This window comes from Elaeis guineensis, chromosome 13 (genome assembly GCF_000442705.2).
Source record: "Elaeis guineensis isolate ETL-2024a chromosome 13, EG11, whole genome shotgun sequence".
NCBI lineage: Eukaryota > Viridiplantae > Streptophyta > Magnoliopsida > Arecales > Arecaceae > Elaeis > Elaeis guineensis.
This window is the reverse complement of record NC_026005.2, coordinates 67,992,265-68,043,890: the sequence shown is the minus strand read 5'-3', so window position 1 is coordinate 68,043,890 and position 51,626 is coordinate 67,992,265. Positions and strand designations below refer to the sequence as shown.

At 37.9% G+C, this 51,626-nt stretch overlaps 1 long non-coding RNA gene and 1 pseudogene across 1 annotated transcript; one reads left to right on the top strand and one right to left on the bottom strand.

Moving 5' to 3' along the window:
• Nucleotides 1-224: 224 nt before the first annotated feature.
• On the top strand, nt 225-12,988 carry LOC105035586 (aspartic proteinase 36-like; annotated as a pseudogene).
• Nucleotides 12,989-17,530: 4,542 nt separating this feature from the next.
• LOC140853339 (uncharacterized) lies at nt 17,531-18,007 on the bottom strand. Its single transcript, XR_012136344.1, has 3 exons — nt 17,913-18,007; nt 17,733-17,816; nt 17,531-17,652 (listed from the first exon to the last, which is right to left on the bottom strand). It is a non-coding gene; the product is annotated as an uncharacterized lncRNA (long non-coding RNA).
• Nucleotides 18,008-51,626: the final 33,619 nt, after the last annotated feature.

Genomic DNA, 51,626 nt, shown 5'->3' with positions numbered 1-51,626 from the left:
AGAACTGTACGACTGGCATGGGTTCTACTTCCAGTTCAGTGAATCTCAGCACATATACTTTCAAGTTATTTTTGTTCTTGCCATGCTAACTAAAAATGATGAATATTTTAGTGCAAGTTTTCCTGGCATTTGAGTTGTTCTTACTTTAAAATAATATTTTGTGTCAGGCTTTGGATTTGTGAAACCCCATGTGACCTTGCTCGTCTTGTTGCATATTTTGTTATATCTACGACCCGAGGTTTCAACCTGAGTTGTCGAGTACATATGAACTGGTAAAATGCAATCTTGATTGTAGTTGCGATAAAAAGAAAACAGAGTGCGTTTATGAGAGGCGATATGCTGAGATGAGCTCTAGCAGTGGGGTGGTTGGGGAGGATGTTATATCACTTGGCAAAGAAAGTGAACTTAAGCCGCAGCATGCTATTTTTGGCTGTGAGTATTCAAAAATTAGTGCTTTGTTTAATCAATATTAGGATTTGATACCTGGAGATTTGATCTATATTGAACCCACAACGAGGTTTGCGATGGAAAATAGAGTCCAACGAGACTAAGAACATCCTAAATGGAGCTCGAACGGAGAAGATACATGCTTTTGAAGTTGGTATGCAATCCGAGACGATGGAGGATCTGTGGCGGCCGGCGGCAGGCCGGCAGAGCGACGGCGGCGCGGCCGCAGGTGGCGGGACGCGGCCAGTGCGTGGCAGCATGCGAGCCATGCACACAGGGCACAGCCTAGGCGCGGGTGCGCGGCTCGGGCCCAGGCGCCCGGCACGGGCACGGCCCAGGCCCGTGCGCGCGGGCCGGCCCAGGCCCAGGCGCCGCGCCTGGGGCTTGTACCTTAGTCCACCGTGGATCGGGTGGTCCACGGCCCAGTGCATGGACCGCGTGGGTATTTTCCATGCATTTCGTACGGTCCATGGCATTGTTTCGTGGACCAAAGCGCGATCAGATGGTCCAGGGAGCTCCCGGTCACGATCCAATGATCCGAGTTTGATTTGGGATTTGTTTGGGCATGTTTAGGGGATCTAATTTTTTACCTAATCTAATTAGGTTTAAGCCCTTTAAAAGGGCCTGATACTGTGAACAGAGGTTGTGGGGGCTTGGTTTTTCTCACGAGAACAGAATCTGACCCTGTGAAGTGAAGTGAGAGAGAGATCATGACGCTGTGAAGAAAAAGAGCAGGAGGCTTCTGGACAGCGGACAGCGGTCACTTCAGGAATTCAGGGGGTTCTTCCAAGAGAGAGAGCTTTTGTGAGGGAGAACTTTTTGTGAGAGAGAAATTGGGTGTACGAAGGTTGAGGATGAGATCTCCTCTTGTAAAATTTTTTTTTCATAGTGAAGTTTGCATGCCTCGTAGAGGCGAGCCCTTTTGTGGCTGATCCACATATTTTGATTGTTTTTGTTTTGTTTCTTCTTTCTTCCTGCTGCATCGCGCAGTACCGAAAAGGTCTTAGGAGGTGGTGTCCTGATCAGACATCCATCCAACAAATGGTATCAGAGCGAGGCGGTACAAAGACGCAGATTGCAGTGGTAGTGAGTAAGACTGAAGATGGAGAAGACAGGAACAATCAAGATAGAGATCAACAAATTTGATGGAAAGAGCAATTTCTCCTTATGGCAGGCAAGGGTGAAGGACGTGCTTATCCAACAGAGGTTGATCGATGTTCTCTTGTACGAGGAGAAGCCAACCATCATGGAGGTGTGGGATTAGAAACGGTTAAAGATGTAGGCGGTGAGTATCATCTGCATGTACTTAGCGGATGAGGTGGTGATCTATGTGCTGAGTGAGACTTCTCCGATGGTGCTGTGGTCGAAGCTCGAAGAGTTGTACATAGTGAAGTCTCTCACCAACACTCTTTTCCTCTGGAGGCAGTTTTACCAACTGTGGATGACTGAGGGACAAAGCGTGCAGGAGCATCTAAGCCACTTTCAGAAGATCCTTACCGACCTCCTCAGCGTTGGCGAGAATGTTGAGGAGAAGAACAGGATGCTGGTTTTGCTAGCGTCGCTTCCCCCTTCGTACGAGTCTTTGGTGACTACTCTTCTAGTAGGGAAAAGCACCATCAAGATGGACGAGGTCACCGTGGTGATACTTCAGAACGAGGTTCTCAAGAGGGAGAATCTAATTTCGAGCTCAAATGACGGTAGCTCAGCCTTGGTGGCTTTTGGAGGAGCAGGAGGTGGTAGACGAAGCGATAGGAGATCGCGATGAGGGCGGTCCAAGTCCAGGAGGGACTTGAGCAAAGTCAGATGTTATCAGTGTGAGGAGTTGGGGCATCTAGCAAGAGATTGCCCTCAACTCAAAAATTGGACAGTGGCTGCTGTAGCGACGGCCGGCAGTGATTTAGATGGAGATGTCCTAGAGATATCTGACGAAGTATCTACTTCTTTCCAGGAGTGGATATTAGATTTTTTATATCCTTATCATGTATGTTGTAGAGAGGAGCAGTTTGACTTTCTAGAGAACAGTGAGGGCACTATATATCTGTCGGATGGATCGAATTGTGCAATCAGAGGCATTGAGATGGTCAGCTAGAGGACATATGATGGTGCAGTGAGGAGATTGGGGGAGGTCCGATACATATCCGATTTCAGGCAGAATCTTATTTCACTAAGCAGACTGGATTCGAGAGGCTACAGGATGGTAGCTGGTGGAAATGGAGTAGAGGGGAAGAAATGGAGCAGAGGACATTATTACCTGACAGGGAGCCCAGTGTGAGGTAGAGCTTCAGGAGTCAGGTGGAGCCCAGAGCCAGGGGGAGCTCCAAGTGTAGATGGATCGGGCACGAGACAGGAGACTCGAGAGGATGAGAGGCGACGTCGCAAGGTGAGATTCCTATTGCCGTAGGATGATACCCCGAGCAGGTCTCAGATCAGAAGGAGCACAGCATACGACGGAGATGGGATCGAGCGGCCTGGCTCGACTCCCATGTTTGTCCATCCATGATCAGCAGGCGATTGCTCCAGGGCATGGGAGTGAGGAGATCCAGAAGCTCTCAGAGTTAGGAGGAGGCTGAATATCGAGTCGAGGTGAAGATTGTTAGGATTTGATATCTCGATATTCGATCCATATTAATCCCATAACGAGGTTCGCGATAAAAAATGGAGTCCAACGAGATTAAGAACACCCCAAACGGAGCTCGGATGGAGAAGATACGTGCTTTTGAAATCGGCATGCAATCCGAGACGACGGAGGACCGCCGACGGCTGGCGGCAAGACGGCGGAGCGGCGACGGCACGGCCGCAAGCGGCGGGATGCGGCCAGCGCACGACAGTGCGCAGGCCAGGCTCATAGGGCATGGCCCGACGTGGGGCACGCAGCCCGGCCTAAGCGCATGCGGGATGCGGCCCAGGCCCAGGTGCCCGGTGCGGGCGCGGCCTAGGCCCGCGCGCGTGGGCTGGTCCAGGCCCAGGCACCGCGCATGGGGCTTGTACCCCGGTCCACTGTGGATCGGGTGGTCCATGGCCCAGCGCGTGGACCGAGTGGGCATTTTCCACGTGTTTCGCGCAGTCCATGGCACTGTTCTGTAGACCAGTGTGCGATCAAATGGCCCAGGGAGCTTCCGGTCACGATCCAACGGTCTGGGCTTGATCTGGGGTTTGTTTGGGCCTGTTTTGGAGATATAAACCTATTCTAATTAGGTTTAAGCCCTTTAAAAGGGCCTGATACTGTGAACAGAGGTTGTGGGGGCTTGGTTTTTCTCACGAGAACAGAATCTGACCCTGTGAAGAGATAGAGAGATCGTGACGCTGTGGAGAGAAGGAGCAGGAGGCTCTTGAATAGCGGACAGCGGTCATTTCAGGAGTTCAGGGGGTTCTTCCAAGAGAGAGAGCTTTTGTGAGGGAGAACTTTTTGTGAGAGAGAAATTGGATGTACGAGGGTTGACGGTGAGATCTCTTGTTGTAAAATTTCTTTTTCATAGTGAAGTTTGCATGTCTCGTAGAGGCGAGCTCTTTTGTAGCTGATCCACGTATTTTGATTGTTTTTATTTTATTTCTTCTTTCTTCCTACTGTATCGCGCAGTACCGAAAAGGTCTTGGGAGGTGGTGTCCTGGTCAGACATCCACCCAACAAGTGGTATCAGAGCGAAGTGGTACAAGGATGCAGATTGCAGCGGTGGTAAGCAAGATTGAAGATGGAGAAGATAAGAACAATCAAGATGGAGATCAACAAGTTTGATGGAAAGAGCAATTTCTTCTTGTGGCAGGCAAGGGTGAAGGACGTGCTCATCTAGCAGAGGTTGATCGATGCTCTCTTGTGCGAGGAGAAGCCAACCACCATGGAGGTGCGGGATTGAAACCGGCTATAGATGCAGGCGGTGAGTACCATCAGCATGTACCTAACAGATGAGGTGGTGATCCATGTGCTGAGTGAGACTTTTCCGACAGTGCTATGGTCGAAGCTCAAGGAGTTGTACATGGTGAAGTCTCTCACCAACACTTTTTTCCTCTGGAGGTAGTTTTACCAACTGCAGATGACTGAGGGACAGAGCGTGCAGGAGCATCTAAGCCATTTTCAGAAGATCCTCACTGACCTCCTCAACGTTGGCGAGAATGTTGAGGAGAAGACCAGGATGCTGGTTTTGCTAGCATCGCTTCCCCCTTCGTAGGAGTCCTTGATGATTGCTCTTTTAGTAGGAAAGAGCACCATCAAGATGGACAAGGTCATTGCGGTGATACTCCAGAACGAGGTTCTCTGGAAGGAGAACCCGGCTTTGAGCTCAAGTGGTGGTAGCTCAGTCTTGGTGGCTTCTGGAGAGCAGGAGGTGGTAGACAGAGCGACAGGAGATTGTGACGAGGACGGTCTAAGTCCAGGAGGGACTTGAGCAAAGTCAGGTGTTATCGGTGTAAGGAGTTGGGGCATCTAGCCAGAGATTACCCTCAACTCAAAAATTGGACGGTGGCTGCTGTAGCGACGGCCGACAGCGATTCAGATGGAGATGTCCTGGAGATATCTGACGAGGTATCTACTTCTTCCCAGTAGTGGATATTAGATTATTTATGCCCCTATCATGTATGTTGCAGAGAGGAGCAGTTTGACTCCCTGGAGAACAGTGAGGGCACTGTATATCTGCCGGATGGATCGAACCATACGATTAGAGGTATTAGGACGGTCAGCTGGAGGACACATGATGGTACAGTGAAGAGATTGGAGGAGGTCCAATACATATCCGATTTCAGGCAGAATCTTATTTCACTGAGCAGACTGGATTCGAGAGGCTACAGGATGGTAGCTGGTGGAGGAATCCTGAGGGTGCTACGTGGCGATAGGATTGTGCTAGAGGAGAAGAAGAGGAGCAGAGGATGTTATTATCTGGTAGGGAGCCCAGTGCGAGGTGGAGCTTTGGGAGCCAGGTGGAGTTCAGAGCGAGGTGGAGCTCCATGTGCAGATGGATCGGGCACGAGACAGGAGACTCGGGAGGATGAGAGGCGACATCGTAAGGTGAGATTCCTATTACCATAGGATGTTGTCCCGAGCAGGTCTCAGGTCAGGAGGAGCACAGCATACGATGGAGATGGGATTGAGCGGCCTAGCTCGACTCCCATGTTTGCCCATCCCTGATCAGCAGGCGATTGCCCCAGAACATGGGGACAAGGAGATCCAGAAGCTCTCGGAGGTAGGAAGAGGTCGAATGTCGAGTCGAGATGGAGATTGTTAGGATTTGATATCTTGAGATTCGATCCACATTGAGCCCACAGTAAGGTTTGCGATAAAAAATGGAGTCGAATGAGATCAAGAACACCCCAAACGGGACTCAGACGGAGAAGATACGTATTTTTGAAGTCAGCACGTAACCCGAGATGATGGAGGACCACCGACGGCTAGATGCTGCATGGGCCCAGGCGCTCGATGCGGGCCGGCCCAGGCCCGTGCGCGCGGGCCGGCCTAGGCCCAGGCACCTGCATGGGCCCTGTAACCCGATCCACCGTGGATTGAGTGGTCCACAGCCCAGTACGTGGACCACGTGGGCAATTTTCATGCATTTCGCACGGTCCACGGTACTGTTCCATGGACTGATGTGCGATCAGACGGCCCAAGGAGCTCCCGGTCATAATCCAACGGTCCAGGCTTGATCTAGGGTTTGTTTGGGCCTGTTTAGGAGATCTAAACCTAATCTAATAAGGTTTAAGTCCTTTAAAAGGGCCTGATACTGTGAATAGAGGTTTTGGGGGCTTGGTTTTTCTCACGGGAACAGAATCTGACCCTGTGAAGAGAGAGAGACTGTGACGCTGTGGAGAGAAGGAGCAGGAGGCTCCTGGATAGCAGACAACGGTTACTTCAGGGGTTTAGGGGGTTCTTCCAAGAGAGAGTTTTTGTGAGGGAAAACTTTTTGTGAGAGAGAAATTGGGTGTACGAGGGTTGAGGGTGAGATCTCCTCTTATAATTTTTTTTTTTCATAGTGAAGTTTGCATGCCTCATGGAGGCAAGCCCTTTTGTGGCTGATCCATGTATTTTGTGTCACGGCCCAGCCCATCGAGCTCTTGGGCCTGGCAAATCCTGTAGAGCCCAACAAGAAGCCCGACGGGGGGGGGGGGGAGAAGGACTCCTAACTGGAGTGCTCTTCCTCTCCGGCTCTGACAAAATCAGATCTATAGAGTCCGATTAGGGGTAGAAAATCACCTCTATAAAATCTCCCTTTTCTCCTCTAAGGCTAGCCACGACGAGCACCAGATTTTTTCTTTTATTTTTTTCGAATTTTTTCATTGAAGCCGCGGATGTCCTCATCATGTTCATCTCAAATACTTGCCAGAGACCTCGCCAGAGTCGGAGGTAAGCCCTTCTCCTCTTTCTTCTCTTCCTTCCCCTCCTTTCCATGGCACGGTGCACCCTCGCCGGCTGTCGGGATCGTCGAAAAATCCATAAAACATCATGACCTTGTTTTGCTCTGTTCGGACGAGCCATCTTCCTCACTTTTTCGACCACCGGCGCCATCGTTTGCAACATCTCACCCCTAGGATAGGACCCTCACCTCTCTACCTATTGTCCTCGGGAAGCCTTGGCCATCGACGACTGGCCAATGATTAGAAAACAAGGGGAAAAAATGTGGGTCCCTGTTTTTCAAATTTTTTCTTCATCGGCCACTCCTTTGCTCTCTGCTGTCAGCCGTCGCTGCCGAACCTCCGACTGTGCTGCTGCCTTCGTCGGAGCCGAGCCACCGAGCCTCCCTCTGGTCCTCCCCTGTTTGGCCAAGAAAGAGGAAAGAAAGAAGAAGACGGGAAGGGAAGAAGAGAAAGAAGAAAAGAAAAGAAAAAAAAGAAAAAAAAAGAAAAGAAAAAAAAAATAGAAAAAAAAGAAGGAAAGAGAGAATTTCTTCTCCCTTTTTTCTCTCTCTTTTCTCTCTCCTCTCTCTACCTTCTCTCTCCAATTTCTCTATCTAGATTCTTTGTTTATTTTCTCTCTCTAGATCTTGTCTCTCGCTTTATGGATTTTGTCTCTCTAGAGTCATATTCTCTCTTTGATTGCATCACGGACCCTAGGATAAATTTGAAATAAAAATATGATGACCTGAGATTGCTCTGAAATTCATGCAATAGATTAGATCCTGGTCCGATCCATATTCGAAATTGATAACATCAATCATGGTTAATTTATATTAAGTCACTTTGATAGGACCTCTGATGATCTCGATCATGATTGCCTCATTTGGAGGGTATGAACTTTTTCTCTCCACTTTCTCTCTCTAAAATTTTCTCTCTTCATGAATTTTCTTTTTCTAAAAGTCTTGTAGACCAATGGAGGGTCCAGATACTCAGACAAATCCTAATTTTGGTTAATTTTAAGTGAGATCCTAGATTTTTGTTATCAGGATCGATTATCGATAATTTTCTCGATATATAATTTTTATATTTGATCAGGGTCTTCAATGATTGTCTGCATAAGACATCGAGTGGAATATCTTATTAGAGAAATTAATAAATCAAAGAAGAACATTGATTTCTATTCTTGGATCAGTCACCAGTAAAGATAAGAATCTCTGTACATGATCACTATTATATATGCTATTTACCGTTGATTTTGCATCATTGGTTTTGCATCGTTGGATTTGAGATCGATGAATTTGCTATATCCGAGACACCATTATTTGCTTATATGATTTTGAGCATGAGTATATTATGTTAGTATATATGTATCAGAGATTGATGGTATGATTATATGGATATGACATATCTAAATTGATCATAATGTAAGTCGAAATTGATTTGATGAAATCAACATATAATGATTAAATGAAAAAGAGAGATATGGTATGGACTAGCCTTGTCATGTGGAACAGTCCGTCAAAAACTTATACCTGGGACAGCCCCCATTGGCTTATAGGTGGATCAGGTGGCTATGAGCTTATGCTTAAGACAGTCCGTCAGGAGCTTATGCCTGGGACAGCCCCCACTGACTTATAGGTGGATCAGCCGGTCAGGAGCTCATGCCTGAGACAGTCCATCAAGAGCTTATGCCTGGGACAGTCTCTCACGAATTTTTGTATGTGGGACAGCCGGTCAGGAGCTCATCCTGGGACAGTCTTGAAAGGCTTTTAAGTAGAAATTGATTCGGATGATGACTGAGGTATAGATTTGGTTAGTCCAGAGCCAAAAAGAAAAAGGTTAAAAATCATGTGATTATGAAAAGAGAAATGAAAAATAAGATATGAAATAATTATTGAACAAAAGTATTTCACCTGTTAACATATGATGATGCATTTCTTTTGATAAGACAGATAATTTATAGATGTTTATATTATTCCGGATATTGAACATAAGATTTTATATTTTATTGCTTATCTTTATTTTCAGATTATATTATTATATCAGTGTGATATAGAAATTCTTACTGGGCTGTAAAGCTCACATCCATTCATCTTTCTTTTTCTTCTCAGAGTTACGGGATATTCATGATTGGCTATGGCATGGTTTTGCGAGTGAGCAAATGTATAGATAGAGTGTCATGATACCTTATCAGAGGATTGAAGAAGTTTTATTTGTAATTATATAAATTTTATTAATTATTATTAAAATTAGATATTATGAATATTGTGGTTGTAATGAAATATTTGTGGTCCTGTATATTCTTTAGGATTTGCTCTAAGGAGTGTACGATCATCATGTATCCGATCCGAATGTTAGATTCGAAACGTGATATTTTGATTATTTTTATTTTATTTTATTTTATTTTTACTATATCATATAGTATCAAAAAAATTTTAAAAAATAATATCTTGATCAGACATCCATCCAACAGTCAACATGCTGATGGCATAATGGGTCTGGGCCGTGTTCAGCTGAGTGTCATGGACCAGCTTGTTGAAAAGGGTGTAACAAGTGATTCGTTCTCTTCATGTTATGGTGGATGGATATTGGTGGGGGTGCAACGGTTCCCGGTGGTATCTCTCCTCCTGACAAGGTCTTTTCATGTTCGGACCCTGGCCGCAGGTATTTCTTGTCGCAGCATTTTAGGAGTAATCAGACGTATGGATTTTCTTTTCAGTTACATTTAATGTATCGCCCACATTTACTCTAGTCTCGGGATGGCAACAGCCCGTATTACAACATTGAACTGAAGGAAATTCATGTGGCGGGAGGCGATTGCAACTGGATCCAAGTATTTTTGATAGCAAGCATGGAACTGTCTTGGATAGTGGAACCACATATGGATATCTACCAGAAGAAAGCTTTCACAGCATTTACAGATGCTGTAAGATTTCTTTCCTTGAAATTTCAGTACCACAATGTAGCTACACTTTACGAAGTGATGAAAAATACATTATGCATTGATATTTGATGCAGATATTTGTGTTGTTTATAAAGTGTTAAAAGAACAACTTTGTTAAGGGTGGCATACACCGAAGGGAACTTACTTTGAGTGTGCTCGCATACTTCTAATGAAGTGTTACAATTTTTCTTGTGTCCATAACATAGAAGTAGGATGAAACAAGTGTTCTCAATCTAAAGTACCACTCAAAAGTCAACTAAATACAAAATTTAATGCATATGCAATCAGTTACATATGGATGCTTGTACAAAATTCATTGCATTATAACATTATATATGGATGCGCACTTTTATTTCCTACTATCACACATGGGTTCGATTTTTGTGAGGTTAAATTTTTGGATGCTTCATGCCAAGCGTCTAGCTAACATCAGTTGAACTCAAATGTCACATTAAGCAGTTTATATAGTTTCAACAAGATGCCAACAACATTAGATTTTAATCTGTGTGAAGAAATTTGGTGGGTTGTTTCTAACAAGATTAGACGTGGCATTTCTGCTAGTAGGCCCAAAGATCAAACAAAAGTACTGTATGTCAGATCGTCATCAATAGATCTGGTTTGCAGTCTTGGCATGACTGGTGGATTAGAATATGACTTCTATTGTTGCTTTCGAATCAAATCTTGTCCTAAGAAATGGAGAATTATGTTCACTATGCACCTCTTTCTCTTCCACTCTCGGTTACTTTCCTGCCCCACCTGAACCCGCGCGCCCCTCTCCATTCTCTTCTCCTTGCTTCTCCCTTTCTATCTCTTTATTTGTGCCTTTCATTTGTCTCTCTCTTCTCTCCTTTTATGTTTACTTTATTTTTCAACATACTTCTGTCTTTTATTTCCTTTCCTCCCTCGTTAAGTATGGAATGTGAAAACAGAAATGCTTAATTTATTTTCAGAGGAAATGAGCGTGAACCCAAATTCGTTAAGCAATGAAAAATATATTCTCTAAAAGATGCATAATTTAAGAAGAAAATGAAAATAGAGATTCATAATTTAATAATAACATCAACCACCTAAAACCATAGCATTATGTCAATATTCATATAATATTCATACAATGTAAAGGTCCACAATCTAATATCCTGATATAGCATCATCTGTCAGGCATTAATAACATCATGGATAAAATAAAGATGTCCAGAATCATATAACATCAACTTCCACCACTTCCTTTTCTCCTCTTCTCTCCCACTTTCCCATTCTTCTCTCTCTTTGGCCGTGGTATCAGACTGATCTCCCTTTAATAATTAGCTGCTGGACTGGCTAAATTGGAGCTAATTGCTGGACAGGTTCAATTGGAAACTGGTTCAGCCCTCCATGATCTTATGTGCCCGCCATGCTACAATGTCATAGTGTCTGCCATATTGGCTTTTGCCATATGAGGCCATCAAAGGTGTACAGGTTTTGGGCCGAAATTGCCACAGGTTATGGCTGCCCTTTTTTAAAATAATGTCTGCTAGTGACTTATTTCTTATGAAGTTTATGGCATATATCCTATCTCCTCACCTTGTTGCAGTGATCTATTTCTCTCTCCTGTTGTTGCAGAATCACATTCCATCAGCTTCTCAAATCATCATTCTGTATCTGCCATGGGCCATTCATGGGAATTTGATTTCTCAGATTCTTCTATAATACATTTTTACTCTTAATGATATGTTACCATTTTTTTGTGTAATACTTTCCCTCCTAAATGACATGCACCAAAAACACCACATTGTAGACTTCAAGTTGTTGATTCTTCATTTCTAAACTAAGTTCTATGGTGGTTCTAGTTGTTGGTGGAATTTCATATGTTTGGATGACTTTCTGAGTAAAAACTTGATGCTCATGTGTGCTATATCAAATTTCATACAGGCTGTAAGCAAACACTATGGGATGCTAACAGTCTTGGTTTCATGTATGCTATATATTTGCCCAGCTTAATTGATTGCAATTGTATGATTGGTGAGAAGTCTTGAGGTGCTGTCACTCCAGAGATTTCTTTTTTTTTTTTTTTTTGTTCTTCTTAAATTTCATCTTTTCTATGTTTAGGTTGAGAAGGTGATTATTGATACTTTTAAATGTTTTCAATTTCTTTTTACATGTGTATGGTGCTTGTAATTAGATTGGATAAATATTTGAGATTGTATTTCGGTCATTAGTAAGCATAAGCACTTCAGATAAGCTATTATATTTTAAATACAACTTCTGCAGATGTAATCTCTATAAATCTGATGCTTTTTTACAAGCATTTGATGAGTTGGCATATCTGCTGCTGGACCACTTGATTCTCATATTTCCATTTTTTGAGGCTTCACAGATCACGAGCAAGCTTCATTCCCTTGAGCAAACCCATGGCCCATATCCAATTTACAAAGGCATTTGCTTTGCTGGTGCTGGAAGGTAATGCCTGTAATATGACTTTTTTACTCTGAAATGCTTGTAGACATATATTCCATGATTTCAGTTCTTAAATAAACAACCTTACATGTATTTGCCCAGTGATGTCTCGCAACTCTCAAAAACCTTTCCAGAGGTTGATATGGAATTTGGCAATGGACAAAAGCTCTCACTTTCTCCTGAAAAGTATTTGTTCCGGGTAATATTGCGAGCTATTATTAATTTTACTGCCTAGTTGGTAGCACTTGTTTAGCTGCTATCTTGTTATTTGATGATGCTTTGATTCTGAACTCTTTTGATGCGGTAACTGATGCCTTTCTCTTTTCTTTTCATATGTTATTCGAAATAAAGCATTCAAAAGTTCAAGGCACTTATTGCCTGGGAATCTTTCAGAATGGAAAGGATCCAACAACACTGTTAGGTGGTACGATCGCTTAGATCTTAGAGGAATTTATTTTCTAATAATTTTTTTCTTTCTGATGCTTGCTTATGCCAGCTCCATTTGTAAGTTCTATATAGTTGTAGTGCTGGCACTTCTATATGTTGTCATTGTCAGTACAGTAGTTCCACTTCTCTTTTTTTAAATAAATCCATGCTGATTTATTTTTCTTTTTCATGATCAAAAGCCAATAGGTGCAACTTATCGTATTGGTGTTCTCATTGATAGGAATTATTGTTCACAGTACTCTGGTAACCTATGATCGTCAGAATCAAACAATTGGGTTTTTGAAAACTAACTGTTCTAAACTATGGGAGAGGCTGCATATCAGTGGGGGCTCCTTCACCAGCACTTTCATCTTCATCCAACACAAATTCGACAACAGAAACATCACCAGCATTGGGTCCTAACGGACTTGTTGAAAAACAGAAAAAATATAAGAGAAGGTGAAGACGAGGATTCAGAGAAAAAAAGGAATACTTCTCTAAGACCAAAAGGATCCTTTTTATTAATTTTCATGGGCTCAATTTAGGAATTATATAAATATATTTCTCTCTAATTAGACGATTGCATTCCTAATCAGAGGGATTCAATTTAGGAATTATACAAATATATTTTTCTTTAATTAGACGATTGCATTCCTAATCAGAGGGATTCAATTTAGGAAATGTCTCGCAACTCTCAAAAACCTTTCCAGAGGTTGATATGGAATTTGGCAATGGACAAAAGCTCTCACTTTCTCCTGAAAAGTATTTGTTCCGGGTAATATTGCGAGCTATTATTAATTTTACTGCCTAGTTGGTAGCACTTGTTTAGCTGCTATCTTGTTATTTGATGATGCTTTGATTCTGAACTCTTTTGATGCGGTAACTGATGCCTTTCTCTTTTCTTTTCATATGTTATTCGAAATAAAGCATTCAAAAGTTCAAGGCACTTATTGCCTGGGAATCTTTCAGAATGGAAAGGATCCAACAACACTGTTAGGTGGTACGATCGCTTAGATCTTAGAGGAATTTATTTTCTAATAATTTTTTTCTTTCTGATGCTTGCTTATGCCAGCTCCATTTGTAAGTTCTATATAGTTGTAGTGCTGGCACTTCTATATGTTGTCATTGTCAGTACAGTAGTTCCACTTCTCTTTTTTTAAATAAATCCATGCTGATTTATTTTTCTTTTTCATGATCAAAAGCCAATAGGTGCAACTTATCGTATTGGTGTTCTCATTGATAGGAATTATTGTTCACAGTACTCTGGTAACCTATGATCGTCAGAATCAAACAATTGGGTTTTTGAAAACTAACTGTTCTAAACTATGGGAGAGGCTGCATATCAGTGGGGGCTCCTTCACCAGCACTTTCATCTTCATCCAACACAAATTCGACAACAGAAACATCACCAGCATTGGGTCCTAACGGACTTGTTGAAAAACAGAAAAAATATAAGAGAAGGTGAAGACGAGGATTCAGAGAAAAAAAGGAATACTTCTCTAAGACCAAAAGGATCCTTTTTATTAATTTTCATGGGCTCAATTTAGGAATTATATAAATATATTTCTCTCTAATTAGACGATTGCATTCCTAATCAGAGGGATTCAATTTAGGAATTATACAAATATATTTTTCTTTAATTAGACGATTGCATTCCTAATCAGAGGGATTCAATTTAGGAATTATACAAACACTACAAGAAATTTAATATTTTGCGATGAAATTTTTTCATCGCTAAAAATCATATTTTCGTCGCTAAAAGTATTTGCGACGAAATATATCGTCGCTAAAAATTTGTAGAGAAAGTCTCGTAGCAAAAGACCTTAGCGACGAAACGATTTTATTTCGTCGCAAAAAATAGTAAACCTAGACAACGAAGTATGTGCTGTATTAGCGACGAAAATATTTTGTCGCAAGATCTTAAATTTTCGTCGCTAAAATTGTAACGAAAAATAATTTCGTCGCTAAATATAGTGATTAAAAAAATATATTCTCTTATTTTTTGCGATGAAACTTTCCTTTCGTTGTAATTTTTTGCGACGAAAACGAAATTCGTCGCAAAACTTAGCGACGGATTTCGTCGCAAACAAAATTTGTCGCAAAATTTTGTCGCAATAATTGCGACGAAAAAATATTCGTTGCTATAATTGTGATGAAATAAAAATTTTATCGCTATAATGGCGACGAAAGAAAATTTTCGTCGCTATAAGGGCGACGAAATAAAAAAATTCATCGCTATAATTACGACGAAATAAAAATTTCGTCGCAAAAAAGTTAAAATTTTTAGCGACGAAACTTTTTTTTCGTCGCAAAAATAGCAATGAAATAAAAAATTTCGTCACGATGTATAATAAAAATTTTACTTTTTTGGGTTCACAAATTTTTTTGCGACGAAATTAATATTTCGTCGCTAAAATAAATTTTGGATAAAAAATTAAATTTTTATTTTTTTTTCAAAAAAAATCTGCTCAAATACAAATTCTCTGATCAAATATATTTTAAATAAATAGTATATTTGTCACGCCCCAAACCCAGCACCTGAGTTGGGCACATGATACGGCTACACAAACCCTAGAGCAGCACCCTAGGATCATGTAAGGCCTAAAATTTAACACTTCAAATTTTAAATAACCAATTAAATACCAAAACAATCAACCGATGTCACAGCTTCAAATCGAAAGCAAACTTGTTCAATACAATTATTCAAATGTTCTTTGGCATCAGAGAATTTAAACTAACTAAATTACTAAGGCTTCAGTTCTTATTTGCTCTCGCCCAAACCGCCCAAACTACGCATCCTGTAGGTCTGAAAAAAAAATAAGAAAGAAATATGAGCTTCTCTAGCTCAGTAAGAATCATTACACATGTACATCAAACTAGTAGATAAAATTAATATTTCTAAAACCAATACAATTGAGAAAACACATAGGTATATAATAACTGGAATATTGTCACAAATATGCATATATATATCATTATACATCATCAGGTGAAATCTTCATTCATTGTTTGAATTTCATATTATATGTTTCATTCTTCACATCTTTGGAATGACAACCTTTTATTCTTTTTTGGCTTTGGACTACCAGGATCATGCGACGATCTTTTATTCGGATCGATTTCTATGATCTTCTTCGGATCGAAATATTCATGATCTTTCTCGGATCAAAGTGGCCATGATCTTTCTCGGATCAAATCATTCATGATCTTTCTCGGATCAGATTCTTCATGATCTTTCTCGGATCATATTCTTCCACACACAAGCCTGTGGGGGTTATCCCAGGCATAAGCTCCTGGCAAGCTATTCCACATGACAAGGCCAGTCCAAACCATATTTTTCTTTCTTCTCATTATCATGAAATTATAATATTTGACTTGATTAATCAATTCAAATTTTGCAGTGTACTCAAAATAAACATATCATAACTATATAATCATGCCATTATATGCTTTGATGAAAATATATTCATGCTCGCAACCACACAAGTAAATGTCAACATTTTACATATGATAAATTCATTAATTTCAAATCCAACGATGCAAACTATCAGTAAAATAATATATACATGTGATGATGATCATGTATAATGATTCTTACCTCGATAATTGAGAATTCAAATTCACAACCTTATAGTCCGAAAATCAAGCTCTACTCGTTGTCTCCCTAATCGTTAGACTGTTCTCCTATCAAACAAAAATAAATTAATTTAACCAATTTTTTTTTTTATATTTATTGAAGTTATCTGACTCATACCCATGTCCCCCCTTTATATATATATATATATGTATGTATATATATATATAATTATATTATATATATATATGTACTTTTTAATTTTATTCATTATTATTATTATTATATATATATATATATTATTTATTATTATTATTATTTTTTATTTATTTATTTGAAGAAGAGAGAAGAGGCTTCTTCTTCTTCTCTTCCTCATGTTCAAAAACAGGGACCCGAGCCCCATCCGAAACTCTCCCCACATCCCGACCCAGAGAGCACCTCCAGCCACCTTCCCCGGCAATGTCCGACACCGGCGATGCTACCGTGTCGGTGGCAGTGCCAACCTCCTTGTTGCCGGCGGTGGAGAAAGAAGAAAAGTCACACAAACAGGGTATCCCTGTTTGAGCCCGAACCGGCTCCTCGCCGGCTTCCGAACACCCCATGACCGGAGGGACTAGACCGAAAGGAAGGAGGAAGGAACATACCTTGTTCCGGCGGCCAAAAACAGCTCTGACGACCCCTTTTTCTTCCGATCAACCACCACGAAAAACTTTGAGAAAAAATCCCTCAATCCCTTGATTTACTTCGAAATTTTTGTTGTAATTTCCTAAGAGAGGACGGGGGATCTTATAGTGGAGGTTTCCTACCCTAGCCGGACTCTTTGAGTCCAATTTTGCCAGAATCGTGAAGGAAGAAGACTCCGGCTAGGAGTCTTCCTCCTCTAATTTTTTTTTTTTTTTGTGCTGTTGGGCCGTCTGGACTACAGGCCCAAGTAACTGGGCCGCTACAATATTAACACAATAAAAATATTCTAATTCAAAATACTAATTCCAAGTATCAAAAAGTTTCATAACCATCTTTGTCATATACAAAAATATAAGTCCATACACCATTTTAAATTTAAAATAACTACAAACTAGGTATGATCTGACTCGTTGGCCTCGTTCCCTTCTCCAGGCGTCGATCCCTGACCCGATATGTGTCGCGATGGTGGTGCAGAGGCGGCATCATGTGACTGTAGAGGTGCTAACTCAGAAGCATCAATATCGAGCCGTCCCGCCACCGCAGCTACTATCCTCTCGAGTGTCTGACTACAATTCATCCAGTAACTAATCTGATCTTGCATCATGCTTATGGATGTCCTAACTGCCTCTGGCACCGATGCATCATCAGACCGATCGGATGACGAACTGCATAATTTTTTTGACTGCATGCTATGACCAGATCCTAGCTGCCGCCCAAGGACGGTATCCAAAATCGTATCATCTGTCATCAAACAAACCTGCTGCGATCCAGTATCACCATCAGATCCCACCTCCCTCGTCGCCTGCTCTCTCAATTCTAACATTTTTTCCTTCACAATAAATCAAATAAAATCATAATTTTTTTTCAAACTCTTTAAAAGTATTCAAAATGTAGAGTAATGATACTTACATGACGCTGCCTCGCCTCCTCGGTCACGAACTCGCCACTCTTGTTTTGATAGAATTTAGCATAGGCGTCGACTCCGGATAGTCCCTATTCAAACAAAAAAAAAAGAAAAAAAAAGATATCAAAATAATATAAATATTTAATAAGAAGTTACAAAGTATGATTGCAAATGTAGTTACGTACCATCCTCTTCATTCCCTGTGCAAAAGAGGCACTTCCTTGCGTGTGAATAGAATCAATCTTACTCCTATTCACCTTATTCGCCTCCGATCGTCGCTACAAAATACATACAATTATAACCAATAAAGGATATAACAAAATTAAAATAACTTGAAACACTAGACATACCTGAAATACCTCACTTCCAAAATGCTCACATAACCACCGCCAATCATCACTAGACCCAGCTCAATTTCTGTATGGTTGGGTCACAGGATCAATCTCCTTCACCTGTAGCTCATTGTAGTATTTATGAAGCCTACATCGCCGATCTCTGTATCTATTTGCAGTCATTTTGAGAATACATGCCGTCACTTCTTCGTCGGTGCAATCCTCGAAGTCAATATTATCCTACATAGTCATCATACCAAAAAGCAAATACATAAAATTATTCATATAATAAAAAATTTATTTATATAACCAAAAATAATATGGATCATGTAATGATATGCAAGACATCCAAATTTAATTCTTACCTTGATGTGAGAGACTAGAGCATCACGGTATCGAGGAGCTACATGCTTGAAACTTTCAGCAGCCCACGGAAAATGATTCCACATATACAAACTGATCTCATTGGCGATGATACTAGCCTCTGTGCCAACCGGATGATCTCAAAATATTTGTACCTTCGGCTTTTCATTGTGTGTATGCACATATTTTTCCAAAACAAGACCCCTACTAGGACCACGCACTGCATGTCGATGCTGTGTTCCTACATGTAAAAATTGGTGAAATGAACATATATCATGTATCACTAAATGCATATAACAAAAAAAAATATATAGTTTATAAATTGATAGAGATGTACCTGTAAGGGGATGATGCTGCGGTGCCATGACCTCTGGCTGGGCAAGCTCTAGCTGAGCACTAGTCTGCTCTGTGGACTCGGGCAACTGAGTCTCATCTAAATTCTCTGACTCATCATGCAAAATGCTAAAGTGAGGATGTGTATCATCAAGTGGAGCCTGCTGCCTACCCCGTGAACATCTACGTCCAGGACCAGTAATGATGCTGCAATGATTAAAATAATTTAAATCAGCACGTAATCAAAAAAACTCAAGTATTACATGATATAACAAAAAAATAAATTGACTTACTTATTCATATTAATTATTGTTCTCAGATTCTGAACTCGTGTCCATATAGTCATCTTCGACGGGAGTCATAGAAGACTTCGATCCTGAAGTGCTATCATCATCGTCATTAATGAAGTCATTATTGGATCGTGCTCGTGCCCGTGCCCTTATCGACGATCTAACAATAGAAACATCCTCAGGTTCATAGTCGTCTCTTTGTAATTGTCCTATGTCAATCATATCATCTGGCACTAATATGTTACCTGGTGCTTGCATTTGATATGCTTCGTTTTCAATAATTACACGGATTTTATTCTCTAGATCTTCATTGTTCGGGCATGTGAAAAGTGCGGGATCAAACAAATGCCTATGCTGAGCCCTTATTGCAACTTGCCAAGGCTCTTTCATTTTGTTATCATCAATATACCACACTAGTCTTGCTTGCTTTGCAAAAATATAAAGATCACTTTCGTACCATACATGACCAGTGTGGACACTGACGAGTTGAGGATCTATAATAATTGGCCTGTGTCGTCCTAAGTCATACCATCGACACTTGAATAATACAATCCATCGAAAACCACTATATCTCAACTCTATAACCTCATGCAGAACACCAAAAAAATCTATTATTTCACTATTGTGCTCGCCCTCCACGCTTATTCCACAATTCTGTGTGGTTCGATCACGATCATGATTTTTTGTTAAGAATCGCACACCATTGACTATGCATGCTGAATATACTGATACACGTCTGTCAGGTTTTCGTGCAAGTGCAGCTAAGTCATTACTGATACAGTTAGGATTGTCTATACGTAGCTGAGCTATCTACAATTAAAAGAACAATAAGCAGGTTAAATTTGACAAAATAAATACTATATAAATAAACTTTTAATCATGGATGAACATTAACATAACTTACCCATTCGTCAAACCATGATGCGAATTGATTCCTATGTCGTGCCGCTGCTAATGTAGGATTATTTCTTCTGAGCTCACTTTCGTGTGCTCTGAAGTGATACAGTAATATCATGTATATTTTAATTTAGAGTCCACGTACATTCATTGATATATCAATAAATAAAAATTAAATGTATATACTCACATCATGTACGCTTCTACCTCCTCGCAATTGTTTAGCACATACCAATGCATGTCATCCGTTTCTTGTGGTGTCAACATTCGAAAATCTTTTTTACCATATGGTCGGGCAACATTGGAGAACACGGACAATCCATCGGTCAGAATCTCATCAACATCGATATTCTGTTGTGGCCTTGTAAATTTGGTCTCCACTCTCCGAAGGTGCATAGAGCAGAATGTCAGACATTCATTCATAACATGTGCCTCTACTATTGAACCTTCAGGCCGTGCTTTGTTAGTGACGGCACTCTTGTATTCACGTATCTCCCTATTCAATAAATTATCAATTGATATCACATATAATAAGAATACAATAATGAATAATAAATATTACAATATCATGCAATTACCTTTCAATTGGGTACATCCATCTTGTATGTACTGGCCCACCCAATCTAGCCTCATATGGAAGATGAACAGAAAGATGCACCATGATATCAAAGAAGGCGGGAGGGAATATCATCTCGAGCTTACAGAGAGTAATGATAATCTTCTTCTCCAATATGTCGATCTGACTTCGTCTCAATGTCTTCGCACATAAGTCCTGAAAATAAGTTCCCAGATCAAGTAACGCATCACACACATTATCCGGCAACAATCCACGCAAACCAACTGGGAGCACATGTTGTAGAAGTACATGACAATCATGACTTTTCATCCTGACGATCTTCCCATCTTTCGACTTGATGCACCGTTTCAAGTTTGAGGCGTATCCATCAAGAAACCTCACTGATCTCAAATATGAAAGAAATTAATTTCTCTCTCTTCGATTCAGTGTATAACATGCCAATGGCTTCACCAGTCTATCCCCTCGTCGAATCAAATGTAATTCCTTTCTAATCTGCATATCCTCTAAGTCAAGACGAGCCTTCACGGTATCCTTCGTTCTTCCTTCGATATTGAGAATGGTATAAAATACATTATCAAATATATTCTTTTCAATATGCATGACGTCAAGATTATGTCGAAGAAGAAGCGTTTGCCAATATGGAAGATCAAACAACTTGCTCCTTTTTCTCCAATTTCTGATACTTGTTTGCACCCCTACTTGGCTGGCCAGACCCTTACCAAATATGACATCCTGTGGGTTGGGTAACTGATTTAAAATATTATCCGTAGATCAGAATCTTGGCTGCGCACGTCGTTCATGCTTGCCATTGAACTTAAGACTTCTCTTCCATCTATGATCATCTGACAAGAAACGTCGATGGCCGGTAAAATAAATCTTTCCACGAATACGGTCCGATGTAATATCATCGTTACAAGTTGGGCATGCTTTATACCCTTTTGTACACCATCCAAAATATCGCCATATGCAGAAAAATCGTTAACTGTCCAAAGCAGTGCTGCATGCATGCGAAAGATGCCTCTTGCAACATGATCATATGTTTCACATCCTTCTTCCCACAAATATTGTAACTCTTCAATCAACGGCTCTAAAAATATGTCTGTCTCTTCCAGGGGCACGCAGATCCGGGATCAACAAGGCCAATAGATTAAAAGGTGATTTCATGCACTTCTATGACGGTAAATTATAAGGAAATACCATAACAGGCCACATACTATAAGTAGTACTAAGATTACCATATGGATTAAATTCGTCTGTTGCCAACCCTAGCCTGACATTTCGTGAATCAGCTGCAAACCATGGATGTTCACGATCAAAATGTTTCCACGCATCTCCATCTGATGGATGTCTCATGACATCATTGTCGATATTGTTTTTCTCCTTATGCCATCGCATGTCACAAGCAGTATGCCTCGACATGAACAATCGACGCAATCGTGGTGTAATCGAAAAGTATCGCAAAATCTTGCATGGTATTTTCTTTTTCTTCTTATCCTTACCACGACTTTCTTTTCATCTGCTTGAATGACAAATCGGACATGCTTGTAGATCTTTTTTATCCTTCCAAAACCAAACACAATCATTCGGACATGCATGTATCTTTTCACAGCGTAGGCCCAAGTCATCGACTCCCAAACCGAGTCCTTTCAATAATTTTTTGGCTTCATAATGACTTGACGGAAGTAACTCTCCCTCTGGCAGTAAGTCCTTCAAAAATTTGAGCAACCAATTAAACGAGTTGTTTGACTACTTACCAAGTGTCTTCATGTGTAATAACTTTATTACGGCGGACAATAGAGAGTACTTCTTACAACCAGGATAAACATTACTTTGTGCATCTCTTAATAGACGCTCGAATCTATCATTTATAGATATATTACTGTCCTCTTCAGCTTCTTGTCTCGGAATGGAATGCTGATGTTCTGCTCTCGCTTCTACATTTACTTCAAATAATTCTGGATGAAGATCCTCTAAAATTTCTCTATCTTCTTCACCAAGTGTTTGTCTTTCACGACTGCATGATCCATCGACTGATGATGGATTTATGGGACTCCTGGACAACATGCTCGAGCTAGTCGGTAAATCTTCACCATGACAAGTCCATCTCTTGTAAGTCACATCTATACCGTGTTCGTATAAATGATTCTGAATGTCCGATAAGGTACATCAAAATAAATTCCTACATCGACGATATGGACAATGAGCTTTTCTATCTTCTCTAGTATGATTGGACGCCACATTCATAAAAGTCATCACACTCGTAATATACTCGGGACAGAACTTATCACGCAATGACATCCAACCACGATCCATACCTACATATTTATGATGCAAACTATACAATTAATTTTATGTAATAATAGTTGACTAACGCCTTATATCTCCTACCAATAGGGTGATGGTCCTATTCCATTCAGGAACGTAAGAATTTAATATTACAATACATGTCTTCTATACCAAAAAAATTTCGACAACATTTCGACGCAGTTCTCCAGATACACAAGCATTAAAATTATGCTATGTATCCAAAGAACATGATCGAAAATACCGACAAAACTTTACAATATAGAAGCATATGTGTTGTAATATTAAATTCATTCACATGCCCAAACTGTCCACGAGGACAATTCGAGAATAGTGTGTAAAGCACCAATATTTTTTTCATAAAAAAAATATTGATTTATGCACACTATCCTCGAACGAAAATTCTAAGGCTTATAAATTTGTTATGCTATAATTAATATATTATTATTAAAAATATTTTTATTTTTAAAATATTTTTAAATCATGATTAAAATTAATTATATCAAATAAATAATTATATCTAACATTATATCTAATTACTAAAATAATAAATTATTACTTCTAATGGCTAAAATTTATTAAGAAAAAAAAATAAAAAATATATAAATTAAAAAAATGGTTCTCACCTTCAACTCTTCCGTGAACAGTGATGGTGACAGTGACGGCAATCGGCGATGGCGGTGGTGGCCCGACGGTGGCGCGGCGGCGGCTGCGGCCCTACGAAACCAGATAAGCTAGGTAAGGGATCGACCTTCAACTCTTTCTCAGGTAAGAGACTGAGAAAGAAAATGAGGGAGGGAGACAGGGGAGGGAGGGGTCGACCAGCAGCGGTGACAGCCTTGCAGACGTCGCGGCGGTGGGGGACGGGAGGCTGAAGCGGCAGGCGACGGTGAGGGACGGGAGGCCGAAGCGGCGGGCGACGCCGCGGAAGGGGGCAGCGTGGGCGAGGCGAAAGAGGGGCAGAAGAGGAGGAAGAAGATGAAGGAGAGGGCTCTAGGGTTAGGGTTTCAAGGGATTGGAGGGAACCAGAGGGAAGGAGGTAGAGAAGAGGGAGGATTCGAGGGACAGGGTTTGGGAGGGGAGGAGGAGGAGGTCGGAGTCGGAGAGGAAGCGGAGGGAGAGGGAAACGGTGGAGGCGAGGAGGGAGAGGACAGGCGAGGAGGGAAACGGTGGGGGAGGGAGGCCTCGACCAGCGACGGTGGCGGGAAGGGAGGACTCGACTGGCGGTGACACAGTGGAGACCGAGAGGGAGACGGTGCACGGAGGAGAGGGTGGCGAGGCTGGAGGGAGATGGCACGCTGGGGGGTGGGCTCGATCAGCGATGGGGGGCAGGCTCGAGCGGCGACGGTGGCGGGGAGGGAGGGCTCGACGATGGTGGGGAGGGAGAGAGAGAGAGGATGGTGGTCGGGAGGGAGAGAGAGAGAGGATGGTGGCGGGGAGGGAGAGAACTTATCGGGAAGGACGACCAACGATCGGGGAGGGAGGACTGTCATCGGAGATCGAGGAGGGAGAAAATTTTGACGACTGCGGCGGCGTGGGGAGATCAACAGGTTTATTTTCAATTAGGACCCTATTTCAAAGTATTTTTTTAATTAAAAAATATGTAGCGACGAAATACATTCGTTGCTAAAAATAAATATTTTATCGCAAAAAAGTATATTTTTTGCAACAAAAATTTTTTCGTCGCAAATAATTAATTTTTTGCAACGAAAATTTAATTTCATCGCAAATATAAAAAATGGTCATAAAATCAAGTTTTTCGTAACGAAACAAATATTTCATCGTATAAAATCAAATTTTTTGCGACGTAATTATTTTCATCGCAAAAAAAAAAATTAGCAATGAAAAATTTTTTCGTGACCAAAAAAAATATTTTTTTGCGATGAAAAAAATTTCGTCGCTAAAGATCAATTTCTAGCAACGAAATTTAAATTTTCATCGCAAAATATTCAAATTTTTTTAACAAAATAAAATTTAGCGACGTAATAGTTTTGTCGCTAAATATAAATAAAATTGATCGCAAAAGCCTTTATTTTTTGCAACGAAATATCAATTTCATCGTAAAAAAAATAATTTTTTTGCGATAAAATTTTTTTTATCATAAAAAAATATTTTTTTACTATGAAAAAAATATTTCATCGTAAAAAAAATTATTTTTTGCAACAAAAAAAAGTTCGTCGCTAAAAATCAACTTCTAGCAACAAAAATAAAAATTTCATTGCAAAAGATATAACTTTTTGCAACGCAATTTTTTTCGTCGCAAATACCTGATTTTTGGGGACGAAATTTAAATTTCATTGCAAAAGCTTAATTATTTGCTTTATTTCGTCGCTAAAATTTTATCGTTAAAAGTCAAATTTCTTGTAGTGAAACATATTTCCCTCTAATTAGACGATTGCATTCCTAATCAAAGGGATCTACAGCTCATTTCAACAGTCCCCCTCAAGATGGGTTATAGATATCATAAAGACCCATCTTGTCACGAATAAATGAAAAAGAAGGCACACTAAGATCTTTGGTCAAAATGTCTGCTAGTTGACTAGCAGATCGCACATAAGGCATACAAATGATTCTGGCATCAAGCTTTTTCTTGATAAAATATCGATCGATCTCGATGTGCTTCGTCTAATCATGTTGTACTGGATTATTAGCAATATTGATTGCTGCCTTATTGTCACAATATAGCATAAGGGGCGATGACTGATAAAGATCTAGATCCAATAACAAGATCTGTAACCATAAAATTTCGCACACGCCATGTGCCATAGCTCGATACTTTGCTTCAGCAGTAGATCGAGCAACTACATTCTGTTTCTTGCTTCGCCAAGTAACTAGATTATCTCCAACAAAAGTATAGTAACCTGAGGTAGAGGACGGTCATCAAGTGATCCAGCCCAATCAGCATTTGTATAACACTCCACCCGTAGGTTGCCATGATAAGAATAAAGTAAACCACGACTAGGACAGCTTTTGAGGTAACGAAGTATCTGTGTCATAGCATCCATATGAACTGAACCTGGATCATGCATAAATTGACTTACCACACTAACGACGAATGCAATATCAGGCCGTGTATGAGATAGATAAATCAAACGTCCTACCAATCGTTGATAACGTTCTCGATCAATAGGGACACCGATATCGGCTACTAGTCGATGATTTTGTTCAATAGGAGTAGCAATAGGTCGACATCCCAACATACCGATTTCTGTAAGAAGATCTAGAATATATTTTCTTTGGAAGAGAAATTTTTTTTTTGAAGAACGAGCAACTTCTATCCCAAGAAAATATCGAAGATGTCCAAGATCCTTCACCTCAAATGCCTGTGCCAGCTGAGCCTTCAAATGAGTTATCTCCTCAGAATCATCTCCTGTGACCACAATATCATCAACATAGACAATCAAAACAGCAATCTTACCCTTGTTGTACAGAAAGAAGAGTGTGTGATCTGCATTGCTCTGTTTATACCCCATCTGAATGATTGCTCGTCGGAAGCGATTGAACCAAGTACGAGGTGACTGCTTCAGACCATAAAGAGAGCATCGTAACTGACATACTTTGCCCACTGTCTGAGCGGTAGTAAATCCTGGAGGAATATCCATATATACCTCCTCCTGAAGTTCTCCATGAAGAAAAGCATTCTTTGCATCGAGCTAGAATAGATCCCATCCAAAGTTAGCAGCACATGATATAAGGGTTCTAATAGAGTTCATTTTTGCAACAGGCGCAAAAGTTTCATCATAGTCGATGTCATAAGTTTGTGTATATCCTTTTGCTACCAAACGAGCTTTGTACCGTTCAACAGTACCCTCAGGTGTCTGCTTAACTGTAAAAATCTATTTGCATCCCACAGTTTGTTTACCAGCTGGTAAAGATACAAGTTCTCATGTATTATTTTTTTTTAGTGCTCGCATTTTCTCAAGCATTGCGGCTTTCCACTTGGGGTCTTTCTTAGCAATCTTCCAGTTCTTGGGTATGGAGACAGAGAACAAAGAAGCTATAAAACTCAGATAAGATGGAGAGAGAGACTCATAGGATACAAAGTTAGTGATGTCATATTTGTACCCCACTCCATCCTTAAGTCAAGCAGGAATACCAGCATGACGAGTAAGTTTACGTAAAGCAATAGGAACATTTAGATCATCATTATCTAATGTAAAATGAATGGGAGGTACAGGAGAATTACCATTCGTCGTAGAAGATGAAATCGTCAGGACAGGAGAGGAAGATCTGGAGACTGGAGAATGCATAATAGGCTCTGAGAGAGGAGATGAATAAGATAAAACTGAAGTAGCAGGTTGTGAGAGAGTCTCAGATGCAGTTTTAGATGCTTCTTCTTGAGTGTCAGAACTAGCATTAATAGAAATAAACTCTCCCTGAGTATCAGATCCACCATTTGTAATAAACTCTCCCTGAGTATCAGATCCACCATTTGTACCAACATCCACAGTAATAGGACTCCCTTCAGAGAACTCCCTCTCTCGACCAGTTCCAGAGGTGACGGGAGAGGAAGAAGACACAGAAGATATATAGAATGGCTCAGACTCCTGAAATATTACATCCATGCTGATAAACAACTTTCGCTCATTCGGACACCAATATTTGTACCCTTTTTGAGTAGAGGAATAACCAACAAAAATGCACTTGAGGGCACGAGCGTCAAGCTTGCCAACCGAAGGTCGATGATCCCGAACAAAACAAACACAGCCAGTTCCTTGCAGGCATTCAAGAGGTATCTTATAGTCCAAAGTTCGAAGTGGCATTCAGTTAATTAGATACGCTGCAGTTAACACTGCCTCTCCCCGTAAGAACTTAGGAACATTCATAAAAAATATCAAACATCTTGTCACTTCAAGTAAGTGTCTATTCTTTCTTTCAGCAACTCCATTTTGAGCCGGTGTGTCAACACAAGTCATTTGATGTATAATACCATTATTATGTGTATACTCCTCAAATTCTTTATTAAGATATTTTGTCCCATTATCAGAGCAAAAAATCTAAAGAGTTGCTCCATATTGAGTACCAATTATTTTATGAAAATCTCTAAATGACTGAAACACTTCATTCTTATTTTCAATAGATAAACCCAAGTGCAACGACTAAAACAATCAATAAAAGTAACGAACCACCGATGACCAGAAATAGCGATGGTCCCACAGGGTCCCCATACATCAGAATGAACTACCTCAAATATTGCTTTACTACGCAGGCCTGAGCCTGAATAAGCACTTCTAGTGTGTTTAGCTAGTTCACAGGCATCACATACAAACTTCTCTTTATTATATGATTCAAAAATAGTTGGAAACATACGAGCTAAGAGAGTAAATGGAAGATGATCAAGCCTGCGGTGCTGGAGTAACAGGTCTTCCTTTTGTGAGGATGAAACTGTCAAACTGGTTTCTGAGTAGCCTCCAGACACTCCTCTCTCCAAATAGTAGAGCCTATTACGCATTATGCCAGTCCCAAGTTTCCTTCCTGTCCTTGGCTCTTGAAAGACACAATGTGTTTTGAAAAAAGTTACGGCACAATCAAGATCATTCGCAATAGCACTAATGAATAGAAGATTGATAGAAAATCTAGGGACATGTAGAACAGATGATAAGGGTAATTCGGAAGTGCATTTGATAGATTCTTTCCCAGAAATAGGAGTAAAGGAGCCATCAGCAAGATGAACTTTATCACGACCAGAACAGGGAATATAAGACACAAAATCTCTAAGGATCCAGTCATATGATTGGATGCTCCAGAGTCAACTACCCATGGAGAAAAATTATTATAGTTAAGAGCATGAATTTGATCATCGATACCTATTTGGGCAAAATTATCTTGATAGAGAGAACTGGTTGGTTGGTTTGAAGAATCTTCTGTGAAAGTGCTGCTTTCAGAAATATTTACACCAGATCTGAATTTTTTCAAAAATTACATTTCTTCGACTGATAAATCTTCCATAGAAGAAAAATGAGCCTGATTATACTGACCTCGGCCTCTACCAGAACGACCACCTCCACGACCACGGCCTCTAGTTGGACGACCATGCAGCTCATAGCAGTAAGCTTTGATGTGGCCTGGCTTATGACAGTGATCACAAATCTTAATCCCATGAGGTTGAGGCTGAGTTTCTTGAGTAGAATTGAGAGGAGAAGACCTTCCAAGAGTAGTTAGCTGTACCATAAGTGCAGATCGTATAGTTGTGTTCATAGAAGAAGACATAGTGGCTAATCGAGTTTCTTTACTAAGAACCAAGGAAATAGCTTCATCAAGAGTTGGCCATTCCTGTGTACTAAGAATAAAAGAGCGTCGATACTCAAACTCTGGGTTTAGTCCATCCAAAAAATCTACAAGGCACTGATGCTCTATCCATTTGCGGAACATATCAACATCATCAGGATGAGTAGGGGTAAAGGGACTATAAAAATCAAAATCGTTCCACAACCTTTTTAATTCTTCAACATACTCTATTACAGATCGAAAACCCTGAGTAAGTCTCCGAAGCTCTCGTTGGATCTTATGGGCATGCATATTATTACCTTTATAGGAATAAGTTGTGGCTACAGCCTGCCATAACTCATAAGCATTCATCAATGCCTCAACCGTATGAGCAACACTTGGTACCATAGAGGCAAGGAGTCATGCTACCACTCGAGAATTATTAGAATTCCACTGTCTAACAGCTATCACATCTCCTTCTGGTCTTTTTGCAGTACCACTTATAAACCCCTCAAGATTGTGAGACTCTAAAATTAGACGAACATGTCGCGTCCAACTTAAGTAGGTACCCGGCCCATCCAATTTGACCGGGTTAGTTTCTAGGGTGATCTTTGAAAACTCACTACTCGCGATATAAGATTCCATCATCCTAACCATTAACTTTTCTAAATCCTCCATGGTTAAAGGATTTTTATCACCCATTGTCAAAACAAAACACTTAAATGATCAAGTAAACAAGAACAATCTTGAGGAAGAAAAAGGTATTTGAATTTTTCTCACCAACAATCTGAGATAAACTCAGATGACGAATAAAAAATATCGAATATCTGCTTGCATGAAAAGTACCTCGATAATATTCAGGAACTTCAAAAAAGACGCTCCATTATTGCTCCAGAACAAGACCCAGCACCTAATAAGAAATGAGAAGGGCGTCAGTGGCTTCCGTTCTCAATCCCGTGTTTCACGGATGGATACGGTAGTGGCATCGACAGCAGTAGCAACATCGGTGGCATCGACGGCAACGGCGGTAGCAGTGATGGCAGCGGCAGTGACGGAAACAGCGATGGCGATGGCAGGGTGTGGGAGATGCCGTATCCGGGGAAGATTTGAAAAGATCTGAAGAGGTGCGGACGGTCGGCAGTTGAAGAAGTTTAGGGATTGAGATGAGGCGGAATAGAGCGTATTCATGGAACAGAGTGCTCTGATATCATGTTGAAAAACAGAAAAAATAGAAGAGAAGGTGAAGACGAGGATTCAGAGGAAGAAGGAATACTTCTCTAGGACCAAAAGGGCCCTTTTTATTAATTTTCATGGGCTCAATTTAGAAATTATACAAATATATTTTTCTTTAATTAGACGATTGCATTCCTAATAAGAGGGATTCAATTTAGAAATTATACAAATATATTTCCCTCTAATTAGACGATTGCATTCCTAATCAGAAGGATTCAATTTAAGAATTATACAAGCATATTTTTTTCTAATTAGACGATTGCATTCCTAATTAGAGGGATCTACAGCTCATTTCAATAGGACCGCAAGCCAATGTTCGATCTGGTTGGTAATCTTTCCACCTGCAAATATATTTATCCGAATTATGCTTGTTTGAAAACTTTTTGCTAACGGTATAAACTGAGTTAAGATCCAGTAATTCCCATAACTGAAACATTCACCAATGCTTTTACGTAAACAGGAACATGATGGTTTAGTTCTTTATGAAACAGATTCTTTCTATGTTGTATCATTATGTTTCATGCAGTTGACAAATATTCGCTCTTGTATCCATTTATAATCATATTAACTTTGATCTTCCTTCGCCATTCCACCTTGTTAAGAGTTGTACCCTTTGCTGCTTCTAGCTTTTACATGTCCTCTAAAATCTCATATGTTTTCTCCCAGATCTTCGAACCACCCCCCCTCCTCCAACACCCATGTACCAATTGCTCTGTGTCACATTGCACTTGTCCATAAAATCTTGGTTTACAACTACTTATTCTTAGTTTGTGTGATAACTACACATTCTCCAATGTACTTGTCTCTAGCCCCTACAAGCACGCACGCACGCATACTCGCACGCACGCACGCACGCACGCATGCTTGCTTCATCTCATGAGCTTAGAGTCTTTGATGGTAAACTTTCTTAAATATTTAACATAGGGGATCTATAGTGTTGTGATAACCCAGCCAGCCCAAACGAAAAAAAAAAAAAAAAAGAGGAGAAGACTTCCGAAGGGAGTCTTCTTCCTCCTCTCGTCGGCTCCCAATCGGAGTCGGAAACAAGTTCCCTCCGGCTCTATTTAAGGAGGAGAACCCTCCTCTCTCCTCTCATCGAGAAATCCCGGGGCAAAACGGCGGCAATCGCCGGAAATTCCTCATGGAGACCCGTCACTGTGCCGTCCAATTTTCTCGCCGGAAAAGCTTCGCCGGCGACGGAGGTAAGCCTCCTCCTCTTCCTCTCTTCTCCCCCGTCCTTCCCGTGCTGATGTGCACGCTCGCCGGCGACCGGAGTCGCCAGATTTTGTTGCGGAAGAATTTTCTTTTTTTGTCATTTTGCCGTCGCCGGTGGTCACCGCCGACCACCGGTTTGGCCCTCTTCTTATCGGCGAGTCACCCCCTCCTGCCGATGGCCGCCTCACGCCGGCTGCACCATCGGCCGGCCAACCAACGAGGGGACCTCAAGGTCCCCTGTTTCAGCCCAAAAGAAACCCACGGGAAAGAAGAAAAGAAGAAGAAGAAGAAGGAGGAAAAGAAAAAGAAAAAGAAAAGAAAAAGAAGAAAAAGAAAAGAAAAAGGAAAAGGAAAAAAAAAAGAAAGAAGAAAAATAAAATAATAATAATATAATAATAATAAATAGGATTTTCTCTCCTCTCTCTTCTGTGAAAAAAAAAAAGAAAAAAAAAGGGAAAGAAAAGAAGAAGAAAAAAATAAAAATAAAAATAAATTAATAAATAATGATATAAATAATAAATATGAGAAAGAGAGTTTCTCTCTCTTCCCTCTCTCTCTTCAGCCTGAACTAGTATTTTCTCTCTCTAGAATTGAACTTTTTCTCTCTACTTTCTCTCTCTAGAATCCTCCCTCTGGATTATTTCTCTCTCCTAAGATTTCTAAAATTTTGAGAATAATGATGATGAATTTAAATGATCTTCATGATGAATTTTTGATCTGTGATCGTCGGACGGTACACCGATATCCACTTTGATCAGTTCAGGTATTTTTAGATTTTATTTCTCATGATTTTATTAAATTATCTACATGATAATCTTAGCATGATTTGATCTGATCGATCGAATTTGTTGAATCATATCGTCTGAGGAGTCTAAGATGAATTTTCTCTCTCTAGAATTTTCTCTCTCTAAAATATTCTCTCTCTTGATTGATTCTTTCTCTAAAAAGATTAGTAAATGAAGAAATTTCTTTTAATAGTCCTGATCTGATTCTAATGAAGAACTCTGATCCATGATTGTCAGACAGCGTACTGGCACCCACCTTAATCAGACCATGAATCTTTAGATTTGATCATCCATGATTTTGATCTAGCCATGACTTGATTTGATCATGTTGATTTCACCAATCGAGATATTGGATCAATCGTAATGTTGGATTGTGTCACCTGATCAATTCGAATTATACCTCATGAATTCTGTCTCCTCTGATTTTCTCTCTCTACTTGATTTTATGAAATCGATGAAGAAATCTCGGTCCTATCACTTCGAATCCGATTTGATCTGACAGTCAAACTTTGGATCGTTTTGGTCCTAATTAGATTTTAATTAGATGAAATTAGATGACCGGACCCAATCTAAACCGTTGAAATATGGTGTTCGTATTCTTTCTAATTATTGAAATTGATTCTGTATAGGATTGTGGATGTTTGATCATGGGATATTGCGATATGATCTACGAACAGAATTTTTGAAAAAAAATTTATAGAATTATGTGGATTTATTGGAATGCGTTCGAGGTAAGTAATGTTTCACTTTTTCTAAATTTATCGGCAAATTATAATGTATTTTTCTGGCATGATTTGTGAAACGATGCATGAATTGGATGAATGGTATTTTGTTATGAAAATATCTTATTTGAAATGTTATGATGAAGCATGTTTGAACATATTGATTTCATGATGTATTATATTAATTGATTTCGATACTACATGATTATATGTTTTATTATCGAAATTAGAATATGAAACATGATTTATGAAGAATTATGATATAAGAAACAATAAGAATTGACAACCTGACTATGTAAAGGACCCTGCCAATGGGGCATATACGTTGGCAATTGATTGTCCTGAGGGTTTATATCGCCAGCGAGACCAGCGACATGTCGCCAGAGAGACCAGCGACATGTCGTCAGAGAGACCAGCGGTTCCAAAGGACATGGCTGCCAGATGATTCGCAGCCTACCGCAAGCAGATACGCGGTATTATGACCCTGCCACAGGAAAAATATGGTCATAGCTCATGGTTGACGAAAAGAATTTAAGAACGAAAGAAATTGAAATCTCGAAAGAAACTTGATTTCGAAAAAGAAATGAATTTGGCATGAATTATATTGCATAATTGAAAATTGATTTCGAATTGATGAACTCTATATGCTTATTTTCTATAAATGATTATTTACTTAAATGCCTGATGAAATCTGTTGAGAAGTGATCATTGCTTACTGGGCTGTCTAGCTCATTACCTTCTATTTTACTGTTTTTACAGATGTTGAGGAATTAAGATGATACAAGATATGAATGGAAGAGTGATCAGAAGCAGAATCCTTATACTTTTATTTTAGGTTGAAAGTCTTATTAAATTTGGTGTAAGACCTATGAATCATTGTTGAATTTATTAAGATATTAAAGAAGAAATTTAGATCGTTATGCTTTAGATTTTGAATTATTGTCTAATTATTTCGCTGTTGTTTTAGAATAGTTTGATAAGATGCCTTGCATGCTTATGCAAAAAGTTTTCTATGAGTATGCGGCGGTTGTCATGACCCTCGATTCACAATCTCGGGTCGGGGGTGTGACAAATGTCTAATATAATCCATATTGCTACTTCCTTCGAGCACCAAAAACAGGTTTTTAACACTGCACTACAGGAGCACATTAATCTGTTTGCTCCACTGCTTGATTAAATGTGTTTTTCTCTGTCCCTCCACTCTGTATGTATCCAAGATCATGAAGTTGTTGCACTTAGATACTCTTGGCCATCAGTATTAACCAGGCATTCATTTCATATATATCAAATTCTCAGTCATAACAGCCTACGATATATTTTATCTCAGTTCTTATTTTTAGACTTCTATTCTCTAAAGCCGATGTTCCAATTGCAAGTTCAACTCTGTTTGTGTCTTATCATGTCATAGTACAAAATCGACAAAAGACATACAACTTGGGACATCCAAAACATCAACTATATGTCTATTATTTCCAAGTTAGGATTTTTTTCATTCTTGACCACTTTTATATTGGGCTGCCTGACAAGAATCCCATCTTTACAAGTATGTATGACTGGTGGTATATGATTATTTGGATCTAAGATGTCTTCCGTCTATTCTGTAGTTTTATTTGAAGTAAATCAGGTGAGTAATGCTTTTTATTCAATGAAACGTTATTTGAAGTTTGAGTGCTTTTCACCGAGAATTGTCAACGGAGGAAAAAAATGCTGAGCATAAAACCAAGAAATTTGGGTAGAAATTTTAAGGAGGTTTAAAATTATTTTTGTCTTGAAAGAGAATATAATGATTGATAGAAAGAATTTGCTAAAATGGAATTTTATAGTTGATAACAAGCAAATGGGAAGCCACAAATGGAGATAAAACTTCTATGATCAGACCAACCAAGGAAGAAATTATAGTTGGATCGTCATCACCAGTCAGATCTCTGAAGCACGCCGCACACACATAAAAATACTAAGAAAATAGGAATGGATAAACCCTAAGGGGGTTATGTAATGTTTATCAAAATTGTTCTAATACCTTTAGAGTTTATCATTCATATTTTTTTTTATTTTAATGCATGCACGGCATGATTCGGAGACATGGCAGGTGATGACGGCTCGATCATAATTCTTTCTATAGTTGGTCCGACCATATAAGTTTTATTCCACAAGTGGTTTTGTTATGCATCAGTCAACTAGATTAATTATATTTCTATTGCATTGCAAAATTTGTTGAACTACAATTAGAAAAAATTTAAGTTCATCTATGACATAATACATACATATACAATTCAATGTCATATCATTACAACTTTTTTGAACTTAGGATTCAGCAGTCAGATAAGCTTTTTCTTTTTTCTTGAGGGGAGGCGGTCAGATAAGCTTTTTTTGTTTATCTCTTTTCAGGTCAATTCCAAGTTGGGATCATAACATTTGATATGTCTTTGAATGTAACATATGTAGACCTTGCGCCCCATATTGCAGAACTTGCAGAGTTTATTGCACATTGTTAGAACTCAATTCACATTGGGTGAGATAAAACATGCTCTGGTTATTAGGTATCATGAGAATCGCTTCAGTATACATTAAATATGCATGTCTGCTCTATGTTGTCTTCGCCATGATAACAACATTGATCCTTAAGAAAGTATGAATCTAGTCTTGATCAAGAAGGCTGGACAATTTATCCTTATGATATTACCAAAATGTTATTGCTAGGTGTGCTCTAGTTTTATTTCAGATTTTTCAAAACTCTCTTTTAACATAGAACAGTCCAAATTTAAATGGTTTCAGATCCATTTGATGAATATTACAGGTAAAGGAAATGACACCCTGATAAGATGGGCTATCTATCCTGCAAGATCTGCTGATTTTATTTCAAATACAACAGTAATGGTAATGTTATCATCTGGCATCTTTTAGCGTATGTAAAAAAATCTGGTACAAGCATAAGATTTAACACCATTACAATTGTATGCAGGGCATCGTTTCTTGCTTTACTGAACACTGTCTTCGTCTTCCAGAAAATTTTGAAGTTATTAGTTGGTTGAGTGGAATGTCGAACCTTTATAAAGAAGGTAGCTAAATCCCAGAATAATAGTTAACGTATTCATTTTATGCTTTTTTTAAAAAGTTAGTGTACTCGGTGACTTTGTGTAGATAGTTAATGTTTTCATTATTAGATTTGCTTTTGTTAATGTTTAGCTTCCAAACAAGTATTATGCTTCCCTATCTCATATTATTGTTGTTAAAATATAATAATTAATTTCTAAATTATGTAAGTTTTGGTTTAGTTGTATGTTGGGTTCATATATGGGCTCATATTGTCATAGCGGTTTATGTATTGATGTATGAACTTTTGTAGGATGTGGTAACCTCACACATAAGAAACCTTATGTACTAAGAAAAAAGAAAAAAAGAACTCTAGATCTATATTCTTCCTCAATTTTTCATCTCATTCTCTACTTCAATCTCCTCTCACATTTCATCAAGTTGGTAAATAAAGCCAACAAAAGTGGTATCAGAGCAAGGAAAATCAATAAGATTTGAGTTTGAAGACAACAAATGGGAAAGAGAGCACCATTCAAGAAGATCTCCATGGCAAGTTTAAGCAACATGGGTATGAGCATTAATCAACCTTCTATTCCTATTTTTGATGGAGAAAACTATGATTATTGGAGCATCAAGATGAAGACCCTCTTCATTTCACAAGAGATTTGGGATTTGGTGGAGAGTGGGTATAAAGAGCCATCCACTCCAACTAACCAACAAAGGGAGAAAATAAAGAACTACAAAAAGAAAGATGCCAAAGTCCTCTTCTTCGTCCAACAAGCGGTGTCTGACAAGATTTTTTCAAGAATCATTAGAGCCATCAAATCAAAAGAGGCATGGGACATTTTACAAGAGGAATTTCAAAGGAATACCAAGGTGAGAACTATCAAACTTCAAACTTTAAGAAGAGAATTAGATAATTTGAAAATACAAGAAAATGAGAAGTTGAAGGATTACTTCTTCAAAATCATAGAGATTATTAATCAAATGAAGAGATATGGTAAAACCATCACCGAACAAAGAATATGTGAGAAAATTTTGGCTAGTTTACCTCCAAAGTTTGATACCATAGTTACTATTGTTGAAGAATCTAAAGATCTTTCTACTTTAAGTGTTCATGAGTTGATGGGATCTCTTGAAGCTCATGAGCAAAGATTGTTTAGGCACAAAGAATCATCATTAGAAAGTATTTTTTAATCTAAGCTCAAGTTGTTTGACAAAAGTCCTCAAAGAGAACCGTCTAGTCATGCACAAGTTAAAGGAGAGTCATCTAGAGGTGAAAATCAAAATAGAGAAAAAGGAAGAAATATAAGAGGAAGGAAAAGGGAAAGAAATAACTTTTCAAGAAGTCAAAATGATGAGAGCATTCAACTTAGGTGCAATATATGTAAAAGATCTTCTCATGTTGAAAAAGATTATTGGTTTAGGAGGAAACCCCAATGTTATAATTGTAAAAAGTTTGGCCATGTTCAAAAAGATTGTAGGTACCAAACAAGTGAGCGAGCACATTTTTTCAAAAAAAATAAAAATGACCAAAGTACATTCTATGCATGTCAAACCGCGGAGGAGCAAAAAAATGATGTATGGTACTTTGATAGTAGATGTAGAAACCATATGATTGGTGACAAGTTCATCTTTGTTGACATTGATAGTTCTTCAATCTCACAGGTCTAGATGGAAAATGGTGCACTAGTCCAAGCAAGAGGCAAAGGGACAATTGTAATTGACACAAAGAAAGGGAGAAAGTTCATCCACGATGTTCTACTTATTTTGGACTTGACACAAAATCTTCTAAGTGTTGTACAATTGATTGAGCATGGGCACATGGTGCACTTTAAAAATAATAGATGCAAGATATATGACAAAGGAGAGAAAAGTAACTTATGGCAAATATTAACATGGAGAAAAATAGAAGCTTTCCTCTCATTTTGCACTATGCAAAGAATATTGTATGGAAGATAGAGGTGAATGACGAGTCATGACTATGGCACAAAAGGTATGGACACTTAAACTTTCAAAGCTTGAGAAGTCTACATTAAAAGAATATGGTGTATGGTCTACCGGCAATACAAGACAAGAAAGAGATTTGTGAAGGATGTGCACTTGAAAAATAACACCGAGAGGTATTTCTAAAAGAGCATGCATGGAGCGCCAAAGCACCATTGGAGCTTATTCACACCGACATATGTGGACCTATGAAAACTCCTTATGTCGGTAACATCTATTTCATTACCTTCATTGATGACTACTCAAGAATGATATGGGTATACTTTATGAGGCATAAATTCGAGGCATTCACCATCTTTAAGAAGTTCAAAAATCTTGTGAAAAGATAAAGTGAGCACTATATCAAGGTGCTAAGAAGTGATAGAGGTGGTGAATATAACTTAAATAAATTTGAAAAATTTTGTGAAGATGTTGGTTTGCAAAGATAATTAACTGTTGGCTACATACCGGAATAAAATAGAGTTGTCGAAAGAATGAACTGTACTATTTTTGAGATGGCTAAATCTATACTCAAAGAAAAAGGCCTTCCAAATTTTTTTTGGGCGGAAGTGGTGTACATGACAGTGTACTTGATGAATAGATGTCCAACAAAAACTCTCCAAAATAAAATACCATTTGAAGCTTGGTCCGATAAAAAATCTTCGGTGAAGCATTTTAAAGTCTTTAGATGTATATGCTATGCACATATTCCAAAGGAGAAGAGGTATAAATTTGATGAAGTAAGTGAAAAATATATTTTTGTTAGCTATAGTTCTAAATTAAAAGGCTATAAACTTTTTAGCTTAAAGCACAACAGGATGATCATAAAAAGAAATATATTTTTTCAATGAGAAGGCTACTTAGGATTGAAAGGATAAGAAAGTTGAAGAACATATTATTACTCTTGATGAAGAAATTCATGATGTCCAAAATGAAGAAAATAAGAATGAAGGTTCGCTACAAACTTCTTCAAGTGTAAGTCCATCATCAACTTTAAGCTCAAGCTTATCTTCAAATTTCACTCCCACAAGAATGAGAAGCCTAAGTGACATTTATGTCACTTGTAACTTTTGCATGATTGAGCCTAAAACTTATGAAGAAGCTATACATAAAGAAGTGTGGAACAAGGCAATGCAAGAAGAAATTGATGTGATTGAGAAAAATAAAACTTGAGAGCTAATGGAAAAATCAAATGATAAGGAGGTCATTGGCTTGAAGTGGATCTACAAGACAAAACACAATCCGGATGGATCCATTCAAAGATACAAAGCAAGATTGATAGCAAAATGGTACTCTCAACTATTCGAGATTGATTATCAAGAAACTTTTGTACTGGTTGCTCGATATGACACAATTAGAACTCTCATTTCTATGGCGGCACACAAAGATTGAAAACTATACCAACTTGATGTAAAATCGATATTTTTGAATGGGATATTGGAGGAAGAAATTTATGTAGAACAACCTCAAGACTTCATCATCAAAGGTCAAGAAAGCAAAGTGTACAAGTTGAAGAAAGTGTTGTATGGGTTGAAGCAAGCATCTGAATATGATATTTTCAAATTGATGCCTACTTCAATGGAAAAGATTTTTAAAGAAGTCCAAGTGAACCAACACTTTATGTGAAGAAGCAAGGTAATGATATTCTCATTGTCTCTCTTTATGTTGATGATTTGATCATTATCGGTAACAATGAGAATATGATTTTGACTTTTAAAAGTGATATGATAAGAAGATATGAAATGAATGATATGGGTTTACTCCATTATTTTTTGAAAATTGAAATCAAGCCAAGAGAAGATGATATTTTTATTTATCAAAAAAAGTATATAGAAAGCATTCTCAAGAAGTTCAAAATGAAAAATTACAATATTGTGGCAACACCTTTAGTGGTAAATGAGAAGTTCATGAAAGAAGATAAAAGTGATGAAGCCAATGCACCACTATATAGAAGCATTGTTGGAAGCTTATTGTATCTCACAACTACAAGATCGGACATAATGTTTGCATCAAGTTTACTTTCTAGATTCATGCAAAAGTCAAGCAAGATCCACTTTGGAGTAGCAAAAAGAGTCTTGAGATATATCAAAGACACCAAAGATTATAGCATCATGTATGAAAGGAGCATAAATGACTATGTAAAGTTATTTAGATTTTGTGATAGTGATTGGGTCGGAAGCATTGATGATATGAAAAGCACATCGGACTATGCATTTTTTTTTTGGATTCGGTGTCATATCTTGGGCATCAAAGAGTAAGACATTATGGTATTGTCATCTGCGGAAGCCGAATATATCTCAACTATTTTAGCGGCACAACAAATAATTGGTTGAGAAGAATACTAGAAGATATGGGTGAGAAGCAAGAAGAAGCTACTACACTACTTTGTGACAATAAGTCTACCATCTCTATAACAAAGCATCCTATCTATCATAGCCGCACGAAGCATATCAAAATCAAGTACCATTTCATAAGAGATGCGGTAGAAGAAAAAAATTGAAGTAAAGTATATGAAGACTCAAGACCAAGTGGCGGATATTTTCACCAAGGCATTACCTAAAAAGAAATTCGTCTACTTTATATATCTCATAGGCATTCAAGAACAACCATTAAAGGAGAGTGTTAAAATATAATGTTTGTTCTTTTTAATTTTTAAGTTATATAAATTTTGGTTTAGTTGTATGTTGGGTTCATATATAGGCTGATATATAGTTGGGCTTATATTGTCATAGTAGTTTATGTATTGATGTATGAACTTTTGTAGGATGTGATAGTCTCACGCATAAGAGGCCTTATGTAGAACCCTAGATCTATATTCTTCTCTAATTTTTCATCTCATTCTCCACTTCAAACTCCTCCCAAATTTCATTAAGTTAGTAAACAAAGCCAACAGTTGTAAGCCTTCTCAAGATCTAAGTTATATATGTTTTCTTATATTATATTGCAATTGAAAATCATGTTACATGACACATAACCATTGGAGATACACTATTACTACTATTTTCAAAAGCAAAGATCAAAGTTACATGAAATTCACCAACAATGCAGCAGCTTACTTGTAGATTTAACAAATCTGTGTGAAGTTCTTTAAATCTACAGCATCCTTGTAGGAATAAGAGTGAAAAATGTATTGACTAAGGTCCTTGTAGTCATGGACTTTATGATGAAAGATAAAGAAGAAGATACGCAATGGCATTGGTATATCTTTGTTCGAAGGTCTAGTGGAAGATAGAGAATGAGATTAGAGTATCTTTTCCTCTTTGGCATTTTTTACAGAATCCAACCTTGTTTAATTTCTAGAAATTCTCTCCCTTCTTGATTCATTAGAAATTTCATCCATCATTTATGTGTAGTTTCATTATGTAAATTGTTGAAATGGAGGATATATGTACAATTTACGTTGTTACATTGATTACTTAAAGTCTCCTATATCTATCATAAGATGTAAAGTGAATAGTCATAATTCCTTGTACTAACACTCTAACTATGCTACTATGTGCAGAACATGGTGGCAACAACACTAACTGATCGTGGTTGTGGAGATTTCTGTGGCTATATTGTCAAGTTTCTCAACCCTCCTTGTTGTTGGCTTTGTTTACCAATTTGATGAAATTTGGGGGGAGATTTAAGTGGAGAATGAGATGAAAAATTGGGGGAGAATATAAATCTAAGGTTCTTTCTTTTTTTTCTTAGTACGTAAGGCCTCTTATATGTGAGGCTACCATATCCTACAAAGTTCATACATCAATATATAAATTACTATAACAACATGAGCTCAACTATATACATGAACCCAACATACAACTAAATCAAAACTTACATAACTTAGAAATTAAAAAGAACAAACATTACATTTTAACACTCTCCTTTAATAGTTGTTCTTGAATACCCATGAGATCTCTAAAGTAGATGAATTTTTCTTTGCAAAATGCTTTGGTGAAGATGTCCACCACTTGATCTTGAGTCATCACATACTTTATTTCAACTTCTTTTTCTTCTACCGTATTTTTTATGAAATGATACTTGATTTTAATGTACTTGGTGCGGCTATGGTAGATAGGATTCTTTGTCATAGAGATGGTAGACTTATTGTCACAAAGTAGTATAGTGACTTCTTCTTGCTTCTCACCTACATCTTCTAGTATTTTTCTCAATCAAATTATTTATTGTGCCGTCAAAATAGTTGAGACATATTTGACTTCCATGGATGATAATGCTACAATATCTTGCTTCTTTGATGTCCAAGATATGACATCGAATCTAAAAAAAATACATAGCCTGATGAGCTCTTCATATCATCAATGCTTCCAACCCAATCACTATCATAAAATTTAAATAACTTCATATTGTTATTTATGCTTCTTTCATGCATGATGCCATAATCTTTAATTTCTTTGATGTATCTCAAGACTCTTTTTGCCACCCCAAAGTGGACCTTGCTTGGCTTTTGTATGAATCTAAAAAGTAAACTTGATGCAAATATTATATCTGATCATGTAATTATGAGATACTATAAGCTTCCAACAATTCTTCTATATAATGGTGCATTGATTTTATCACTTTCATCCTCTTTTATGAACTTCTCATTTACCACTAAAGGTGTTGCAACAACATTGCAATTCTCTATTTTGAACTTCTTGAGAATGCTTTCTACATACATCTTTTGACAAATAAAAATACCATCTTCTCTTGACTTGATTTCAATTTTCAAAAAATAATAAAGCAAACCTATATCATTCATTTCATATCTTCTTATCATATCATTTTTGAAAGCCAAAATCATATTCTCATTATTACTGATAATGATCAAATCATCAACATAAAGAGAGACAATGAGAATATCATTACCTTGCTTTTTCACATAAAGCATTGGTTCGCTTGAACTTCTTTGAAAATCTTTTCCATTGAAGTAGGCATCAATTTGAGAATACCATACCCGGGGTGCTTGCTTCAATCTATACAATGCTTTCTTCAATTTATATACTTTGCTTTTTTGACTTTTGATGATGAAGCTTTGAGGTTGTTCTACATAAATTTTTTCCTCCAATATCCATTCAAGAATGCCGACTTTATATCAAGTTAGTGTAGTTTTCAATTGTTATGTACCATCATAGAAATGAGAGTTTTAATTATGTCATGTCGAGCAATCGATCCAAGAATTTCTTGATAATCAATCCTGGATTGTTGAGAATATCTTTTTGCTACCAACCTTGCTTTGTATCTTTGAATGGACCTATCCGGATTGTATTTTATCTTGTAAATCCACTTTAAGCCCATGACTTTCTCATCATTTGATTTCTCCACTAGCTCCTAAGTTTTGCTCTTCTCAATCACATCAATTTTTTCTTGCATTATCTTGTTTCATACTTCTTTATGTATAACTTCTTCATAAGTTTTAGACTAAGTCATGCAAAAGTTATAAGTGGCACAAATATCACTTAGGCTTCTTATTCTTATGGGAGTGAAATTTGGAGATGAGCTTGAGCTTAAAGTTGGTGATGGATTTATACTTGGAGAAGTTTGTAGTGAACCTTCATCTTCATTTTCTTCATTTTAGATATCATAAATTTCTTCATCAAGAATAACAATATTTTCTTCAACTTTCTTATCTTTTCAATCTCTAGTAGCCTTCTGATTGAAAAGAATATCTTTTTTTATGATCACTTTGTTGTGCTTCAAGCTAAAAAATCTATAGTTTTTTGATTTAGAACTATAGTCAACAAAAATATATTTTTTACTTATTTCATCAAGTTTATGCCTCTTCTTCTTTGGAACATGTATATAGCATACACATCCAAAGACTTTGAAATACTTTTCCAAAGGCTTTCTACCGGACTAAGCTTCAAATGGTGTCTTGTTTTGGATAGTTTTTGTTGGATATCTATTCATCAAGTACATCATCGTGTACATCACTTTCGCCCAAAAGATATTTGGAAGGCCTTTGTCTTTGAGCATAGATCTAGCCATCTCAAAAATAGTACAGTTCTTTTTTTCGACAACTCTATTTTGTTCCAATGTATAGCCAACGGTCAATTATTTTTGCAAACCAACATCTTCATAAAACTTTTCAAATTTATTTGAGTTGTATTCACCACCTCCATCACTTCTTAGCACCTTGATATAGTGCTCACTTTGTCTTTCTATAAGATTTTTTGAACTTCTTAAAGATGGTGAATGTCTCGGAGTTATGCCTCATTAAGCACACCCATGTCATTCTTGAGTAGTCATAATGAAGATAATGAAATAGATGTTACCGACATGAGAAGAAATTTGTATAGGTCCACATATGTCAGTGTGAACAAGTTCCAATGGTGTTTTGGCTCTCTATGCATGCTCTTTTAGAAATACCTCTCAGTGTTGTTTTCTAAGTACACATTCTTCATAAATTTCTTTCTTGTCTTGTATTGTCGGTAGACCATACACCATATTTTTTTGATATAGACTTCTCAAGTTTTGAAAGTTCAAGTGCCCATACCTTTTGTGCCATAGTCATAACTCATCATTCACTTCCATCTTCCATGTAACATTCTTTGCATAGTGCAAAATGAGAGAAAAGTTTCTATTTTTCTTCATGTTGATATTTGTCATAAGTTACTTTTTCTCTCCTTTGTCATATATCTTACATCCATTATTTTTAAAGTGCATCATGTGCCCATGCTCAATCAATTGTCTAACACTTAGAAGATTTTGTGTTAAGTCCGGAATAAGTAGAACATCATGGATGAACTTCCTTCCTTTCTTCGTGTCAATTGCAATTATCTCTTTTCCTCTTGTTTGGACAAGTATACCATTTTCCATCTTAACCTGTGAGATTGAAGAACTATCAATGTCAATAAAGATAGACTTGTCACCGATCATATGGTTGCTACATTCACTATCAAGATACCATACATCATTTTTTTGCTCCTCCATGATTTGACATGCATAAAATATACTTTGGCTGCTTTCATTTTCTTCAAAAAAGTATGCTTGCTCACTTGTTTGGTACCTACAATCTTTTTGAATATGATCAAACTTTTTGCAATTATAACATTAGGGTTTCCTCTTAAACCAATAATCTTTTTCAACATAAGAAGATCTTTTACATATGTTGTACCTAGGTTGAGTGCTTTTATCATTTTGACTTTTTGAAAAATTATTTCTTCCCCTTCCTCTTCCTCTCATATTTCTTCATGTTCCTCTATTTTGGTTTTCACCTCTAGATGACTCTTCTTTAACTTGTGCACGACTAAACGGCTCTCTTTGAGGATTTTTGTCAAATATCTTGAGCTTAGATTGAAAGGTACTTTCTAATGATTATTCTTTATACCTAAACAATCTTTGCTCATAAGCTTCAAGAGATCCCATCAACTCATGAACACTTAAAGTAGAAAGATCTTTAGATTTTTCAATAATAGTAACTATGGTATCAAACTTGGAAGGCAAACTAGTCAAAATTTTCTCACATATTTTTTGTTCGGTGATGGTTTCACCATAGCTCTTCATTTGATTAACAATCTCCATAATTTTGGAGTAATCCTTCAACTTTTTATTTTCTTGCGTTCTTAAATTATCTAATTCACTTCTCAGAGTTTGAAGTTTGATAGTTCTTACCTTGGTATTCCCTTAAAATTCCTCTTGTAAGATGTCCCATGCCTCCTTTGATTTGGTGGCTCTAATAATTTTTGAAAAAATCTTGTCGGAGACCACTTGTTGGATGAAGAAGAGGGCTTTGGCATCTTTCTTTTTGTAGCCCTTCATTTGCTCCCTTTGTTGGTTGGTTGGAGTGATGGCTCTTCATACCCACTCTCCACCAAATTCCAAATCTCTTGTGAAATGAAAAGGGTCTTCATCTTGATGCTCTAATAATCATAGTTTTCTCCATCAAAAATAGGAATAGAAGGTTGATTGATGCTCATACCCATGTTGCTTGAATTTGCCATGGAGATCTTCTTGAATGGTGCTTTCTTTTCCACTTGTTGTCTTCAAACTCAAATTTTGTTGATCTTCCATACTCTGATACCACTTTGGTTGACTTTGTTTACCAACTTGAAGAAATTTGGGAAGAGATTGAAGTAGAAAATGAGATGGAAAATTAGGGGAGAACATAGATATAGGGTTCTTTCCTTCTTTATTTCTTCGTACATAAGGCCTCTTATATGTGAGGCTACTACATCCTACAAAAATTCATATATCAATACATAAACTACTGTGATAACATGAGCCCAACTATATATAAGCCCATATATGAACCCAACATACAATTAAACCAAAACTTACATAACTTAAAAATTAAAAAGAATAAATATTATATTTTAACACTTGTATGGTTCTTCTGGAGGCATAAATTCAAAGGTCTGGAAACATACGGGCTGGAGGATGCTACTCTTCCAGAACAAGAGCTCGCAGCCATCATAAATTATAGCCATCGAATGAAGGGAATATTGTGTCAAACTTTTACCAGCAATATTGTCATTTGAATAGCTCATATAATTATGCTGTTGCTGGTCCAAGGAGGCCTATTTGTATTACAAGCTCACCCATATATAGCAAGAGAGTGCCTCGTTGTAAAGGGGTGCATCTAAGTTGAAAAACCATGCAGAAGTGTAGATCAAGAAGTGTCACCGGGCTGGTGATACAAAACATATTTTTATAATAATGTTGTAAAAAAGGTGTAACTGCAAAGGTGTAATAACTGATATGGGAATTTAATGAGTAAGATGTTTTACACTGGATTGAGGGCTTGAGGTGAGCTAAGTTTTCTCAGCTACTATGATGAGCTTGTGTCACCACTGAGTGTTAGCTGAGAGAGTGTTAGCTCTCATCTCTTAGATGCGAGCCAAGGAGTTTGATTCCAATTCTCGCATGGCAGTCGTCCACCTTTTAGCTTACATTAACATGAAAGGGTTTAGCATGTGTATACTCTGCAAATATATGTTTCACACACTTATTCTTTAAAAGTTATTATTCGTACATATACTCTGGAATTTATCCTATTTTGACGATAGCACCTTTTGTGTTAGATTGTGGGCTTATGGTGTTAAAATAATTGTTTTTATTCACATGTCTAGTGCTCAACCATCAAGCTAATCATGCTATTACTTGTTTGCCACTTTATATTAATAATTTATTTTACTTATTCATGAGAATTCGGGTAATTAGATGACAATTAGATATATATTGCGATATTTGGGTAGAAATTTTGAGGAGGTTTAAAATTTTTTGTCTTGCAAGAGAATATAGTGATTGATAGAAAGAATTTCCTAAGATGGAATTTTATAGCTGATAACATGCAAATGGGAAGCCACAGATGATTCTGTTATGCATTAGCCAACTAGATTAATTATATTTCTATTATGTTGCAAAATTGATTGAACTATGATTGAAAAAAATTAAGTTCCTCAATAACATAATACATACGTATACAATTCAATGTCATATCATTACAACTTTTTTGAACTTAGGATCAAACAGTCAGATAAGCTTTTTCTTTTTTCTTGAGGAGAGACAGTCAGATAAGCTTTTTTTGTTTATTTCTTTTCAGGTCAATTCCAAGTTGGGCTTATAACATTTGATATGTCTTTGGAGGTAACATATGTAGACCTTGAGCCCCATATTACAGAACTTGCGGAGCTTATTACACATGAGTTAGAACTCAATTCACATCGGGTGAGGTCAAACATGTTCTGGTTTCTAGATATCATGAGAATCGCTTCAGTATACATTAAATATGCATGTCTGCTCTATATTGTCTTGGCCATGATAACGGCATGGATCCTTGTGAAAGTACCAATCTAGTCTTGATCAGGAAGGCTGGACGATATATCCTTATGATATCTCCAAAATGATATGGTTGGATGTGCTCTAGTTTATTTCAGATTTATCAAAACTCACTCTTTTAACATAGAACAGTCCAAATTTAAATGGTTGCAGATCCGTTTGATGAATATTACAGGTAAAGAAAATGATAACCTGATAATATCTATCCTGCAAGATCTGCTGATTTTGTTTCAAATACTGCAGTAATGGTAATGTTATCATCTGGCATCTTTTGGTGAATGCAAAAAATCTTGTACAAGCATAAGATTCAACACCACTACAATTGTATGCAGGGCATCATTTCTAGCTAAACCAAACACCGTCTTCATCTTCCAGAAAATTTTGGAAGTTATCAGTTGGTCGCGTGGAATGTCGAACCTTCATCAAGAAGGTAGTTAAATCCCAGGTTAATAGTTAATGTATTCATTTTGTGCTTTTGTAAAAATGTCAGTGTACTCAGCGACTTTGTGTGGATAGTTAATGTTCTCATTATTAGGTTTGCTTTTGTTAATGTTTAGCTTCAGAACAAGTATTATGCTTCCCTATTTCATGTTGTTGTACGCCTTCTCAAGATCTAAGTTATGCGTGTTTTGTTCTATGATATTGCAATTGAAAATCATGTTACATGACACAACCATTGGAGATACGCTACTACTACTGTTTTCAAAAGCAAAGATCAAAGTTACACAAAATTCACCAACCATGCAATACCCCACTTGTAAATCTAATAAATCTGTGTGAAATTCTTTAAATCTACAGCATGCTTATAGGAATAAGAGTGATGAATGTATCGATTATGGTCCTTGTTGTCATGGACTTTATGATGAAAGATATAGAAGAAGATACGCAATCACATTGGTGTATCTTTGTTGAAAGATCTAGTAGAAGACGGGGAATGAGATTAGTGTATCTTTTTCTCCCTGGCCATTTTTATAGAATCCAACTTTTCTTAATTTTTAGAAATTCTCTCCCTTCTTGATTCATTAGAAATTCCATCCATCATTCATGTATAGTTTCATTATGCAAATTGTTGAAATGGAGGATATATATAAAATTTACGTTGTTACATTGATTACTTAAAGTCTCGTATATCTATCATGAGATATGAAGTGAAAAGTTATAATTCCTTGTACTAACACTAGCTACACTACTATATGCAGAACATTTACCGGCGGTAGTTGTGAGGATCTCTGTGGCTGTGTGGTTGAGTTTCTCATCCCTCTTTGTATGGTTCTTTTGGAGGCGTAAATTCAAAGGGCCGGAAACATACAGGCCAGTGGATGCTGCTGTTCCAGAACAAGAGCTCCAGCCATTGGAAATTATTGCTATCAAATGAAGTGAATATTGCGTCAATTCTTTACAAGCAATATTGCCATTTGAATAGTTCACATAATTATATCGAAGCATGTTGCTGGTCGAAGGAGTTTGGCAGGCTATTTGTGTCATGGCCCAGCCCATAGGGTTCTTGGGCCTGGCAGAGTTCGGTGAGCCCAAAAAGAACCCACGGTGGAGGAGGAGGAAGACTCCTAACCGGAGTCTTCTTCCTCTCCGATTCCGGTGAAAATCGGACTGATAGAGTCCGATAAGGGTTAGGAAATCTCCCCTATGAAACCCCCTTCCCCTCCCTTAGGTCTCTACAACGGGATTTTGGAGAGATTTTTAAGAAATTGGAGAGATTTCCAAGGGGGTATCCGCGGCTCTTGAGTGGGAAGAGAGGGGTCGCCGGAGTTCCTCTCGGCCGCCGGAGCAAGGTAAGCTCCTTCCCTACCTTTCTTCCTTCCCTGGGGATCTTTCCTTCACCAGCGAACGACGGCAAGCCGTCGGGTTGGAGAAGAACAGGGTCATCCCTGTTTTTTTTCTTTTCCCCCGCGTGCCGCTGGCAACAGCCACCGTTGGGGGCTGCCGCCGAGGCTGTGTCTTCGACGCCGTCGGGGGCTGCCGGGGGTGGCCGGAGTCGGCCTTCCTTGGCCGCATGTGGGGGAGAGGAGAAAGAAGGGGATCGGGTCCCTGTTTTGGACGAGGAAAAGAAGAAAAGTGAGAAAAGAAAAGAAGAGAAGCGAAAAAAAAAAAAAAAAAAGAAAAAAAAAAAAAAAGAAAGAAAGAAAAAAAAAAAAGAGAAATAGTTCTCTCTCTTTCCTCTCTCCTCTCTCTATCTTCTCTCTCCATTTTCTCTCCATAGATTCTCTCTCTACTCTATCTCTAAAATTTTCTTTCTTTAGGGTCTCTCTCCTTCTCTCTCTAATTGCATCACGGATCTTAGGCAAACTTGAGATGAAAATAAGATGATATGAATCGCTACGAAATTCGTGCAGTAGGTTGGATACCAGTTCGATCCTTATTCAAAATTTATAGATCTGTTGATAGTAAATTTATATTGAGTCACCTTAATAAGACCTCTAATAATCTCGATCATGATTGCCTAAAGATATGAAGATTCTCTCTCCATTTTCTCTCTCTAAAATTTTCTTTCTCTAGAATTTTCTCTCTCTTCATGAATTTTCTCTCTTTAAAAGTCTTGTGGATTAATGGAGGGTCTAGATATTTAGACAAATCTCAATTTTGGTTAATCCTAAGAGAGATTCTGGATTTTTGTTATTAGGATTGTTTATCCGTGATTTCTCCATATTATGATTTTTATATTTAATCCTGATCATGTAGAGATATAATTATTATACAAGAAGATGTGGAGCAAAATGTCTTGATTTTGGATTCATAGATTGATAAGCTCATCAAATTCTGCATTTAGATCGGTCACCGATAGAGGTAAGAATCCCTGTACATGATCATCATTATATTTACTATTTTGTCGTTGGTATTGTATCGTTGGTTTTGCATTGTTGAATTCATGATCGATGATTTTGCTATGTCGGAGACACTGTTAGTTGCTTATATCATTTTTAAGCATGAGTATGGATTATGTCAATATATATGAATTCGTGATTGATAGTATGATTATATGTGCATGATATATCTATTTTGATTACACTGTAAATCGAAATTGATTTGATGAAATCAACATATAACAATTAGATAAAAAGAATATGGCTTGAACTAGTCCTGTTATGTGGAACAGCCTCCACATGCTTATGCGTGAAAGAATTTGGTCCGAGAAAGATCATGGATAATTTGATCTGAGAAAGATTATAGATATTTTGATCCAAGAAAGATCATGAATATTTCGATCTGAGAAAGATTATAAAAATCGATCCGATAAAAATTGTCGCATGATTTTGGTTAGTCCAAAGCTAGAAAGAAAAAAGTTAAAGATCATATGATTATGAAAAGAGAAATAAAAGACAAGATATTGAAACAAATACTGAATAAAAGTGTTTCACCCATTAACACATGATGATGCAATCTCTTTTGACAAGACAGATAATTCATGGATGTTTGTAGTATTCTGGATATTGAATATGAGATTTTATATTTTATTGCTTACCCTTATTTTCAGATTATATTATTATATTAGTGTGATATGTGGGATTCTTACTAGGCTATAAAGCTCATATCACTCCATCTTTCTTTTTCTTCTCAAAGTTACAGGATGCTCATGGTTAGCTATGGTATGGATTTGCAAATGAGCGGATGCATAAATAAAGTGTCATTAATATCTGATCAGAGGATTGAAAGAATTTAATTTGTAATTATGCAAGTTTTACTAATTATTATTGAAACTAGACATTATGGATGTTGAGATTGTAATAAATTATTTTAAGTCTTGTATATTCTTTAGGACTTGCTCTAAGGAATGTGCGGCTATCATGTATCTGATTCGGGTGTTGGGTTCGGAGCATGATAATTTGTAACACAAGCTCACCCACATT